This window comes from Myripristis murdjan, chromosome 4, assembly GCF_902150065.1.
Source record: "Myripristis murdjan chromosome 4, fMyrMur1.1, whole genome shotgun sequence".
NCBI lineage: Eukaryota > Metazoa > Chordata > Actinopteri > Holocentriformes > Holocentridae > Myripristis > Myripristis murdjan.
The window spans coordinates 24,950,180-25,004,820 of NC_043983.1; the positions used below are offsets into that span (position 1 = coordinate 24,950,180).

Sequence of the window (54,641 nt, forward strand, 5' to 3'; positions counted from 1 at the left end):
TTCAACATTTTTACCATACTGTGTGACAATGTCACATCCATATTCTCATTGAAGCAACACCGCACCTATATTGTTTTATGGCTGCACCACTACATCAGATATAAAATATGTCATGTCATTGTGCATCATTTTGGACACATTTCCCTGTAATTCATCAGGACGTATTTGGTATATTTGGAAACCATGGGATCACCACTAGAATTTAAAATCAAGTTCTGTGGGTTTGGACAAAGCTCAGCTGCACCGCATGCGATTGGGATGATGAACCCACCACTGGGACTGAAAGGGCTGGGGAGATTAAAAACTGTGATTTTTAGGACTATTTTTCACCTTAATTAATTGAGCTGACAGTGAAGTGAATCCAGCACTGAAATGTGCCTGGCCTCTTAAACTCACAGTGGGTTGAGGACTCATCTCTGGAGGGGGTGCACGCACAAATACGTCATGGCCAGGGAGGGAGCGTATTTCTCTTATCTCTGAAAAACGGACTTGTTTTGGACCACAGAAATATAGGACACCGTCAGTGTGTGAGTGTGTGTGTGTGTGTGTGTTTGTGTCCACATGCCTGTGCACATGTGCGTGATTTCACATAACATTTCAATTAACACAACAAAGGACTTGTGTCCTCCAATGACATCACACAAAGAACAAATTCAAACGAAGTAACTCTAAATAACTGTCAAAGCAAATGAAATTGCGCATGACTGATTACAGTTTGGAGTGATGTGTGAGGTGATGCACATCATATGTCAGCCTTCTCAAAATTGCTGTTTAAGCAGCAAAATGACTTTGACCTAAGCTGTATTTAGGCGGTTTTCTCTGTAATAAAGAGTCTCAGAGGAGGGGAGGGGGTTTAAAAGCAGGAAGACCTTCCCATAAGGCCGCTCAAGTAGCAAGAATAGTTATGACAGGCCTGTTTTTTCTCCTTGATGTCTATCTACTTCATTTTGCCTAAAGTAGGATATGATTATTAAAATTGCAACCATGCGCAGTGAAACTCATCTAGCTTTCATGGCGGACTGATTTGGATTCTGAAAGTCTCTTTGAAGAGCAGATCCCTCAGGCTTTCTCTTGTGCCCACAGCAGATGGACAAGGAAGCTCGTTGTTGCAGAGTTGCCAGTGATGTCTTACTCAATAGAAGAGGATGAGGGGATGAGGGTAAACCTTCAAATCGATGTGCCACTTCCTCTCTCTGTATTGTTCTGTTTCTCTGTTTCTCTCTCTCTGTCTCTGTTTGTTCAGATTATCGGATGACTTCAATCACAGCATCTGTCCATCCATCCTGTCTTCCTTGCATCCCTCTGAAAATGTGTTAGCACTTTACGCATTCTTCAGTCAGAGGATAACTCAAGACAGCTTCCACCCCAGTTTAGACATCATTAAATGGGTGACCGAGAACACACTGACCTCACTGCATCCATTGCCCGCCCCCACCGAATCCCATCCAAACCCCCACTTCTGTCAAACTTAGAGTTGAACTTCGCTACATGTAGCAATTTTAATAGACTATTACACGCCTGATGTTACTCCATCCCCAAGAGGAGCTGTTGGGAATATTCTGCCGTCACTGTTAATACATGACAAATGCAGCTGGGAGGAAACCTTTTCCAGTGGTCATCAGTGTACTGTAGTCTAGCCCCATAACAAGTAAGGGAAATCCTCAGCTGGGAGCAGGCAACACCCATACGTTTGAACAGTAATGATAGGGGATTATACATTACGTCATTATCAGGGTGTGTAGTTATTTCCAAAAGCTTTCAGGAATTGAAGAAACTAGATTAATGTATACATTGACAACAATATTTAAGATGGCAGTTGCAAAGAATGGGTGTTTGCAGTTGAAGTGACACAAAGTTAATGCATCTTTGGCTTTAAGTTAACAGGATTTGAGTGTGCACTCCACTTTCATTAGTAAGCAGCAGTGTTGTACAAAGAGGGGGTTGTTTCTGGGACATTGGTTTACACCGTTGAGCCTTCTTGTGGAGTCATGAGCCTAACTCAGCGAAACATTGATGATCCCAATGGCTTACCTACTCTCACTCCTCCTGGAGGTTCGTGTAGGTTGCTGGTGAATGTTACAGTATGGTCTTGTAGATGTATGACAAAACTGAGAGGATTGCCAAAATGGAGACAGAGAGGTGGTTCATGGGGTTCGTGTGGGTGCAGAGACAGGAGTCAGAACCTCTGCACCATCACAGATGCTTGGCCGGGTGATCTATAGGTTGCTTGGTTTTTACATAGCACTCTGGAACAAACACAAGAGAAATACTGATATTCCAATGCTTTGCATCAGGGGATAAATAATGATATATAACCTGTCACCCATGGTCCATTAAATAATTATATATTTTTTTCCTTTCTTTTTGTGATGCCTTTGACCACATGACGTATTCATCCCATGAGGGAGCATATCATCATCATCATCATCATCATCATCATCAATCCTTTATTTCAACTTGGAGTGCCTTTTGAGGATAGATGCTCTCTTTCACAAGTGTGTTGAGAAATGCAAACATAATTTAAATGGTAAAAAAAAACAACAATGGCAATATATTATACTGATTAAAAATATTGTAAAAAAAAATAAAAAAAAAGATGAAAGATAACATAATATATAAACTTTAGTTCAATTAAAAGCATGAAAAATCAAAATTGCAGTTACAAGTATTTCTAGCAGAAGCGTGTGTTCCTAGAGGTGAGCGGCATTTTGTCTCTAGGCAGTTCCTGTCATTTTTAATTCACAGTGCCACTTCTGCGCTAATAGATTTATTTATCTCAGACTAACAAGTCAACATGTCCCGTGTTGTGGTTATGACATCAGGCAAGCGAAGATGGCACAGTGACTGCATCCTCTTGTTTTCAACTGCATGAACCATCTCACACTGGCTCCTCTGCAGTGTATGGATTTCACATCAAAAGTTGAGCCTAAATCAATGCAACAGCTTGGCTTGATATAACTTTACTCTTACTCTTGACCTTTCTACTGTATGTATTGCAAATTCATAGATTCCCATCTGGCTTACAGTATTCCAACACATTTCTCTTTCCATCCTCTACTGAATATCTCTGTATGTAAATTAACGAAATGCTGAAAAAAGATGAACTGGTCCCCCTTTGGGAAAAAAAAACAAAACAAATAAGTAATTTATGAAACATCTCCTCAGGGTTTGTGCCAAAAATGGCCGCATAACAACTTGCTAAACCACTGGCACTAGTGCCTTTACTGGAAGTATTTTTCTCTGAAGCTGCTTTATTTTAGAAAATTAAAATTGTCTCATATAATTTGCCAAGCCCGGGAGCACATAAATGAAGATTCTTGTGTCCAATTTTCCGAGTCGTTAAACTTCCAAATTGGAGTAACCGGTTGGTGAGAACATGTTGGGTGGTTACTTCCTTCCTATGTAGTCCTTGTGTCTTCAAAGCCAAGGGATTTTCTCTCTTCAAGTGTGTGTAAAGCATTATGAAAAACAGTCAAAAGTGCTAGCATTGGTAAACTGAGCTAGAATGGGGTTTTTGTGTTGTTCATGGTTAAATCATGCTTTTAAAAAGACCAGCAACAGCCAAAAAGAGAAGTCATGATGCTTACACTGTCGATCTAACACTGTACAGAATCAATGTAGGTTAACATGTTGAGTATTTCTGGTACAGTGTACATCCTCCATACCCTGTCACTCCTCTCTTCTTCTCCTCTCTGAGAGCCTTAAGAGGTCCAGAAAGCCCCCCCATCAAAGCTACAGCATGTGTGTGTCCCAGGTGTGGGTCTCAGTGACAGAAGACAGAAGAATGGCTAGAAGAGAGGGCATGGAGTTGTCAGTGGACACGATCCAGCCTCTGTGCTCTCTGCTCTGTTCATCTGTGTGGTCAGAAACACTCCTGTTCTTCTGCCCCCATCGCCAAGCAGTTTTACAGCCTGTTTGAGGCCCAGTACCAAAAAGGATACTCCCTTTAAAAAAAAAAAAAAAAAAAAGGACTGCAGCAGGATACTTCTCTTCTCATAGTGATGCTGGATTGTGGACAAGTTGGTTAATTTTTTATTACAAAAAAAAAAAAAAAAAAGAGAACTATATAGCACGGTAAAAACAAAGGTGATTGAGCCTCCTTAAGATCCTTTCTAAAGGGTGGATTCTATGCTGCACTCTGATTAAAGCTATAGGTATGGAGTCTGTTCTATACTGTATAACAGAGGTTAATTCCTATACTGAAATACAGTCACTTTTAAAGGTGTAGAGGTCTTTTTTTCCTCTTCTCTTCTCTTCTTCAGCATTAACTGCAAAGCACATCATATTACTTTTGACTGCTAAATGAATAAAGTCTTGTCAGTATAATCTCTGGAAATGTGGACTCCTGTGGAATATCTCAGATAAAGCAACTTGACCGAGCACTGTGCCTCCCATCTGACCGTCCAGCATTGTTCTATGCCCTTAGAATGGTACAAATTAGAAAAAAAAAAAGAAAATTTAAAAAGCCATGGGATTAGGGAAACCTGGCTAGGATCTGGAGAAAGAATGGGGCCACAACCATCACAACTACTACACAATGTTGCATGCCTTCTAATATAATGCAACACGCCGTTAAATATGAATTATTAGTTTTGGAAGGGCCAGATACAGTGATTTTTAAAGGCCCAAGCCCACTGCCTTCCATATACACCTTTGAGAATGATGTCTTTGTCAGTCGTGTTGCCACGCTCCTCCAGTGGAGCAATGAACAGGCCACTCCAAAAACATGAGGCTCCCTGCCAGCTCCAGAGAAAGCCATTTGGACATCTAATAGCTGTGGACCAGGCCAGCTTAATGTAAGCCTTATTGTGATTACCTGACGTAATGACAGCCAATCCAAATACAGCCTGTAAGCCATTATCGGCCAAACAAGGGGGGGAAACATTATGCATCGCACCATGTCAGCATGACAAGGCCTGAACAATGCAGGACCCCAGCAGCATGAAAAAGTTTCCACCCTGCTATTCCTGTCCCCATGGGAATAAAGAGGAGCAGTTACACATCCCACCTGCCATGACTTGTTCCTTTAATGGGTGGCAAAAGGTCTTCAAGGCCCAAATCTCCATTGTAACATAAACTAAAGGGGGGGGCCATAGTAGCAAAAACACAGCTATGGTAGTTTTCAAACCACCTGATCAAGCTTGCAATCATGGACAATAGTATGTCTTTTCAGTTCCATGTTGCAAAACTTCAACAATTTCTTGCATTCATTTTGATAAATGTGATAAATGTTTGTTGGGCTGCTGTGGGTTTGAAATGTTGCAAAGTACAATTGTTCTGATTATAGGTCAATCTCTTCAGATACCTGTGAGAAAAAAACAACTTGAATGGTGAAATAAACTCCTGATAAGGTCTTCAACTTCTGTTTTAGAGGTACTAGCTCAAACTGGCAAGGCTGATTGCACAGGGGTTGTGGTCAACATGAATGACACTGAGGTACGTGACAGGAATTGGTAGAAAATGTGCCATCTATGATTGAGGGCAATTTTCTTTTCCCTTTCCATGTGCAAGGCAAAACATCGAGCACTCCTGATGCGTGGGTGCACCTGATTTTCCTCCCTCCTATTAACTAAATTGTAGGCAATTTAAGTCCAGGGAGAGTGGAAGCTGTGCGAAGAAAAAGCTGACGCCAGCCCACTACCAGTAAGGAGTCTGAAAAGTCCAAGTTTCTTCTTTGCCTTGCATACGTCCCTCCTACGCTCGCCTGCTGAAAATCTACATTTCCAAGTGTTTCCAAAATATCCGTCAGTGTCTGTTGCAGCTCATCAGTTTGGCTGAAGATGGAGACTGTGGGATCCCCCTACCTCCTGACACTTTATAACTCAAATCGTTAATCAGGATTACGTTCAGCATCTCATTACACAATACTTGCAGGGGAGGGAGAGAATTCATCAGGTTATGCTTCCCTGCTAGCCTCAGGAATGTCTTTGGAGGGGCATTACATTTTCAGAAGTGCTTGGCCTCCTGGAAGCCTGTCCAGCAACTTGGGCTGTTTGTTTCTGGAGGACAGGACAGGACCTCTGTGTTTTATCTAGAGTAATTTCCTGGCTGAAAGGAACCTATCATTAATACCCTCCCATGCAGTCTTATTTCAGTCTCTCTTGTGAACGCTCTGTTTTCAAGTCTGCTAAGGCAATTACAGCTGGCTTGAGCATTTGGTCAAACACCCCTGTTGCTTGTGTGAAAGCTATCTCTTCAAGTACCTATGAGTGGTGTGTGAGTGTACCTCTGAGTATATGCACGTGTCTGTGAATGAAAATAAATTGTTTTATTAGTTTGCAATGCAATACTGTACAGCTAGATATAAAACTATCAACACAATTCAAACACATAACCACAGTGATTACTTTACATATAGTTGTTTTATTCATGGTGGTTGTGTTAGTTATCAAGGCTTTAGGTGTGGTTTCGTGATACAGGCTTTGAGTCGATTTTGTTGTTTTTGGAGGGCAGAGGAAGGAAAGGCACCAGGTCAGTCCAGGACAAGTGAAACAGAGAGGACGGGGTGAAGCTGTCCCTAGTTGCTGATCTGTGGTCAGTATGGCAGTTTTTCCACTTAAAAGCAGAGTTTAAGAGCAGAACTGGACAATAGCATATTTGAATATGGTTTCAGATATCACATGAGGCATACTTGATTTAAAATGCCATGCACTGAATTAGCTTCAGTTGGAGACGCACTGCAAAAAACATTTAGTCTAGTTTAGTGCAGTTTTTAAACGTTTTCCTTCCACACACACTAAGAAAATCTGTTAGTGCAATGAGATTTCAAATTTCACTTGTTTCTAATATAGTTTCATGACTTTTTTGAACAAGCGATGATACCTTGAAATGATGTAAATCCCCACACTAAAATCAAGATTAATTATCTCACTCCACCTCTGACAGATTTTCTCACTGGTTTTCAGAAAAAGTAACAGACTCATTAAGGTGGATTTGTTTTTGAAGTGCATCACTTTCAACGTCAGATAAATCAAGAGCTCTTCATGTGTTTTCTTGTATTCAACATGCATTCCAAGGTTGTTTCGGCAAAAACCGGCTGGTTACAGGGTCAGGGAGCTGAAGCCAAGTCAGCATTTAAGGGCAGCTTCACCCCACAGAGGACGGAGGTATCTTGTTGCTGAGAGTGAATAGTGGCAGCGTGGCAGAGGAATCATGTGATAACAGTGGGGCCGGTGCGTCCAGTCTTCTCATGGAGCTGAGAGATCTTCAGAGCGATGTCTACCAGAGGAGCCAGCATCACCTGCACATAGACGACACACACACAACATTTATAGGGTGTCTAAAGGTAACAGGGAAATAAATTTCATGTTTGTTAATATACATTTTAAAGAAATCTAAAGACTGCTTTGTGGACAAGCCATGAGTCTTATTCAAATGAGCAGTTAAATTAAGTAAAAACCTAAGTACTTTTCACTTTTATTATAACAGTTTCCTTTATGAGGGACAGTAAAGATGCTACTCTTCCATGACCTGCACTATATCATGCCCCTGTATCCCCTACACCACAAGAAGTATCCATCTTAATGAGCCATTTACTGAGTATTGAGTCTTAAAATGTTTTCCTTGAAACAAGTAAAAAAAAGTCTCCAAAAGTGGTGAGATAATTTTGCTTGGTTCCAACACACTTTTAACTCGGTTTGAGAATTTTCTTGAAACAAATGATGGTGTTTTGAAACAACAGGGCCCACTCCACAAGTGTCACTTCATTCAATAAAAGTTGATTTGTGCTGGAAACAAGTGAAATGATCTCATCTCCTTGGCAGCGTCTTTCATTCGTTTTAAGAAAAGTAAGATTGTAAGGCTCAATATCTGACTTTATGGCTTATAAGGAGGGATATATCTTGCAGTGTAGCTTTTATCTTGAGATTACTATCCACTACTTGTAATTTGGCTCATTCTACTATACTAATACAATTACTGTAAGTCATTCTGGATAATCAGTAAAATGTCAATCATGTAAATGTTCTTATTACATGAAAGGGAGCTATCAGCTAGTCTGAGTTTAAACTCAAATACACAAGAAAGATCAAATGTCCTGTCCTTACCAGAGATCTAAAGCCAGTAACAGATTATTCTCTGCTAGTGGTTCTCAGCTTTGGGACTGTGTTTACTCTAAAGAACTATATGTAATAACAATATCAGACGTACTGAAGCATGATGAAGCAAGATTAAGAAGAAGATGTTGGATTTACAAAATGGATGCTTTTAAATGGAGCATGAAAAGAAAAATTTCCACTTCCATTCTAGGCTGGCTCATATCTAAAACAAACTCAACAAATTTGTAAATCAAACCTACCCAAAGTCAGCCAACTGACCCATGAGCCCACAGCTCATTTATCTATCACGTTAATATTCTGAGGCAAAGTGTCTTTGCTTATCTAGTCATGGAAGGTGTGTAAGCACTGGGGAGGATCAAGCAAATGGGACTGAAGCAGAACTTTGTCCCTTTTTTTCCTCATTTCTCTCTTTCTTGTGCTCCATCACCTCCCTGACTACATCAGTTAAAATGACTTTATGAAGTGTCGAGCTGGGGCTCTCAATCTTATTTTTCCCTGAGGCTATTTTTCCTTCTTTTCATCCTGGCTCTGATAAGCAGCCATAATTCAAATCTTAGCCAAACATCCAAGTGCCGTCTCCCCTTTGAATACAAGTTCTGGACCTCAAAACAACTTGGCTGTCTGGGTTTACAGGGCCTTCCAGCCAGGCTGAAGCCTTTTGAGGCCCATTGCCTTCGACAGCAGATCAGAATTTGGGCTGTACCAGTGCAGGAATTACTTAGCTCACATGGGGCTAACATGACAAGTTCAAGCATCTCTTTAACATATCCCTGCAAAGCACCTTTCATAGATCCTTACTAGCTGACCAGGCTGAGGAATAAAACTCTTTGTCAAGTTTTGAAGATGCCAGCAACTCAGTGAGCCAAACCAGTTGTTGGCATTATTTGCTGCTCTAGTGGGAAACTCAATTCATAGCCATAATTCTTTATTCCTGATTTATTTCCGTGGTAATTCACTTAAAAAACTCTGGGGGGAAAAATCCTCTGGTACCAGTGCTTGTCCCAGAAGTCTGATGATATCATAGTTTAGTCTTTCTGTCACTGATTTTGCTGGCTGAATTTAGTTTTTGTTGTCCTGACCTGTGGGTCCTGGTAAATCTTCGTGGGGTCCTTCTCATAGCTGTCTATGTAGAGCCTGACGGTTGCTCCGGCACTGCCTGTACCACTCAGACGGAAGATAATTCTAGAGCCATCGGAAAAGATAATCCTCAGGCCCTGAGAGAAAGAGAGAGATAACAGACAAGACAGATGTAAATGCAAAGGTTAAGACAAACGAGATAAAACATACTGTGTGTACTGCTGCATGCTGACTGTTATTACCTGTAATCCATAACAGCGATATTTTGTTATAACTTTTGTCACTTTATGAATACAGCTTTAATTTTTGCATATTCATAGTGTGAGTTATTACACTAACTGAAATGAAACTGAACTCAACAGAACCCCTTAAAAGTGTTACGGCTGTGTTCAGTAACACAAAAGCAATAGACCTTGTTGAAGAGATGGACCCCATCTTAAGAAGATGGACAACTGAAAGAGTATAATCTAAAAGTGCAATGGATGCTGCAGTGCAAGCTCTCACCTGGTTCTTGGACACGCTTGCGTCCACGGGGTCTGTGTAGGCAAAGTTGTCAGCAATAGCGACCTCATATGTCTTATCACCCGATGAGAGTTTCTTTCCCTTAAAAGATGGGTCGAACATGGCAGTCTCCAGATCCTTAATCATCTTGTTGGCAGCGTCTGAGTCAACCTCCTCATAATCATACCTGGGGGGATAAAAGGCTGATTTAGACTGGTACAAAAATGTAATCTGTCATTAAGCAGACATGAAAAAAAACAAAACAAAACAACAAAAAAAAACTGGTGCATAACAGGCATAGAAAGGCTTATCCTACATAAACGCTTTTATTTAAAGGGATCTTTTTAGCCCTTCTACCACAAATTTCCTTGCAATGAGTAAAGTATTTCCATAAATTCCAGAATTTTGATATGAGGTTTAGCTCTATGAATGCCATAGACTGTAAAAAAAAATGAAACAAAAGCAAAAAAAACATGCTCAATGCAGACCCTCCTTGGGTTTCCATATGTTGCAGTTCTCTATATTACCACTAGAGGATGTCAGAGTACCATCAACGGCAAACATTTTTCACCTGTTTCCAGTCCCAGAGTCACCAAAGATTAAAATATTTGAATGATCAACTAACTGAATAACTAAACCAATTAATGAATAAATTATACATAAAATGCTGTACTCATTTGTGCCTCAACCTCAAGTTCAAGAAACTCTGCTACAGGGATCTGTGCTGACCTGGTGAAGAAGTTCCTGCCAAACTTCTGCCAGTGGTCCTTCATGATCTCTTCCACGCTCTGCTTCCTGGTGGCCAAGATTGACAGCCATGCAAGCACTGCCCACAGGCCATCTTTCTCACGGATGTGATCAGAGCCTGTTTGGTAGGAGGTAATGTGTGAGAGCAAGAGGAAAAGAGAATACATGAGAGAGTGGTTACAGACATGTGCAAGCAAGCCTCGCCACAATGAGCTGTCTAAGTGCCTGTAATGAAGCACAAACACAGACTTTCACAGCAGCCGGTGCTGTGGCATGGCTTCACTCCTCTATCGGTACACAACTGACAAAGTTACTGGTTGATTTAAAATGAATGTAATTGTGGCATTATGTGGATGAGTGGTACTGGTTTCTCTTGGTTGAGTTCTAGGGATATAAATCTGCTATATAATTCACTCACCAGTGCCAAAGCTCTCCTCTCCACACAGGGAGAGTTTGCCAGCATCCATCAGATTTCCAAAGAACTTCCAGCCGGTGGGAGTCTCGTACAGCTGCATCTGCAGTGCTTTAGCCACACTGGAAAACACACATACCAACAAACACATCAGAAAAAAGGGGTCTGTAACTGACAAGATATTAGGTGGTTCTTAAAATATGGTCATCTATATACCACACTGAATAGATGCAGTTTGTCCCTGGAGCTTATTCATCAGTTGATTAAAATATACTACTTGTTTTTAAGGCCTGACAAGAAAAATATATAACCTGCAACCCACTTTGAGTCTCAACCTTCAGCTTGAGAAACACTTGGCTAAGAACTGGACTTACTTGTCGAGGGCTCCACTGGTGGGCATACTGCGAGCCAGTCCTTTGACACCGGTCTTCTTGAAGTAAGGGATGCTGGTGATGTTGGCAGCGATGACAGCGACTGAGTCTGAGGGGTTCACGAAGAAGCCGTGTTTACCCAGCACCATGTTACGATCCTGAAGAAGAGGTAAGGAGAAACTTCAGGAATAACACAAAGCACTCAAGATATGTAACATTCAAGCTCTTGGTTCTTGAGCTGTAGCTGACGGTCAGTTTGTTGGCAGCATGGTGATTTCTTCGGATCTCACTGTGGCTTCTGATTCAGTGAGCCTGGGGTGGGATGAATTCCCTCAGAGGTTTTTCATTATAGCTTCTTATTAAACCGTAAATACTAAATCATTTTAAGTTTTATTCTGATCATTTCACTCAAGAAGAAGAATTTAATACTGGAGCAAAAAAAAAATCTCCCTTGATAACAGTACAGTTAACCAGAAACATACACTGTCCTCATTGATAGCTGTGCCAAAGTAAAAATGAGTTAAACTCTGGGACCCAAGCCCATTAAACTGCTCTTTGACTTAGGTCCATTTAAACCTCATAAGACACTGTTCATGTAGGCTGACATCATCGATTCAAAACCAGTTCATGAACTTTCTCACGTCATCCCCTCTTTCTCACAACGATGCTGTCACCGCTCTCCAATGTGCACTATTTGATTTGAGCATAGGTGATGTAAACAAATCTTCTCAATAAAGAAAAAAAAAAGACTTACACCATCACCATCAAAGGCGGCGCCAAAGTCATACTCTCCTCCTTTCATGGTATTGACCAGGTCAGCAGCGTAGGTGAGGTTGGGGTCAGGGTGGTGGCCCCCAAAGTCCTCCTGGGGGACGCAGTTGACGGCTGAGTTGGCGGGAGAACCCAACTCTTCACAGACTATTTTTTTCACATAAGGACCAACCACTGGAGAGAGAGGGGGAAACTGTTATTAAAAGTGGCACTCACACACTTGCCTAGAGGAGGAGTGCCCTACTCAGTTGTTCTGTTATTATCAAAGGTAAGCCGTGCGCCTCATAAGAGGTTTGCTCCAAGAATTGTTATTGGATGCTGAACCAAGATAAATGTCAAGAAATATATATGGCATGGCATCTCTGGAGCAAGCTACAGGGTGTCTCTAGCTACCAGTTAAATACAGAATAGTGTGGGGACCCCATTTCTGCTTCTTGAAACAATCTTTGCTCCATCATTGGCTGAAATTGTACTGTGTTGGCCCATACCTCCATGCATAGCATCCAGGCGAACGTTAATGTGCTTGGCTCCAGAGAGAAGCTCCTTCAGTGCAGCAAAGTCAAAGATGCCTCTCAGCATCTCAGCATAAGCCTCCACAGAATCCACAATCTCAACTGGTGAGACAAAGAGGAAGCAGAACACCATTAAGCAAGCAGGAGACGGTAAGGTGGAACTCATTTCAGAGACAATCTTGCTTAAGACTAGAAAAGGCTGTAAGCTGCTACATTGCCTAACAAAGTAGGTAAACCATGCCTTAAAGGCAAAACTTGGCCACCATGTAGCTGGTGTTAGATTTCCCACTCTGAACAATACAAGTAATGAATCAACTGAAATATTACATCATTAACGGTAACCTAAACTCCCTCCATAATTTACTCTGTAACAATTAATGGGCATCTTAAAACAAAGCAAGTCTTCTTTTCCCTGTTTAGATGTAGTAAATAAACATAAGTGAAAATAGACAGACAGATAGAAAGATAGACAGATGATCTTTACACTTTTATAGTACTAATTCCTGCTAAGTTAAATAACTCACTTGAAGTATCGTCATTAAATGACGAGACTCTGCTCTAAGTGCCACTGTACCTGTGAAGGGCTTGAAGGTGTCCACCTCAAAGGTCTGCTTGCCGATCTTGGAGAGGTCCACTTTCATGTCTGGGCAAATGTGATATTCCTGCAGGCCTTTGCTGATCTCAAAGATTTTGTTTGTGATGCCCTCTGGAGCAGGACCTGAGGACAAAACAAATCGTAGAGGGTAGGGTTATGTATTACAGACTTTTCACTTACACACAGATAAAGCCACCACAGAAACCCCATTAGATATATACAGCACATCCAAACTTAGAGCAGTGAAACTTGGACTGTTGCATTATTAGCTATATGGCTGTCTCTTTTTGGCCTTTCCTCACCTATCTGTTCCAACCACCTGCTGACAGATGGGTTCTTGCACACCAGCTACCACAATTATGCAGCCATCTTCAAAGGCAAGTTAGTGGATGAAAGAGACCAGTTTGTGGACTATAAATGCTATTTGGCAGGGGCGAGGATGCTTGATGTATACACCCTATGGTGTATGAGGTTAACTGATCTTTAACCAGCTACATGCATGTTTATTTTGAGTTTATTCTACATTGCTGGCTTTATAATGTTGTGGGTAGAGGTGGGCATGGTCTACTATGTTGTACTGTATACCTGCTTACATGCTGTATGACTGCAGCACTCACCTCCACTGGAGATGTTGTACTTGATGCCAAAGTCTCCGTTGGGGCCGCCTGGGTTGTGGCTGGCTGTGAGGATGATACCACCCACCGCCTTGATCTTGCGGATCACACAGGAGACTGCTGGGGTGGACATAATGCCATTCTGACCAATCACTAGGTGGTTGATCTGCGGGCAAGAACACATGCACAGTTTGATACCAACACCCACATGTGCAAAAGCCAGAGAGAATCCATAAACACAACATTATGTTGCCATTATGTTGCCATCAACAATATACACAGCACACATACAGTGTAATCTACAACTGTCACAGCCTCACTGTGTTTTATTTTCAGATTTACTATTACTGACATAGGTGGTTAATTGAAAAACATTCAAGAAAACCTTATTAAATTGTAATCTTTTAAAGTAAATTGTTGGAGAAGAGCAACAATGTTTTTGTCATTAGGCACAACACACTTTCATAAGAGCAGGATGTTTGCCTATTTGTACATGACCCTTATTTTGAAAATCATACACCTATTTCTACCCAATGAACCAGTCTGTGTACACATATGAGCATGCATGCACTGGCCCTTTGTGTGCATCCTTGGCTATGGTGCAACTTCCTCATTGGCCCATTAATGAGGAAAATTACAAAAGCTAACCTTCATCAGTCATCTTTGGGCAATTTCAGTCCACACTGCTTGCCTATAAACAAGATAGCTTGAACATGCATTTGGCATTGGTTGTCCTGCAGGTGCATAATCACAGGACAAGGAGCCCCCTGCGTACTAAGTGGGGTAACAGTTTCAGACATCAGAGAGCTTAAAAATGCACAGTAAAATGCACAATGGCCTACTGTAATTTATTTCTGGGTTTGATCATCCAGTGCCCATCGCTGCTACATTGTGTCAGACCATACGCAGCGCAACGTGACCGGCTGCACGTTGCATGCTACGCCCCCCTCCACCAGGATGGCTTCAAAGTGGCATCACACCACAGTTCATTATGAAACAGCACGTATGGCTACAAATACTTTGTATTGCAGTAACAACCTGCGGAAAACCTGTTGTGGCTCGTTTATGAAAGTGTACAAGTGTGGACATGGCTGAACTGTTGTGAAATTAAAAAAAAAAAAAAAAAAAAAAAAAAAAAAACCTACGGGCTTCTGACCTCAAGCTCAAAGTGTCAGCGTGCGCCAGCGCGTGAAATGCCAAAGGTAACAGCTTAACATGCAAGTGATCTCCCTGCACTTTACCGAAAAGATCACCGCGGTCAAGTTTGCACCGGGGAGACAGTTTAGGAAAATAAAACCCGGAGGACACCTATCACGTTAACATTCATTGGAACCCTCTACTTTAGTGTAAACGTTATGAAAAACTAATTATTTCCTCGCCATTGCAGACACAGTGAAACGCACTCTACGCAAACGTGAAGGGCCACATGCACAGCACACAAATGCCAATCCCATTTGAACACTGTGTTACATGTCATACCATAAGGAAAACATCATGGAAGAAGCCTGCAACGACTTGTAGCTGAAGGTCAGCTGTAAAGGGTAAAGCAAAGTGTCCCATTCATAATTAATATAGTGACACTTTAATGCACAAAGTGTTTCGATTCAATTTCAGTTAAAAAGTGGATAGTCCAAATCCTCAGCTCTGATTGGCTAAGTCACGTTCGAAGCCGTTGTATGCAAATTGTAATAACTGCAAATCACCAATCACGCCGACGAGCTACTCTTATCGCCTAGCAACCAGTTTCGTAGAGTTCGAAAGTACATCGCTAGCTTAGGTAAAAGCAACTAAAGTCGTTGATATATGGGCTTATCATTGTTTATTGGAAGTAAAATTGCGTTTCTCGGTAAATCTATCGGTTAGCTCTTTAACGTACAACATACATAACGTTACATCAACGTAAACAGCCAGTTACTCGACCTATTACGGCGTATCGCTAAAATACGTCAAGTGCAACAGTGCAACGTGTTAGCTGTCACTGAAGATGCTGTGACACAAAGTTGCCTTGACAGCTAGCGCGACGTTAGCTTGCTTGCTAGCTGACATGCTAACTGGGAGGAGACTTGGGGGTCGGGGGTTCATAGCCACACACGCCGGGGCAGGACCACAGGTAGACAATGAAGCCTTCTCCTACTGACCCCGTTGGCGGCAGCAATCTGGACGATCAGCTGAATCGCGTCTTTCATGAAAAACCTGCCATCTCCTCCCACCACCAGAGTGGCCGTCTGGCGCTCGGCAGGCTCGATGACAGAGATAATGCTCTGAATGAAGTTTTCCGCATAGTGCTGGTTCTGCTGGAACACTGTCACCCTCTTCCTCAGCCCGCTGGTGCCAGGCTTCTGGTCTGTGTACGGCTTGGTCTTCACCACTGTTATTTTCACCATCTTGCCCCCCAGTAACGCTGCTAGCCGCCCCGTGTGATCCGCAGTCCCCTGTCGGTGGAGGCAAATGCAAGAGCAGAGCGGCCACACGTACACACCGGGCAACTCCCCCCTCACAGACCCGCCTACTCCCAGTTTAAAGGGCAAGTATGAGATGATTGGTTCACAGGAACTTAACAACATGGATGCATGTTTTTGCAGTTTCCCCCCCTTTTTTAAAAAATTCATTCTTGGGTATAAAAATAATTTGACCAGGGCAGATTTCCTCTACATTTAGGTCAAGTGCTCATGTGGGTTAGGCTAAATGTTATAATGGAGACCCTTTAATAGTCGAGAATCAAACCAGACGACTGTTACATAATCAGTTATTCTGAAACGATGCTCCCACAGCTTTTGCAGTCCACAAAAGCCAGTGCAGCCTCTTTTAATTGTAACTACTCACCTTCAGAGAATGTCTTGATTTTTCTCATTCTGAAAAGTGAAACATGCATTTTGCCCCATAAACCTTCTGACAATGTCAACAGTTTTTTTCATGTATTTTGTGTGTGTGTGTATGAGGGTTTCTCATGTCATAGAGTATCCTGCTATAAAGTGGGGAAGCATTGTGATTTTCAGCCAAGTCAAACCAAATCCTTTATCTGATGGATCAAATGATAAAATTACCAACCATAGCAGTAAATATGCAGAGCTTCAGCTTCGTGTGTGTTGTTGTTTTTTTAAAGATAACTTTTAAGTTGGTGTGTAACCTTGTGAAACAAGGTTAACAACACAGCCACACCATTATAAGGATGACACACAGGGGTTCAGCCTGAAAGTGTGTACCTCTGTCCTGTCTGTGCATACCCAGTGATGATAACCTAAAGGTCAAAAAAGGGGCCAATGACTGGAGGGTTGGTGGCCCAAATCCCCTGCCGGCTAAGAAAAGGCGGATGTTTCATAATAATGTGACATTGTCGATAGATCTACCAACATTTTTCTATTACAGTGAGAGGTCAAAATTCAGAACAACACAGAGAAATGTTGTGAAACAGTTTAGTTCAGGCCACTGTTGTTTGCCCATTGCATCACTGTTTGATCACCACCTTAAGTAGATCAAGGTTTAACATCAGAGCTGTCATCATGACATTGCTGTCTAACTGAATTTATGGCATGCTGCAAGAGAAAAAATATTTACCATATCTTATCAGCAAAAAGAAAGAATTAAACAAATTCAGGGTTTGAATTGGAAGACCTATTTATTATCAGATGATGGATTCTTCACTCCCATTTTTTTACTGTTTCAAAGATCTATTTTACTGATTCCAATTAAGGGAATTCTGAGGAAAATCTAATACCTAAAATTAAAGAGACTAAAACTGTGCAGGACAAAGTTACAGAGTGTTGTCAAATGACAAACAAATTAAGTGACATTTAAAACAGATTATAAAAGAAATAACAGTTGCAAAGATAAAGGACAACCCAACAAAGTAGCTATTCAAACTGTCCCATACAACCCTGAGACTAGGATCTCCCTTAACTCATGTACACCAACTGGCCCAAGCAGTCGAGTGTTACCAAACCTCTGTGTTGAGAAAGAAAGCGCAGACAGAGGGTCAGGAGATTAAATACATCTCACATGTCATGTGACATTTAGCTCAGTGGCTCTACTGTTTCAGCAGAGAAAGTCAAAGGGCAAAATAATGGCCTGAGAGATATAAATAGGAGGTCAAGACTGCTCTCAGCTGCAAAGGCCAAGGGCGAATGAAGTTTAGACCTGAGCGCAATGTAGAGGAATGTGTTTCACTGCCAGCCCAATATCCCCATACAAGAGGCCAGCCCCCAGCTACATTAATAATATGGACATGGCAGTAAGAGTGGTAGCCGATGGCCATATAGTGACTATGTCAGCATACAGTCTGTAAATGCACTAGGAACACAGTTAAGAAGTGGTTGAACTACTTTTACTCTATATAGGCAGGAATAACTTCATCATGTTATGGTTCAGGCAGCTCAGGGCCAGTTGAGGTGTTGACATGAGATAAATCCATTTGGATTAAGAGTCAGTCTATTAGACCTATTAGCATATTATCAGACCGCATGTGAAGTAAACCACTGTCTATCAGCTAACGTCAGGAGTGGTGCCAGTCTTTGTCAGTTCAGCTCTTTCAAAAACTGCAGATTCTCTAAAAAGTTCCACATAATTAACTTTTTTCATGTATTTACTTTTTAAAATAAAAGTAGCAAAGGATACAAAGGATACAAACCTGTTGTGGAGTCATTCAGGCGTGTGTGTCACTCCAAATCCTGCAAATGGAAGACTGGCCTGGAAACTTTAAATACCTGCCACAAAATAAAAATCAGTGTGTAAATTTCCTTGATTGCATACCTTTATAAATACAGAGAAGGTTCAATTTCTGTGATTTGGGATTTTGAATTTCAGTTTCAAAAATCCAATAATGGACTGTGTGCACATCAGACCTAACAAAGTGATAAGAAATACAGTAAATTGCAATTAATTCAGGACTAATTCAATTTAATATATTTGCAGCAACAAAAAGGCATGTATAATACATATAATATGCACATATAATTTACAATGATTGGCTCTACAACAGCAGACACATTATTAAATATTTCAGAGAAGAGTTGGCTGGAAAGTGCTCAAGTCCATTACAAATAATATTACAATTACAAACACACTTTACAAATAAACGTTACAAATAAAAGCACCATTCATGCTTGCAATTCACTCCTTTGACACCTTCTACTTAAACTATTATCTATACAGTTACAAATACATATCTGTTAAAAGAGCTATAAAATATACTACAGTTTGAGTAAAACCACAGTTATGTGTATAAAGGCACATTAGAGGGAGAATCAGCTCAAAACTATCTTGTATGAATAGGTGTTGGTGAGTTGGTATGGAACAGTTTCTATTCCTGTTGGGAGGATGTGTGTGCTGCTGTGATCCCAGAAACCACTGGCTTAGGAATAGATTTTGGCCCACTGTGGTTCTGTTTTAGTACAGAAGAGCTTTCAGTTCTTTCTTGGAGTACAGTATTACTGGCAGGGTAGTATGCTTTCCACACTGCAGTAGGTCCAATCCTGTCTCTCGTTGATTGGCAGAACATGTTGGCACACCTAATGGAGAGGACAGAGATGGCTGAAACATGTTTGTACTGGCATATCTGACATAGCGTAATAATTCTATTTCTCCCTTCAGTTCCTGTCTTTCTTGTTTCCTTGAGAAAGGTAGAGCTAAGCTGCACATAAATCTGTCCATGATCTATTAAAAAAAAAAATCACAGGCATTACTGCGCTCCAGTTCTGTGCATAATGAAGTGTGGTGGCTGCTTTGATTGCCGTTACAACAACGACAACAATATACTGAAAGATTTGCATTTAAAGTGAGTTAAGAGATCATAGTGCTGATGATTTTCTGCCTCTTGATAATGTGTAAGGTGGTTTGCTGTATCAGTCTGCTCCATTTTCCCTAGTATACAATGAAAATAAACAGCCTGCACTATTTTTCTCTGGACCCAGAATCAACCTGACTCACTGATTTCACAGTTGGCTTAAGCTGTTTGTTCAGTCTTACAGTTGTTTGCTTTCTATAGTTTAATACTGAGAGTGAACAGCATAACTGAAAAATTAAATGCAAAGCAAGGGAGTGTAAAAATATACAATTTCCAAATGATTGAGGTTTGTTCTGGCAGTATTTTCCAAGAGGGTATTCTCAGAGCAGATCAGGACAGACTTTCTCACCATCTTGGTCCTGGCTGGCACCTCCACAGCAAACACACTCATGCCTCTGCTGCTGCAGCAGTTCCTGCTCTGCTCATTGTTCACATGGACTGTCACTTTCTGGTTGGTCTGCAACACAAAGGGTTAACCTTCTGAAAACATGATCGGTTGCAACAAATGGATAGTAGCTGGAAAAAAATTAAAACAACATAAAAACATAAACACTCAAAAATAATTTGGTGAACTTTTCAAATGCTGATTAAACTCCTTCCCTAAGTGAGTAGTTCTCGTATGTTAACAGGACATTCTTTCAGAGTTGCTCCTGTTGCTATGAGAATACTTACAAAGGCTGCATTTCAATTGCAAGCTGTGAATAGTCCCTAGTAAGTATAAACTATGGAAGTTGAATGTAACGGCAGGACCGTTGAAGTGTCATAATGTACCAGATGGCATATTTATAAACATACAAATAAGAATAAAAGAGCTTTCATTTTATTATTAGCCATAGATGGAGACTTCTATTCTAAAACACTACGAATCCATTTTTAGAAGAATCACTATTTGAAATTTAACATATCATTCAAATATAGAGGCTATAATTTATAAATAAATAATGTGTGTGTGTGTGTGTGTATATAAATATATATATATATATATATATATATATATATATATATATATATATATATATATATATATATATATATATATATATATATGCAAAAGTTTGGCCACCCCTGGCCAAAATTTTTGTTATTGTGAATAGTTAAGTGAGTAGAGGATGAACTGATTCCCAAAACGCATAAAGTTAAAGATGAAACATTCTTTTCAACATTTTAAGCAAGATTAGTGTATTATTTCTGTTTTGTACAATTTTAGAGTGGAAAAAACGAAAGGAGCACCATGCAAAAGTTTGGGCACCCCAAACGTTTTGAGCTCTCTGATAAATTTACCAAGGTCTCAGACCTTAATTAGCTTGTTAGGGATATGGCCCGTTCCCAGTCATTGTTTGGAACGGCCAGGAGATGCAAATTTCAAAGCTTTATAAATACTTTGACTCGTCAAACCTTGTCCCAACAATCACCAGTCATGGGCTCCTCTAAGCAGCTGCCCAGCACTCTGAAAATTAAAATAACTGATGCCCATGCATTAGAAGGCTATAAGAAGATAGGAAGGCGTTTTCAGGTAGCCGTTTCCTCAGTTTGTAATGTAAATAAGAAATGGCAATTAACAGGAGTGGTGGGGGTCAAGTTGAGGTATGGAAGACAAAGAAAACTCTCTGAAAGAACTGCTCATAGGATTGCTAGGAAGGCAAATCAAACCCCCCGTTTGACTGCAAAAGACCTTAGACTCTGGAGTAGTGGTGCACTGTTCTACTGTGCAGTGACACCTGCACAAACATGACCTTCATGGAAGAGTTAGCAGAGGAAAACTTTTCCTGTGTCCTCACCACAAAATTCAGCATCAGAAGTTTGCAAAGGAACATTTAAACAAGCTTGATACATTTTGGAAACAAGTCCTGTGGACTGATGAAGTTAATCTAGAACTTTTTGGCCACAATGAGCAAAGCTCAGAATTTCATGAGAAGAACACCTCTCCAACTGCTAAGCATGGGTGTGGCTCGATCACGCTTTGGGCTTGTGTTGCAGCCAGTGGCATGGGCAACATGTCAGGGGAACATTTTGGTAGAGGGAAGAATGAACTCTGTTAAATACCGGATGCTTTCTCCTAATTCTGGGAGTAAACATCATACCGTCTGTAAAAAAGCTGAAGAGGAACAGAGGACGGCTTCTACAACAGCAGACACATGATTAAATATTTCAGAGAAGAGTTGGCTGGAAAGTGCTCAAGTCCATTACAAATAAAATTACAATTACAAATACACTTTACAAATAAAAGCACCATTCATGCTTGCAATTTACTCCTTTGACACTTTCTACTTAAACTAAACACACCTCAAAATCCAAAATGGACTACCTCAAGAGGCACAAGGTGAAGGTTTTGCCATGGCTCTCCAGGTCCCTTGACATAAACATCATCGAAAATCTGTGGATGGGCCTCAAAAGAGCAGTGCGTGCAAAACGGCCCAAGAATCTCATAGAACTAGAAGCCTTTTGCAAGGAAGAATGGGGTGAAAATCCCTCAAACAAGAACTGAAAGACTCTTAGCTGGCTACAAAAAGTGTTTACAAGCTGTGATACATGCCAAAGGGGGTGTTGTTGAGTACTGAACATGCAGGGTGCCCTAGATTTTGCTTTGGACCCTTTTCCTTTATTGTTGTTTTGAAACTGTAAAAAGATTCAAATAAAAAAGTAATCTTGCTTAAATTATTTAAAAAAATGTGTCATCTTTAACTTTATGCCTTATGGCATAAAGTTTATGGGAATCAGGTCATCTTTTACACACTTAGCCAATTACAGTAACAGAAATTTTGACCAGGGGTGCCCAAACTTTTGCATGCCACTGCACACAAATGAGTAACCTTTGTCTTAGTGTATGTACCATTTACTTTTTCTGCAAATGGTGCATACATCAGTTTTGAAATTCTTCTAATGCACAGTTGATGGTTGTCTACCTTGTTGGCTATGAGGGAGGAGATTCTGTGCTCTCCTCGGTAGGTGTAGATGAAGACATTGTCTTGTCCCTTCAGTGGCCTCGGCTCTGTCCTCGCAGTGATGGACTTCTGCAGGGCCTGGTTCAGCAGCCTGGGGCCTGAGTCCACAGTGAGTGGCTGGACAGACGGCTGTGTGCCTTCACAGTGCACGTCGATCTGGAATGGACAAGCCTGATGGGGTGTTTGGGGAGGAGAGGAGTGGGGCAGAGGAGTTCATCCAAACAGTTAGTAGGGTTCATATCAACTCAAGGTCTGGATGGATTTCTTTGTGTGTGTTTATGTCTCCCAGCTTCGCCATTAGTACCAGGACATCTTATTTGCTCCTTGAGGCTTTGTTCTTGGAACCCAAATGGGACAAACAGAAATGGGGTTCGCCAGTTGGCTGGAGAAAGTAGAAAGGTTAGATTTCTGGATGTTTAAATCAACAAGTGTCAGTTCTATTTTCCTTTTTTATGAAACAAACAGATCAGAAAATTGCTTTTATTTAATTATGCATAGGTCTTTAAGTCATGCTGGCACCTTAGACAAACATCAGCCATGTGAGTGGTGCATATTCTATATGTAACTGGACTGCACTGAACGAGTAATAAATAAAATAATGACATTACTTTTGAACTCTGCTGAAAAATAAGTGATAACTAACCCATTTTGAGCAACAAGGTTGACACTGACAATGAATGACATCTTTCTGACAGTTTAGTCTCATGAACGGGTGGGACTGGATGAGGTCAAATAAAAGGCACAGAGCTTATTATAATGGCCACAACCATTATGTGGTGTTCCAGACTGAAGTGAATGGGGAAAAAAGAGGAAAATTTCCCAAACTAAGCAGAGATAACATGAGTGATGCCTGGAAGGGTTAAAATGCAGCATATTTACAAGGATAAGCTTAATGCTAGATGAGATGAGATTAGGGCTGTATTATAACACATTAGAGTGTAACTGAATGAAATCTGTGTGTGTGTGTGTGTGTGTGTGTGTGTGTTTACGTGCATGCAAATGTAATCCCACCTCCACCAGCTCCAGTGCATGGTTGTAGCCCATTGCTTCCAGTGTGACCCACAGGTCTGCAGGGTCTCCATCTTTCTCTGTGGCCTCCATCAGATTCAGTTCCATGAAGCCCTGCTTTGTCAGCTGATTCCTCCTGGTATCAAAATTTTCTGTGCCAAAAAACAAAAAAGGGAAATCAATTTTCTTCTTTTTTTGGAGATTTTTGTGACATTATTTTTTTTTTGCCATTAATATATAGCTGAGACTGAGAGAGGGGCAGGGGATGACAAGCAACAAAGGTCCAAGATGCCCTCATTTTCTACAAAGAAAAAAACAAAATACTTCACCACACACACACACACACACACACACACACACACACTGATGAGAACTATGCTCATCCGTAGCTTATACCTAGTTCGTTATAAGAGAGGTTACTATAGGTTGTGAGCCAAAGTCAAACATTTGAGTCAGATATTTCAAGTATGTGATATGTGCTGCTGCCACAATGCCCACAAAGAGGTATTTTTAACCTGTGTTTACCTATGGCAGGTTTGTTTGCTCTCATTTTCCCAACACCATGCTACATATTCCAACAGGTACCACACATTCACATTCACAACCAGACATCTTCTAATGGTGGCAGTAATGAAGAAGTGTTAAAGGAAAGTTTAAGCTGTTTGCAAAGGAATACACTGCTGATGGAAAACTGGATCCTCAGTTATGTTTACACTGTTAGGTATCTATCTCAGTACATTTCAGGAGTTTTTTTGGTGATGAGATGTTGTAATTTAACTTTTTGTTATACTCGCTTTTGTGATGTTTCCTTGTACTGTTTCTACATCAGTTAATGAATTGATACATTTCCCAGAATGCATTTTGATAAACCCCAAAGAACAGGGTATGAGAAGGGAACTTGATTCCTTTTGATGCCTCATCTATGACAGATGTCTCAGAAACATGGCCGCTTGAATTTCAATTGAAACACTACATCATTTTTCACTTTCCTAAGCAGAAATATGGGAAATGAGATTGCAATAATTTGACGGTTGGAATAATAAACTGCCACACACAAAGACAGGATGTGTGCATAATATGTCTGCAAATAAGTGACTGAAGTATTTTTGATTGTATTTTTGTTACACATCATACTTATTCAAACACTGATTTACTTATTAAAATACTTACTTAAGGCACAGGACAGAAACCATATTGTCCTCATGAGACGGGGACTGATCAGTGGATCAATTGACTTTAGATAAACTTTGACTTCATGTACCAAAGCAATTATGAGAAGGGTTACCTTTACAGATGGCCCAGGCTTCCTTGTCACATTTCTCTCCACTGGTCCGAAGCTCAAAGAAATTGTACTCCTCCAGACTGAGCAAACCATTCCCATCCAGGTCTATCATCTCAAAGATTTCAGACAGCACCTCCCTGTGGCAGCAACACAGAGAAAACATTACAGGCCTGCATTATAGATACACATGCACGCCTCCATTGCACCTGTTCAGGCATTCTTTTCAGGTGCCCAGACCACCTCGACTAGCTCCTTTCAATGGAGGAATAGCAATTTGATGACTGAGTTCCTCATAGATATTTTTTTTTATCTGGGAGAGACCTATGACTTGAGACTCAGAGGTGCTAATTTGTGTGCACAGGTTTACAAAGATTTAAACACTAGAAAATTTCCATTAATGAAACAGAGAGGGTGGGAAAAGTGTGATGCTGAAACACAGACATGTTTCATTTGCTTTATCCAAAACCGAATAGCACCTCAAAGCAAAAAATGTCACAGTAAACAGACTTGGTGATGCCACAACTATATTGCAATGAGTCTCAAGCTGGGCACTCCTCCTCAGACAGGATCCATTTTTTTGTTTGAGAGTGCTATTCAGTTTTAATCAATATTAACAAATAAAATGTTTTTTGTGTTTGAGCATGGCATGGTTCCAACCTTGTCTATTTCATGTTCTGTCACCCATTGGGAGAGCGTTTTTTTTTTCCACTGTTTTTCATAGAGTGTCATCAATTTACAGCACACATGCTAGCTTTGATCTGTCGTGCCTGCTAAGGGCGGGTCGGGCCAGATTCAGCTACATTTTTAGAAGTTATGTTTGAGTTTGGGTCAGGATTGGTCACATCCTTCCTTCCTTCCTGTATAGTGCTGGAGTTTACATAATGATGCTGAGGGCAACACATAGGCTATTTCAGGTGGTAAATGTAGTCTAGCGATGTAGGACAAGCAAAATCTCGGGCTCAGGTCGGGTTCAGACAAAAATATGCAGCCCGATCCACATTCTGTCATTCACACACCTGAACTCCCTGGTGAGGTCTAGCTCTGCTGTGTCAGTCCTGTAGACTAGCTGAACTGGTTTATTAGAAAGGCTCTTCTTGCTCCTCTTCCTCAGCCTGCAGCCGCTGGTGAAGGGCAGCAGGTAGTAGGTGCCAGCAGTCAGCTCTCCCTTCCAAACATACTTCTGTTGAAAAAAAAGCAGTAGCAGTGTAAGTAATAGTCACAGATGGAGGACAAAAGATACAGTGGAATACTGTACTATTTTTTTCCAGAATGTAGTAAATCCTAATTCAGCTTCTTCTTCAACACAGAAAACCCAGAGGAAAGGTCTATCGGGAATAACAAAAATATAACATTATCAGCTACCAAAATAGTATCTGAGCATCTCACAAGACCATACCTCTTTGTCTCTCAACTCTGTGAAACACATTAAAGTCGAATCCTCTTTGGTTTCACCTGCTGACATGACAAACAGAGCCGTGTCCACAGTCATCCAGGATGAAGACTTATCTGGAAAACAGCAGAAGAGCTCACGGTTAAAATGTTGATTTTGTTTTTTGAGATCACTATATGGCATATTTGCTTGATATCATTATGAATATTAGCAAATATGTGAAAAATGAGGAAGAGGCTGACTAGCACCACACATTAATGTAACAGCAAGTTAGTGGCTATTCATGGAATAATATGCCTTTGTTTCTTTGTTAAATGGTCTTTTTGGCTTTACTAAAGAGTATAAAAGCAAACTGAGCAAAAAACATAAACTCTCCATTGTGCTAAAAAAAAAAAACAATCCAGCAGATCACCTTTTGACTGTTATTATGGTTTGATCTGTATATAACATGAAATGGTCGCAGTACCAGGTCTTTGGCTGAGGCTGAGTGGTTGGATGGTGAAGTGGACGCTGGTTGTCTGGGTCACAGTGAGACAGTACTGCAGAGAGCTGATACTCCCATCCTCCTCCAGGAAGAAACAGCCCTTCATGCAACTGTGATGCCAGTCCTGGAAAAGCAGACAATGGTTGCTTAATTGATGGCATTTAGCATTCATGCAAACTGACAGATGTGTATAATAGTTCTGTAAAGCATTATTTTTAAGCTTTTTCAGATGTGTTTTCCTCTCTAAACCTGTTAAAATCTTAAAATCCATTGGATATACTTTGGCACACAAAAAGCAAATTAAGCAGTCAGTCATGGCAATGAGGTCGCTCACTTGATTGACTTTAACTATAACTGCTGTTATGATAATTAACATCAGTCCAACCTTCAGGGGGCATGTTCATAATTTCATGGTGCAAGTCAGTTCAGAATCAAATAAACACTTGTTATGCTCAAAAGTATCCAGAAGAGGGCAACAGCGTTCTACTACATTTCAGCTTATGGCTGAAGTAAATCTCCTACTTGGACCTGATAGGGCAAATTGGAGTGCATTTAACTTTGATAAATATAGCCTTTTTCAATCTTAGGCCAACGGTCATTCAAAAATATCAAGAGGCTACTTGGGCGATATTTATGAATCCTAGTATTTCTCTCATTTTGAAATCCTGTTTTTCCTTTGTCTACCAGCACAGCGAAACAAGGTAATAATTTGAAATTGAACAGGAACATCAAAACAAGGAAGTTTTCATTCAGCTCAGTGGAGACACATTAAATGAAAACACAGTTGATGCGGCCACACAATAAGAGGACACTGAGGGCCAAGCGAGTCTGGAATAGGCTATATATCCTTTTAGTGGACAAATAAATCACCAAGTTAAACAAAGAAACAAAGTACCATAAAGGCGGAGCATGTCACTCCTTCTGAGAAAAACCATTTTCTCAAAGTATTTATCTTGGGCTGTGAGAAGCATAAAAGATCAAACCATAACACTTCAGTGGTTTGTCTAGACAATATTAAATGAGGGAAATTGCCGCGGGCGCCCATCCACTGGTTAAAAGCCTCAGAAATAATGCCCCCATAGAGAGAGGGTCAGCCAGCAGACTAATACAGGCCCCTGTCACCTTCTCTGGCCACGGGTCTGATTTAGTGCTCCGCAGAGTGCTGCAAGATGCCAAACCAGCCGCAGCCACACACACACACACACACTGACATGCATGCACAGACACACACTGAGACACAAACCACTGACCAAAACCTTGACCTCTAATTCTAGCTAATGCTTTAGCCTGTATTCTTATATTAAGTAAGAGCAATCCTTTTTTTCTTAAATTTTCTACCCTCTATTCTTGAAGACACATTTGGATCCCGCAAGGTGGTGAAAACACACACACTACTGCCAAAACACAGCCTGTCTCCACTGGCCGCCTAGCAATTACCAGCCCCTGGCAATATAGAAGCCAATACAGTGAGGGGAACTTCCCTCAGAGGTAATCTCTGGACACACATTCTTTTACCTCGCCGACGTCTGGCCCTTTCCAATCTCAACACGATGCTTGGCGAGATGGAGCAAGGACTGTGATTTTTATTTATTTATTTACCTTTTTTTGTTGCTGTAAAGAAAACCAGCCACGGTTAAGCCAAAAAGAGTGCAAACAAAGAGCATTGGATCAATACGGCGTATAGCTATACACCGAGGGCCAAATTCGCCCATCAAAAGGCCGGGTGACAACGGCAACAGGGAAGTAGTAGAGTTGCAAAGCCCTGCTCTCTCACAGACGTCCCACACTTTGACTCCCAGGTTTTGTTGGGATGGTCGTGAGAGTAGACCTTTCAGATTCATAAGAAAGAATGCTAATCCCATATCGTTTTGAGAAAGGCATGGGTGTATAAATCTTTTCATGGGTGCGCAATGACTTCTGTAATATTTTTAGGGTACACCTCATTTAATTTCTGTCGTTAAGTGTCATCTATTCAAAACAAGATATGTAAATATTGGTATGGAGAGCGTTGTTGATGTTGTGCAGTTTAAAGAGGTTTTCAGTTTGAAACCTATTTTGAACCTATTATTTATGTTGTCATCTGGAGAAACAGCACAAAAAGGCATGTCATAGTTAAAGAAATATTGTAGCACCGCATGGTCTCCAGTGTCAGTTCATTTACAGACAGTATAAAAGACAAATGAAGATGTGATCCCGAGTTTGCAACTGTTTCATGTTATTAACTCATGTCAGATAGTGGTTCTCAAATTGCATCTTTCATGGTGTCAGCCAGAAAAATGAATAAATCGTTGCAGTGCTATGCAAGTTCAATTAGGATAAGGTGCGTGCCTACACACTAGTGCTCAACAATATACCAAAAAAATTGATTTCCATTGACTTTACAGATGCTGCAATTGCGAATTGAGTCATGACTTTAGTAGGAATGAGCATTTTTGCATTACAATTTTCATTTTCACAGAAAAGCACATTAACATGCGGATTTTTTATTTTTGCTGAGGTCTGTACCAAACAAGCATGTTTTCTTACATCTGGAAAATACAATTTGTAGCCCCAGGGATCTTTGTCGCAACTACCAACATTATAGTTTTTTTCACATTTGTCAGGCATATTACCTTTATGAAAAAAATGCAGCTGCTGTGATTTGGATATTCCAGAAAGTTTTTAAAAAGTTATCTGGGTTACCTGTACATTTGTGGACTCTGGCATTTTGCTGGCTTTAGTGCTGCTGGATGTCATGGTGATGGCGTTTGACAGGGACGACCGTCTGCTACGAGCTGAGGAAGGTCGGGACGATGATCTACTGTCTGAGACACACACACACACACACACACACCAAGACAAACACAATAACATGCACACAAAAACAAGGAGACAAACGTGGTCATTCACACAAATGCGCATTGCATAATTACAATAAATTAATTATCTTATAACATTGCCACAACAAAAGACAAATATAGACAGGCTGGCTGATTGACAGATTAAGTACAGCCCTCCTTTCTCCAACAATAAACACACATTCAAAAGAGAGATTAGCTGCACAACATGGTTGACACTATAATCTGTCTTATCAGACATCCATTGCAAAGTTTAAGTGAAAATGGCTACCTTGCATTTGGATTCTTACCAAGTGTGATTGCAAGTTCAACCCCCGTTAATTAATTATGGAGGCATTGTAAATTACAAATGGCATAACAGCAGCCCCTCAAATCCATTATCTTGCACAACTTTTCCCCCCTGAAAACTAATTGAAGCCAGAAAATATCAATTCAATAATGAAGGCCCTGATTGTTTCCAAGACCAGGAAATGAAGATGCAAAGTACTGTGATAGGCTTAAAAACAAATTACCATAGCAGCGAAACAAATAGACCTATGATCAAGGTATTTGTCATGGATCTAATTTGTATTGATGACAGTAATTTAATCTAGAGGATCAAATTGTAACCATTTTGTGAATGTGGACAAAGATGTACTGAAATGTGGCCCAACAAAACCCTCAATGTGAGTCCATATTGAATTCTCAAGCAGAGCTCACCCTGTGTTCATGCAGCATCGGCAGACCCTTGTTACTGGGAAAAATAAATCACAGAAACTGAAATAAATAGACCAGCTATTAGAGAAACGCCATGGCAGTTCATCCACTTACCATTTAACTTGTACCTTTTTGAGTTTTTGCTTTAAAGCTAGTAATTTTGCTTTTGCTAAAGTATTGCATTTAGTCATATTATAAATCACATCCATCTCAGAGCACAAATTTTGGGGGCTTTCCATCAGCATTAGAAACCAGACCATTGTAAACTGGCCAATTGTGGAGTCTTACGACCATTCACTGCAAGAAGACTAATCTCGCCTTACTTTCATTTAATTTTACTTTACTTTTACTATAAAATTCACTTCTATTTACGTCTATATAAATAAAATTTAAGCAAGTTAATGGTGCTTCTGTGTGAGAAAGGTTTTAGTACTCTTTCCAGCCCATATATAGCCCACATAATTCCACCACATCTCATTAAAGAGCCAAGGAAAAAGCAGATAGTCAAAGTGAAATGCAAATAAAACAAAGAGTGAACCCGTGTCTTGGAGCCAAAATTACCCATGCTCCATATGGTTACAAAACAAATCTCAGGCTCAGGCTCACGTCCTATACTGACAAATCTAAGACCAAATGAGCAGTCAAAACATTTTCTGATCTTTAGGAAAAGGCCATTGAACATTGTGGTCACGTAGCAGCATATGTCAGAACCCTGTGAAAATGTAAGGGGTATAAATCAATACATGGGAGAGGCACAATAATGTGATAATCCCCACTACTATCTCAGAGCTCATTTGTTTTTGCAGTGGTGGTCAGCCGGGCCCTCCCCTAGTCCACCGTCTAATCCCTCATCATCTCCCCTGTGAGCAGCGCTGGAATCCTCCAAATCAATAACATGAACACGGACTGACCACTTAAAGAAACCCACTCTATCTTTCCACCGCTGCCTGTCCCTCGCTCGCTCTCACCGGGGATCACTGGTCCTCTGCCCCTCTCCTCAACACGGGCAGCACCTCGACCTGCCTCTAAAAGTGGCTTTTCACATCCAACTTCAAAAAGACGGCTGGAGGAGATACATAGCCCTGTTGCATATCACACGGCACATCTGACTCCAAATCAGGTGTTGGTTTGCTTCCTTTGGCGGCAGTCCTGGGATGGAGCTGGATTTAAAGCCAGACCCTGCTGGTTCATGCTATAAAATCACATCTTTGACTGGGGCTCTCACCAAAGCCAGAGCTGAAAGGCAGCATTTTTCACTGGCAAAGATAGGGCTTTTGTCAACGTCTCGATGGCAGATGTGATTACCCAAATCACGACGCTTTACAGTCTCCTCCCTCCAAACACGTTGCTCTAATTGTGTGGCGATTATGATGTATGGACTGTCTTAATGAGGTGATTTGTCACGGGGAGTGAAAAATCGATCAATAACAGAGCTATTACTTATTCCTCAAAACTAATCTGTGAGGTGTGCAGAGGCAGTGTGTGTGCCTGTGTGTGTACAACTGGGAATCTGGAGTACGCCTACAGCTTCTACAATCTGGAGTCTGGGGTCTGCCTACAGCCTCTGTAACGTTCTGGTGCAGATCTGTACTTGGTGTTGTGAAAACATTAACACTGGCATCATGCATCTTCATGACTGCCTAAAGATTACAACATCCTGTGTGCCAATCAATACATAAACCCTTATATCTCATAATAAGACTTCAACAATACTTGGACCCTGATCATGTGTGCAAAATGTGATGATTTTGAATGAACACATTAAGAGAAAAACATTTTTGGAATGTGAAACAAATGCAACTGCTGATTTTGAATCATCTCTTCTAAAATGATTCAAATTGTATAATGAATAAACTGATGCAGCATTACTGCCATATTTTAGATTGGCCAATCTCTTACAATGTAATTTGATGCAAAAGCGCCATAGGGCCTAATTTTTTGCAGTACATGTTTGGCAAGGTCGGGATAACTTTATGGTCAAACAAAAACAAACAAACAAACAAAAAAAACTGACCTGGGTAACACAATATTGATCCCCACAGAACTAGATATAATAATCATGACAGATACAGTCCATGCATAACTTGGGAACTACCACAGAGCTGTTACTGCACCACACTTTTTTTTTTTTTTTTTTTTTTTTTAAAGAAAATCTGTATTTTGCTCTCTTTTTGGCAGTAAAAAGACACACAACATGGTCTAGCAAATAGTCATCTGAAATATGCAAAAGTTCTGTTACAAAGAAGCTCCTCATTTCCACTTTCCAAAATCTGAAGTAAAAGTGATGCCAAGGGTTTCAACTCATGGGGAAACTGGCTTGGTTTGAGTTTGTAGCCTTGGCATGACTAAAAGTGTGTTACCAGGCTGAAATATCTCCCAATTAAATTCCTAATCCTAATCCTTCCTATATAGTGAATTATGTTTCTTCACCTATGAAGAAATGAAAAAGCACAAGTTCTGGCGCCATACACCAATTTGACATTATCATTTTGAGGGAAGGGATAAGGTCCTCTCTCCTATGTGTGGCCAGCAAATTAACTTTCTCAAAACACAAAAACATATAGCAACTCAAGTGCTGTCTCCTTCATGTTAGAAATGATCAGAGAAGCCACATGCTGTACCTTTCTTTAGTGCAGGGTCTGATTCTGTCCTTGGTGTTTCTGGAGGCTGGGGGAGAGCTACTGCTGCTGCTGCTGATGATGATGATGATGACGAGGATGACACAGAGCTCTTTGGAGCGCTGTCTGACTGGCTGCCAAAGTTCTGTCTCTTCAGCTTGGCGTCGGCCTCTAGCCTCTCGAGAGCAGCCATCTGACACTGCTCTGCTGTAGACACAAGCAATCTGCAGAACTGACAGCAACAGGAAACCAGTAGTAAGGAAATGCTACATGAGTACTGTTTTGATGCAACAGAGATGGTCAGTATTGCCTACAGCTTGAATAGCGACAAGCAAATTAGACAAAACCAAGACAGATTTGGATGAGTGAACTGCCTTACATACTTTTGAATTACTACTTTCTCAATGCCCTCCTCCTTAAATGGACAGACTTTTGCTACCCTCTGTGTTTTAGAGGGAAAATTTGCTCAAGAAATAATTTAGAACAAATGAAAAAACAGAAATGGCCATTCCATACTTTAAAGTGGCCCTGCTGCACAAATGTCATAACATTAGCCATTTGCTGGCAGGCTGTATAACAGGGTTAGAGAATCTGGACATTTCATACCATTCTGCAGTTGTTGGTATAGTGCTGCTGAATGTTTTTGCTATTTTGTTTTTGGGACGAAATCCACTACTCTGAGGTAGATTTTAGAGTCTGACATCTCCAAACTTCAGGGCTGAGGTTGACAGAACAAATGAGATGTTTGAATGACTGAAATACACTGACACGCTGGGGAAAAAACATATTTAAAATGAACACAGATATTAAGAGGCACTAAGCATTGGAGTCATTTCATTCTTCTTCAAACTTACTTCTGCATAGTCAAACTTGCCGTCTTTGTTGGTGTCACCTATTGAGAAAATGGCATTCACCTCTTCACTGGTCATCTTCTCTCCTCTCTGGAAAATTTAACATGATTAGTGGAAACACCACGCAAGTATATTTTACTATTGGTGAGGCCTGAGCCAATCACACATTTAAATCCAGTCAAATCAAATAAAAATGTCAGGTTCGGAGACTTTTGCTTGTGGTAGTCTGCACCTGTAATACATGCAATAGCGCAACACTGGTGTACATTGAAATTCTAATAGCATCTGCTTGGCTGGTGGTACAAGATCAATCAAATGAGATAAGAAAGATAAATTTAAAAAAAATCTCCAAACCAAATTTGTTCCAAAATGAATCAAAATAAATCAAAATGGGGTGCAAACCTCAAGCAAAAACACCACTAAACACAAACACACTTTACGTTTACTCACAGTGCTAAGGACCTTCTCCAGCTCACTGTGTGAGATGTAGCCATCCCCATTCACGTCCATCTTTCTGAAAGCCCTCATCAGCTCATTTGCATCCGTCTTCTTCTCACACTTGAGAATCTCACAGAAATCATCAAAGTTCAGTTTTGACGTTCTTGGGGTCCAGTATTTATTGAGAGTGGCATGGGATGGATTTCTACCGGCCTGCTGAAGAACTAAAGGGGGACACAAGGGGGGGGGGGGGGGGGGGGGGGGGGGGGGGGGGGGGACACATAAACTTTAAGCAGCAGAGGCTACAGAAAACAGAGACAGTGGCAGTGAACAACAACATGTGCTGCTGGTTATTCCCCTCATGCACCTCCACTGATTGACTCATTGCTTCCCTGACACACTGGCTCATTTTAACACTGTTTAATGCTCAAAAGATAGAAATCCCAAGCTTACAGGGCAGTCATGGTGTGGTGAATATGGACTGTGGCACTTATTACAGGAAAGGCTGGCCTCTTGACAGTGTTCACATAGCTTACCACGATATAACTGCTGTTTGGAGGCGATATTTGTCAAACTAGATCTGAACACGGCGAGGTAGGCAGCCCTGCAGTGCATGTAGAAAGTCTCCTCATCGTCGGAGCCATGGCACGTCTGCAGCCCGCAAGCTTTAGATGATGCTGGAAAAGACATCGGAGCTCTGGAGGAAAGAAAACAACAGCAACAACAACAAAAAAAACAACCTTGGATCAGGTAATAGTGACTGATTTGCCAACTTAGCAACCACAGTACAACTCGATATGCGCAGCTAGGATAGGCTAACTTGCTTTATATTCACTGTCTTTATAATTAGCCATCGAATAAATAATCACATCACACCGTAAAGAGTTAATTTACCTTTTGCGGAGACTAATAAGTGGCAACAGTGACGCTTAGATTTGCTGAACACCGCGCCGCAGCTGTCTCCTGTTGCTAGGTAAACAAAAATATCGGTGCGCACCAAAAACGACACTGAAGAAACAAACCGCTTCGGCTGTTCGTGTGGCTCTGTAAATTTGTACGCCGATGCTTGAACTTGATCAATAATCACTCCAGTAACAAAATAACACATGGTAGTTTTTTTAGAGTATATTTCACAAAGGATTTCAAGCATTTAAACACGTTATTGTCGTTTTGACAACAAGGAAACGTCAGGAACTGAGTATCTGTTAGGTCGTGTTTTAGACGGACGGGATTGAGTGTTGTATGCGCGGCAGTTTTATTTGTGGTAGGAAAAAAACCCAAAAAGCAGAATAACCACCGAGGCTGTTGAACAGTTTTAAAAATGCCGTGAGTAGTCACATTTTCTCTATTGTCTTGTTATATTATGTAATAAATTAAAGTCATGGCATTAAATAATATATATATATAAAAAAAAAGTTTACTGGGAAACGGTGCTCCACAAATAACTGCTGGACAGAAAGAGCACAAACTTCCTAAACGAATCAATCTTTAAACTGAATTTAATTGTTTAGTTATTAAAAAAAAAAAAAAAACTGTTAGCCACATAATATGGAGCTCGTACAAACAATGAGCTTATTGACGAATCACTTAACGAGTAGCTAAATAGTATTTTTACACGACTTTATGAAGGTTAACCTTACCCTCACAGAAAATACACCTTGTTGTCTTGTTGTTAACATCAAATGTCATCAAAATATTACCAGAATGCATTATTGTCATTAGTATTGTTGTTTATTTTATTTCATTTAAGTTATGGTTTTGCCATTATTAAATAATATTTAGGCTATTGGTGGACTACCCATTAACTTATTAATTTATGGACTACACAGCCTCTCCTATTTATCTATTTATTCTAACCTAGGTTTTTTTTTTATTATTATTTTTATTTTATTTATTGTTTTATTTTATTTTTTTTTATTTTATTTTATTTTATTTTTTATCTGTCATGACGGCTCTTATTCTGCATTGTATCCCTTATCTTTTGCCTATTGATACTTGTACCTTTTGTACACTTTTTATCCTTGTATACTTTTTATCATTTGGTACTTTTTATCCTTGTATACTTTTTATCATCTGGACACTTCTTATCCATGTCCTATGTTTGGAGCACCTTTGTCACTGTTATGTCACTGTCTCTGTCGATGTTGTAAATGTTGTCTGTGTGTGTGTAAGCAGCCATCTCTTTTAACTGCAACCAAATCTACCCTTGGGTACGAATAAAGTTACTTACTTACTTACTTATACTGTAAAATAGCATTGGGAAATACAGGAAGAAGAATCTGCTGTAACCTTAATTTACTGCTGATTGTTAAATGTTGTTTGCTGAAACTATACGCAGGACAGTCACACAGGAGCCTACTCATGTCCATAATTTATTGCAGTTTATTCTATCTATCTATCTATCTACATTTCCCATTAGACAGGGTGTTTCATTGACCCTCAGGCTGATTTATAACTGATGTAAGGCTGTTTGACTTGGCTGGTTTCTCGCCTAACTTCACTGTGTTTCTCTGATAGTGTCAAAAGAGCCCTGCGTATGGAAAATTCCCAGCATGTGAGTAGCTGAAAAAACTGCTAATTGAGCCTCACAGTTAAGTTTGATGTTATATTGATATTATGTGATATTAGATATTGTGATATTGGAAAAAGTAAAAGTGTGATATGGCTGTTTTTCCTAGTTTTAAATGCTGCGTTACACGAAAGGAATGCAATTTGATGGGCTTATTAGTCCGTTCTAGCTGTTGGTCATCATATCCACATTACCAAAGTTTGTAAATCTTACAGCTCCAGTTGCCATCTTTATGACTTTGTCACAGTATTGATATTGAGATATTCTGTCAGATATTGTGATGCTTGATTTAGTCTGTTTTTTGCTCACACCTACTATAGTGAGCCATACTGTAACTTTAATCACTATATTGGTCGCCCCTTACAAACATAACCTGCTGCTTTCTAATTTCTGTGTCAAACAATCATTTTGGGGTGTATGTGTTTTCTGTAAAAATGTTTCTTAACTTAATACTTAACTGATCTTGTGTGTGTCCATGTTTTCACAATGTTCACTTAAGTGCTTTGTTATTATTATTATTTTTTTCTGTCCTGAACAGCACACACCTTCCAAAATCCCAGTACTTGACAGAAACTACTCTCCCTTAACTGGCACTGCAAGTCTTCAGACAGGTGAGTTGACAGCTATCATTACAGACCTCTGAAGAGATGTCTGGTACAGCATGCTACAGAAAAAAAATACATTGAAAAGAGAGGAGTTAATTTTTGCTTTCTTGCTAGGTCATGTCTGATCATTTTCCATCCATGCAACATATCTTTGCTTAAAGATTTTTTATGTCTGTCTCTGAGAAATGAAGACTATCTTCCATAAGTAAAAATTTCTTGTGTGTGGAGTCTGAGTACTTCATCAGAGACTCCCAAGAATGTTGAAAGGCGTGGCTGTAAAAAGGATCTGGGACTGTATCATTTCTATGAAGTGATGCCCAGTATATATGGAATGTATAACCCAACATTTGAACTGTTATTCTCCAAGTAAATCAATGTAATCAGTTATTTCCTGTCCTTTTATATGGAGCACAGCTTGTGCCACACACAGCTGATGTGTCTTCATCAATTGTCCATGTCACCCAGCCATGCAGGATCAAATATGGTCTTTCTCAGTATGTGTTCCAGTGTGTCATCCATGGCATGTCTGATATAGTAACTTATAGCTGAAGTACAATTGTAGTATGACTGTGCAATTTTTTCGCAAGTATTTTTATACAATGTCATGGCTGTAAGACAGCTGCAGAACAAAAGAGAAAAAAGGCAGATCAATGTTCTGGAGGTGACATGGCCAATAAGGACCAATAAGAAGCCTTAAGATTCATTAAGATTCATTATTATTGTAATTAATTGTTAGTACAAAGTCTGTGTGCACATTCCTGAAGAAACTTTGTTCTGTCCAAGGCAACATGGGAGGAGGATTTTTCATCAGTACACAGATATTGACCATGCATTCTTGCTATTGATGATCACATATAACCTCTTCTCTCGGAGAATAACATTTTAACAGAGATGTGCTACCATTGCAATGGCTTTTGCAAACTTTTCCAATAACATTTTAACTGTCCTCTGTTGAAATGACAGATAAATTATGTTGCAGGACTAGTGCCTGTAATCCACAAACTTCATTACCTCAAATCCATGCATGCTCTGCAACTACAGCGTGGAGTAAAAGGGATTTTCTACATGTTTTTTCTGGGCTACTGTGCCTTTTATTGAAGTCATATTGTGTGTAATATGTTTAACTTACAGCTCCTCTGTTCTGTTGTAAATAAAATTAGTAATCCCCCTTTTGAACAACAGCAACTTGCATATTTTGGTTTACTGTAGATTATGTTGTTTCTAATTAGCAGGCCTTTCCAAACCCACCACACATGGACACAAGGTTCTGCAGACAGATAAAGAAATGTGAGTACCTACGTCACAGATTTAACTTCTTTCATTATTTCCATCAATAGTGTAAATTGTTGTTAGGCTGCTTGATAACAGTTTTTATTTTCGCGGGCTAAAACGATGCACAGATGCACAGAATGTAAAGGGCTGGACATAAAGTATGAGTGTAAAGGGTTACAGAGAACTCTCCCTTTTATTAGTTGATATATTTCAATTGCCACACTTTCCTGATGGTCATAATGACATATCAGAATTTAATGACAGGAGACACGGAATGAGGGAGATTCATCATTGGCCAAATTATCAGTGATTTACATAGCACTAAAAATAGTTGTATAAGAGCGCTTTAACTCAAGAGCCATTTCCTTAGCCAAGGCAGACATTTGGTGTCTGGCCTATCAATCAAGACAAGCATTAGTTTTGAATTTTATAGTGCTGTCAGTTACACTTTTTATGAACTGCAGTTTACAGTACATTCATAACATCTGAAGAGCATCAGATCAGCTCCGTGGCACATTCATGAGCACTGATTAAATCCTTTCATTTGGTTATGTAATAGTAGTGCAGTTTGACATAGCACTCTGGTTATTGTAAATTTCAGAATTAAAGTCAATAGCATTTGGTAAAAAGGCAACGGACAATTATCATTTTTAACTGAAATAATTGGATTTAGCCGTGAAAAAAGGTTATGAAACTCTTGTAGACATTGTATGTTTGTTATATGCACATCCTTTTTAATGACCTTCCTCTTCATGTGTTTTTTATTTTCTGGATTTTGGACTTGGCCCACAGTCTAGGTTCAACCAGTTACCCAATATAAGCTCCCTAGTTACTGGTACGAGTTATTTGAATTGCTGCTGCTGTGTAGTACTTTAAGAAATATTTGTTTAAGTGTTAATATTATCTTCAGTCAGTTATTCAGTAGACCAAACTGTGGATATTATGTAAATTATTTTGAATGCATGAACATTGTAATCCTACATTTCACACCTGCCTGACATTTCACTCCACTGTCGCCGGTTTTGGTCAGACTGGATTCCCTGAGAACTCGGCTGGAACAATCAGTGGATGCATTCATCAAGGCCAGGAAAGAGCTGGAGGAAATAGTCGTGAGTGAGACTTTTTCTTTTGTCTCCATTTTCAGAGAAAACGGAAATGTACAGTCTCCATCTCATCTTCATATTGAGGGATGGTCGTCATATTGGACTCTTGCTACGCACTTGTGACATGGCTTTGCCCTTTAAAAATAGAAATTTCATTCATTTCCAGTAGAGAACATTACCTCCATCCTTTTGCTCCTTCGTTATTGTGTTTTTCTTGTTTTTTCTGTGTGCTCTAATTACCTCTGTGAATTTGTATTTTGATTAGTCAGCAGAGGGCAGCAGCAAACTGGGGAGTTTCTCCTCTGGAAGCTCAGCTGACTTGAGGACTGAACTGAACAGACACAGAGAGCTCAGTAAGTAGGAAAAGCAACTAACCCTGCTGAGTGCGACCATGTTACAAAGTTGGGTCAAAACTGCCTTTGAATGAGAGTTATTGGCTCTGTTTTGCAATGAACCAACTTTCAGAGTGTGAACTCGATTAGAACTAAATTGCTTTCAGATTATATTTTGGCTGCAGTAAATAACAGCAAAAAAAGAAAACCCAAGTAAATTGTGTTTCTTCTTGACAACAGGAAAGGACTCACCCTGTTTGTCTCCCCTTTTAAAAGAATTGTAATATCATTTTTCTGTTTTCAGCTTCAAGAGTAGAGTCCTCTTTGACAGGAAATGATGCTTGCCAGACCTCCTCTCAAGGTAATTGGCCTGCTAATGAATGTAATAAACTTTACACAGTGTCAGAGTAAACAGTGTTTTATGTATACAGTCACGTTCCATTGTGCTGCTCACCATCAACGAAAACACACTCGCTTAATATTGCTGGAGTTTTATGATGTTGATCGCTGAAAAGTTTTATGACCAAAATAATGGGGTTTAAGCGCGTGTGAGAGTGTAAGTGCAGATGTTTTGAAGGTTTGCCTGAAATTAGGCTGCCACACAGAGATGTAGAGCATTCATGTGGATATTCAACATGTTTTTTCGAGTGTACTCTGATCTTAAAAATTTGTCCTGGATTATTACTTGTACATTTTGCTAGATTTACTATTTTATTGTGGATCCCCACCTTAGATTATATTTGGATTATGTTGAATTATATTTGGATTATTATATTATGTATGTTTTGAGTAAGATGACCAGGCTGCTGCACCCATGTAAAAGGGCCACTCCATGTTTTCCTGAAATACTGATGATGTAATAATAACTTTATTGATGTAGTACTCACCAAAACAAAGTTACAAAGTACATCATTATATATCATCTTGGTTTGAGAAAAAGTAAGGAATCTGCATGCTACCTGGATTTAAAATCGGCTAGAAAACAGAAAACGTCTCCTTAAGGCATTTATTAAACTCAGCTCACCAAAATGTGCAAAAAAAAACACAATTTTGCAAAATACCAGAAGATAAAAGTTTTGATATTGCATCTTCATCAGTGTCTTACAAGGTCTGCTCTGACAAACACAAGAAGGTAAACGACGGTCGCATGACAGGATAGCATGGTCACATGATTTGCAGCCACACATTGTGAAACATTGTAGGGACAAGTCTTTATTCAGGCCATGAGGGTGTATAGTCCTGCGAGAAAATATCCAGTGGCTCTTAGTTCTCAACAAATTACTGTCCACATCACCCCCTACATGTTTTTCTACTGCAGTGTATTTATATATGACAGATGTGACAATATTTGTTTCAATACTATAACATATCCAGCCACAGGAGAGCTCTCATCTCTCTGTCTAATTGTGCTGAGATGTTTGATACTGTGAGTTTTTCGAGGCTTTGAGAGTTTCCATTTATATTTAGAAACTACAGGCACATGATTACAGGTGAATTGCATATGTTGAATTTCAAGTAGCAAACTGTTAAATCCTTTATTGTTGTGGAGGGGCAGAGCTCCTGAAGGTGTTCTTGAATCAGATCAGGCAACACAACATCCATATGCAATGTTCTTCATAGTCAGTAAATAGACGTGTGTTTAGAGAGTTTGACTTAACACAGAATATATTTTAATCTAAAAAATAGTATGTATGACATTCAGTGCCAGTTGATGCAAGCTCTAAAATGCAATAGTGGTATCTGTCTGATATTTTTACTTTTGATATTTAGCTAATTGTAAACTTTGATAATTAGCTGATTGTAAAAGCTGCACTTTTTTTGTTGGAGTGTGTCACTTAATACAACTGTAAAATTAGCAACAGTGTAAAACTAACAGTGTTTTGTTTCAGTCTTGTTTATGGCTAACTGGATTTTAAAATTTGTATTACAATTTTTACAAAAATACATATTGTTAGCAGCTGTTAAAGAGGGAAAATATTGGATATTTTTATTAGCGTGAAAAAAATACATATTGGTACATATCTACTGTAAATAGATGTACTGAACCGACTTAATGATTCAGGAGGGGTGACTATCTATTTGTGTTCTTATTGTAAGACCCTGATGAAGTTGTAGTGTCAAACCTTTGTTTTCTGGTATTTTGCAACCTTAGACATTTTGGTGAACTGAGTCTAATAAATACCATGAGGTGTTTTCTGTTTTTTAGCCTTTTTATCTACATACCTGCTGCTGTAAAGGACTGAGCACACCTTGATATCTCTCAGCATACCACCACCCTCACCAAATGGCTCACTTTAAATGGTTATCATTGTGACCTTGTCCTCAGGTCTCAAAATGATCGGATTATGAGAAAACACTTTTCGTTCCACTGGTATGTGTAAAAACTGATTGATTTCAGGATGTCAGGATCAGAATATGGTCACAAGATCTGGATGATTCTCAGTGACACCCATCGGCTGCTTGCTGTGATTTGTTTCTTCCTACTTCTTAGCAATTTCAGCGATAATGGTGTCAATGGATGCTTGTTTGACTTCAGATAATCGTGTGCTCTGTGAACTTAGGAGAAAAACATTATGTTATGGTTACACAAACAAGTCAATGAGTAGATTTCCCAGGGAAAAGAATAAATTTGATTATTTTAGGCACATGTAATGCCTCCAGCAAAGCAATCCTTGTGATCCAATCACATAATGGTTACTTGTGGAAAATGAATAGGGGGTATTGTCAGAAGTTGAGCTTGTTTTCCGATAAGGTTGTTAGAAATTGTTTTAATTAGTTCCAGTGAGGAAGCCTCATATACATGTTGCATTGTGGATCCATGCCACAGGAATGTCACATTTTTTATCACATGGCGGAGCCGTGAAATTTATCAGCTGTGCATAAACCTCCTTACAACAACAGACCTCACAATGTCAAGGCAGATAGCTCAGGGAGAGAATCGGCCCTCTTTGTGCCCTGAGACACACATTTTAAGTAAACAAACTGTTATTCAAAGCTACAGAGGAGGTCTAGCCTATATCTGCAGGGCGTGTGAAATCCAGACAGATGATGCTGATAGTATCATGAAGCATGATTCTGCTGTAGCGTAAAATCTTTGTTTAGATTCGCTGCTATGGCCTTCAGACTTTAGGTCCATGTGCTGAGTGCATGGGATGAAAGTGGAAGGAGCTCTGCTGAAAGGGTTTAGTGCCTCATGGGGGCTTGAGACTAAACTGCTGTTTACTCCCATGACGATGTCCACATCGACAACTTCTGTAGAAGGCGATGAGGAGTTCTTCTAGCTCATCCAACACCCGTGACTAACAAATGAATTGTTGCCCTTGCATGCTGTAGAAACACAAAAAGTACACTGTAGTTCTTGAAAGTCAAAAGTTCTGGAACTGAGAGAACTGAGAACTGAGAGAAAGTTACAGTCCATGGAAAATGTGGGATTAACTGGCCAGCAGCACATGTTGGAACAAGAATCAAAAGACCACAGTCATAAATGTTTACTGTTAGTTTGTAAATGAATGTACATGCTGCAGGGCCCTGATGCACTGTGGATCTTTTGAGACATTGCAAATAAGCAATATTAGCATAGAAACATGTAACTGGTATAAAATCAACCTGGATGCAGGTTTTAAGGAACAGAAGTGTATGACAGTATGTTTGTCATTGGTGATGGCACAATATGCATATTGCCTCCAACTTATGACCCTTAAGGTTAGTGTAGGTTATTTATTCATTTATTTATTTTCCATATTGGCAGAAATGCACCAATAGATATATGGATTGGACCCAATTTTATCACCACACAAGGTTTTCCTCAAGTGCACAATAGAGACTGATGTATAGATTATTAATTAACTGTTCAGTGGACACACTATATACAAATCAACTTTTCAAACTTGGTGTTGAACTGAACGAAGACGTGGAACAGTTTGGAGTATGTGTGTGAACACAATTCTTTCTGGCCTCTTGAAGTCTCTGTAGAGCAGCTTTGAGGCACCTTTGGGTGTTTTGGTGCTGCAGCATAATTTCGTGTGACTTGGGACACCTGCCAGTTGCCACCTGCCATAATGCTTCATGGAAATCAAATGCTTTGGGCTTGAAACAGTTGTGACTTTTTTCCACACTGTTGCCTGTTAAAATTTGACACTGTACTCACAATAGACGATATAAAAACCTCAGTGAGTAAGGATTAAGTTCTACTCCATAATGATTTTTTTTCTGTGGTGAAATGTGTATGTTGGATGAATATGTTTTATCAGCACACCTCAGTCAGACTCCTGTCTTTCCATTAGTCAAGTTCTTTCAACACATTTGCTCACCACCAAGCTTGTAAATATTTGACGCTCTCCTTCCCGCAATCCAATTTCTGCACTTGCTCTTGCTCAAATCAATGGGGAGCGTCGCTTCACTTGTGGATTTCTGCCCCATTGGATATTTGCCAGTCCTGAAGTGAACAAATAAGCTACACACAATTCCAACTGACTGGGGAAAGCATTTACTTGTCTAAGCCGAACTGAGATGACATATGCTTAGGTCACAAAATTCAAATACATAGAAAGCATGTTCACATTCAAATCCTAGTATCATGCCGGTATAGCTTATGACGTTTGATAATCCTCTGGTGTGACTAAATAAATATACATTTTAAATCTTGCAAAGGAGGATGCACCCTTTCTGTATGTACGCAGGACTCTCCCTCCGTCACATGCCAAGCCAAGCACCTCCAACCTGCCAAGGCATCTGAGCAGTTCCACAAGGACATCTAAATATTTAGGGCCAACCCTCTGCACCCACTTCCCCACTTCTCCTCTGCTTTTCCCCCTCTTTCTTACCCTTTTCCCTTTTCCTGCCTTGTCATTCCCTTTTGTGCTTTACACTGTGATAATGCTGTCTTGCTTTAAACTACTTCTTGTCTCGGAGTGAGAGTGCCGTGTTAAGAAGCGCTTACGACCATCCTTTAAGGTTAACAAAAGTTTCAGTAAGCATTCCTGAGAAGTCACTTTTGGTGAGCAATCAGGCTTGCGGCAAGCATAAATCCTCTGGGTATAGTCCAGGCATTACACATACCCACAGCGCCTGTATGTGCTGATGACTACAGAATTGAAAAAGAAAGGCCATAATAATTCTGAGGCAAGTTTCCCACAGCAGCAGGTATTGATTATTTGTGTGTAGTGAGAGATTTGGAAAATTCAATTAAAGGAGTTGTGCAAAGGATTCATAAATTCTGCCTCTCGAACCCATACCGTGACATGGTTATGTTCTAAATCAATGTTTCACTTCACAATATATTTTCTTAGGAGCATAAAAATAAATAACATTTAAACAGTTCTGCTTACTACAGAAACAAATTTTATTTTCTCTGAAGCTTTTTAGTCACAGCCAAGTACTGACTTGTGCACATCTTCAGAGTGGTAACGGATTTTTATTGCAATTTCTCCCATAAGAAAATCCTATATAATATGAATTTTGAGATGACAAAATGAGGGGAAAGGGGACGGCTCAGCAGTATAAAAATTGATCAGGCCGTAGATGGGGCCATGTTGGGGAAGATTTGTATGTCAGCAGTAATGGGCTGTATTAAAAAGAAGATTCCTTAAGACGTCATAAAAGTGATGGGGCTGTGTCGCAGGTTGTGGGATACAGGCCCAGGCAGCTCTTCAGCTCTGGCACATCAATTTTAGGAGGCCTCATGGACAGATGCCACCTACCCACTGGGAGTTTTATGTTTTTTGATTAAACACACAGTTGCAATTAAAGGGGGGAGCTGTATATTAGGCTGTTTTGGTCAAACTGAAGTTGGTGGCCTTCGATCGACACCAAGAGTTGCAGAGTATGCAATCTTTCCAGGCATGATTTCTGACTTGGTAAATGTCACTGGACTTCACCTCAGAGTGCAAAAAATATGCCTCCTTTTTCATTTAAATATTATTGCAGTAAGCACAGAAATGTTTTAAGGAACCAGATAAAGTCATGTGGCTTTTTTCTTGCCAAATTTTAGTTTTTGAAAACCTTTCTCTGAATTATTTCTTATGGAAATTGTTTTCCCTGCTTTTTGTGTTGCCCTGATCAACATCCCAAATTTTTTAATAAGAGGGTGTTTCTTTCCTAAAGGAGTTCTGTTACTAATTAACAATTGTTTGAATTGAGATTTCATCATTTCTCTTTTTAGGTGGCACAAGGACAAATAGCTCTTATGAGTTCCTGAAGTCCATTATGGGCTGAGCCACTGAGGTACAATAATCCACTTCCTCTCTGCTTTTGGAGTTAACGTCACAAAGTCTGAAATCCATTATATACAATACACAAGAAATACACTAAGAAATACATGTGGTTTGTGGAAAGTATGTCTCATGTTAACTCTCTTATTTGTGAGCCGAGTACCATTCAATCTTGATGTTTACTGTGGCATGCATAATATCACTGGGTGCCAGTGGGGTTACACTCATGTTTTCCTCTTTCCTATTCCCCAGGTTTTTGTTAGCGAGGTATCTCGGCTGTTGACAGCTAATGGAATTGCTCTTCCCCTTCTTGTGTAGCAATGTGCATATGATCCCAGGGAGATAAGACAGGAGATGAATGTGGAATCTGTGCTGTCAGTTGTGAGGCAGAGATGTCTTGGAAGCCGTCATTCATTGGAGGGAGACGTGTCAGCAACAGCAGGAGTGAAGCCTCGGACACGTTTACATTGGGCCCCCGTCTACCTGGTGGAGCCTCTGCCTCGCGGCTGACAAATGTTGATTCTACAATAACCACCATGCTGCAGCGCTGTGAAAATAATGTCCTTTCAGAAGCCAACCCTCATCCCCTTTACAGCTCAAACTATGCAATCCTCCCCACCTGAGCAGTTTCACACCTTTGGAAGCTAAGGAAGCAAGAGGGGCTGTGAAAGATGGAGGCAAGCATGCCTGTACACACACACACACACACACACACGACACAGTAGTCTCTTTATTTGGCAGTGCCTGGGAAGGCCAAGGCCTCTTGCTGCCTGAGTCGACCTAAGCAACAGCTGGTGTTCACAGCAACATTTCCTATTTCTGCCTAAGGTGGATCGTGTAACTCTCACTTTATCACCCTTAGAGGCCACGTGAAGGACAAAGCCAGCATGGCCATAAACAAAACTAATGTTTTGATATAGGCCTCTTGGAAGACTGGGAGAAGGGCCCTTGGTGTTCCTATTGCTCCTTAGTGCTGCTGCTGCACCTCTTTCACCTCTAGCACACCATCACCTACTACAGAGCGGTGGTTCTTAAAAAACTATGGGTCACGGTCCAAAGCTGGTGGCAGTGCTTAGTCTGTTAGATCCCCACGTGATAAGAATAATGTGTTTAATGAAGCAGGGTTCATGAGTGTAGCTTTCTTTATGGTCCCAGGCGGAAACAATAAAAGAACTCCTGACTGGTGCAGACCACTTCTTTTAGCCTTAACGCTTACAAACTCTTAAGAGGTTATCTGTTCACTTGCCTCAAAGCATGCAAAGGCCCAGAGTCACAGCAACTGGAAGCTAAGTCTCTGATAACGTGTTAGTGGCTTGGTGATGAAAGAGTCCTTATTTTCAGTGTGGCTTGGGGAAAAAAAGGAAAGGGTTTGCTGTGAGACCTGTGGAACAAATGGTAATTTTTTACCCTTTTTAACACCAAACGTGATTCTTTAATCCTAACCCAAAGGCTGACATTTCTGAATGTGACTTTTATATGCAATTTTCCTATCTTAAACCCTCATCAGTCTCAAAGAATTTGAAACTGGACCAGAAAGGGGTCCCGCTTGCTTCCCCCATTATTAGCATTTAGTATTACCTATTGTTCCAACCAAGACATATATGTAATTTTCATTAATTACTCCAAACATCATAACAACTTGCATTGTTTTCATACGGTTAATAATTCTTTCGATGTTTATTTTAGTTCATATTGTATAATAATTCATTGTTTATCTGTGTCGCATTACTGAAATTTCAGAAGAGGGCATGTAATTTCTGGCTTTCTCTCACATTTTGCCAGCAGAAATGGTTTAATGTTATATCAACAGCTATATTAAGGGGGGGTGGAGGTGGGGGCTAGCACCTTTCATGCCCAGTTTAATCGGACCCTTGTGTTTATGTCCCGGTGCAGTAATTGTAAGCCTCAGATCTTGGCTTCCCTCCCTCTGGCCCATTATTGGTTACAGGCACGGCCTAGACCACAGATGCACAGGCAGCCCTCGCTGACCTGATAACATTTATAGATGTAATGGATTTTTTTTAATGCCCGTCATTAACTCACAGAGAGAGTGAGGAGAGAGATTGCTTGTACCTTTTTTCTGTGGTATTTCAACTTTATGGCATTATGTTCAGATATGTCACCTTCCATCATTTCTTTTTAAGGCCTGTCCCGTCACTGGTTTTGTTTTAAATGTACAGGTCTTTTGTGCCGAACCCCTGTACTATCCAGGAGTTGTAATGAATATTTAATGATGTTGAGTAAAAGCTATGAAAGATGTAGTTTGTGTCCAATTATTGCCTTTGTCTCTGCCACACTATTATGGGTGATTTAGCTCACTACTTGGTGAAGGTAGACAGATTATATGAGGCTGCTTCAAATCAAATCATTCAGCGGTGAATAAGGTGATAAAACCGATGTTCATTTTCATGTCATCAAAGAAATTTTATTTAAAAACAAAACAGTACAAAATAATTTTAACGATGTACAAAATATAGAAAACTTTTTAAAAAGTTCACATGAATACAGAATGAGGAACCGTTATTGTTGTGTGTTACCAAGTCCCACTGCATTGGTCCTGGTTTGCTGAATAACAGTTGATGTACACTATAAGATGTCCAGATTTAAGGTTAGAAAACTGAACATTCTTTAACTAGTGTCTGGCCACAGCAACTCTTTATTTTTTTTTTTCTACTCATTTGCTGAAAACTGGTTCCTTGAAGGGAGGCAACAAGCACTCTGACCTCTGAACATCTGTGGGCTGAACTAGTACTGGAATTTCCTTTAACTTAATGTCGCAGCACCTCTGAAGTGTCATTTTCAAGTACTCATTTTGCGTCCCTCGTATTAGGCATTTGTGTTAATTCACCTGGGCGACACAGTAGCATGACTGAAACCTGCAACCTCACAAATTAAGATCAGACATGCCACAACTGGTAACATTGTCTTATCTGGACTAAAGGTAGTGCAAGTCATCTTAAAGTGTACATCCCCACCTTTGGCACCACTTCAATTATTCTTTTTCTGACTCTTTCTGCTGGGTGGGCTGCTGAATTGGACGATGTTGAAGTAGATTAAAGTTCCCAAGAAGTGAAGGAAAGCAAAGACAGACACCAACACTGGGAAAAAATCTGGGAGTCGAGGTGGAGGGGCCATCGCCACGGTAGTGAAGGTCAAAGCAGCCATGGCTACGATGCTGATGTAGAACTGTAACACAGAGAGACAGGATGAGAATGGGTTGATATTAATGAAAATGAACATCAAAGGTAGAGTTCTGTGCCTATAAAAAAAAAACAAAGACCTGTCTACACCAAACAACCAGGACTACTGTGCTACTTAAATGAGAAAAAAAAAGGCATAGGTCAATCATTTTCATGACTCTTCATAGTGTCAAAACAATACACAAGACTTCCCTTATGTAATGGCAGACTTTTTTTCTTGTCAGTTCATCCTCAGGGGATGAAGACGATGCTGATCATTACTAATGTAATAATTTTGTGGAATAACCTGCAACCTTGATCTTCATCGCAGTGGAGCCTGCTGTCCTGGACCTGATCTCAGAAATCACCATATATTTTCAGGTAGGAGATATCTGACTATTGAGAGAGGTTTTGCAAAAATCATTATCTGTCATTATCTTCAAATCATCTCACTGATGGGGGCATTGTCATCCTAAGAAGACACTGTTCTCATCCGGAAATAGATAAGATGGAGGCATTATGTTGATTACAAATTGCATTACCCTTTTTGTGATGATTGGATTGCTATCTCATACCACAAACTGCTCCTCGTGAAATGATGCAAAGACAGAGTACCTAAGGCTACGAGTGAACTGGTGGCTTTTTACTTAATTCAGTTCCAAGTGAAACCATGATATGAGATCAGTGGGTGATTCCACTTAAAAAGACTTCTCTCAGATCACACTGCATATTTGTATCTGTGTGACTGAAATAAAAATGGGTTTTTGAGATGCTGCTGTACAAAAGATCAAGGCTTGCACATTAGGGCAGCGGTTTCAAACCTTTTTGGCTTGTGGGAAGTTTTGGAAGGTTCCCACCCCTAGGTTAAGAACCACTACATAAGAGACCAGACTTCAAAGTAGATAATTTTGATCCAGTCCTGGAAAACCCCTTCACCCTGCTACAGTCACAAACAGAACTGGTGGTGCGACTGCTGGGATCATTCATGTGTCTATTTGGGCTCTACGACCCAGGGATGAGTCAGTGAGCGAGATGTGAGGAAACCCTTATGTAGCACTGCCCATATCCAACCTGCCATCCCCAACCCATGAAACCCAATCACCATCATTGGGGATCGTTATTTATGCCGCTTGTGTAAATAAATATATTCAGACAAACTCGTGTTAATGGCGTGCGCTATAAAAAGACACCTCTCAATCTCTGACACCACACTGGTGCCCGTGTGGCCGAGGGGCTGGCAGCGCAGCCACTTCAGACGCTGCGGAAACTTAAATAAGTGATAAATAATTCTTTGCCTGGCAGTGGCTTTCATCCCTGGACAGCTTACACAGCTTACAGCAGCACATGATCTTTATTTATACAGCTGGGTATATCTTCTCACTCTGATGCAATTTAGGTCAAGTGCAACTCTTAAACTATGGGCCACCTGGGTCTGAGGCCAGTGCCAGTTCATCAGATGTACCCCTCCATGTACAAGAGGAGGCAGAAAGTATTGGTCTGTCCCTGCGACAATATCTACTCTGTTGTTAGTCACTGACTGTGTGTGTTTTGTCTGAAACAAGCCTGTAACATAAAGGAAGTTTTTGTTATTATTATTATTTTAAAATTTATTTGTTTGTACTGAGTCTGTTTGTTTAAGGGGCTGTAGGCCAAAGACAAACACATATTGCCATTTTTACTTAAGTTAAAAGGGCATTAAGTGATCTATGACGTTTATCAACCTCTACTGGCGAACAGTGGTAATTGCAACAACACTGACAAACATTATCTCCTCCACAAGTGGCAGAGCCCTGCAACCCCCAACCCCTCCCATCCCCTTGACCTACAATATGTCACTGACACAAACCATTAGGTCATATTTTCATCACACATCACCCCATTAATGAATTCCATGTGTTTATAGAGAATTTGAATCTTAAATCTGAAGTCAAAACACTTTGCACAAGCCTCAGTCTGGCTGCACCAGCATTTGGACAAACAGTTCTTACCTTCCATCTTACTATACAGGCCAGGTCCAGACTGGGTAGGCAGAAAAAGAGCTTGCGGTAGCCTCCCAGCCTCAGCTCGTCCTCTGAGCTGTGCTCCAGAGCGGAGAACAGGTATGTGCTGAGGAGGAGAAAGGCCAGGGAGGTCACCACATAGGGCACCAGCAGACCATCCTTCAGAAACAGAGGCATCATGCTGCACAGAGAGACAAAGACAAGAGCAACGGCACATTTACATTAAGCAATCTCCATATGTCCTTGTCCAGAGCTATGTACAGAGACACCAAACAGAAGTGAGCAGAAAACATACAGATATAGCCATTATGCAGGTTCCACCGTTTTTTCCTGTTTTCCACACAGATAAAGCCCGAGTCCTAGTTACCTTTACTCAGCTTGTCCATTACATTCATTTGTAATCTAGCAAAGTATAGCTAGGTCTTTGATACACAGTTCTGCAGCGGTGATATACATAGCCCAAGGGCAAATGTACAGGACATAAAATGCAAAAAAGGGGATAGTAAAATTACAAGCCAGTCAAGGCATTGCAACACCCACATGCCTGCCAGCACTTAATCCCTTCTACATTATGGTCAAGGATACATTTTTATCCCACAGCCGCAATGAGCGTTCTGTTTCGTTATATTTTTCCAGTTAGGGTTAGAGTCATCAGTTGCAAAGACATCTTGATGGACAAAAGATATTACAGAATTATTTATGTAGTCAACAATGTATACATTAAGACTGTACAGTGTCATGTTCGTGGAGACAAGGGGAGTAGTAATACCACGCGGTCTTTAAATACGAGCTGGCTTGCTCAAAGTTGTATGTCGGCTGGGGAGGGATGGGTCAGACATTCATGCTAAGATTATCTTAGTTTAGCAGAGGGGCATGGACAAGAACAACAGTTGACTCTCAGTAAATCGCTCATTACCCCAGCAAATGAAAACCTAACCACTCACAACAAACCAGTGTTTCACATTTCAAGTCCAACAAAACCAGCTCTATTCAGTAGATAAATGTTTGACATTTTAGAAATACATACTTCATCAATTTAAGCAGACTGTGTGCATTCAGTCCTCTTACAATTACTGTGCTTGAGCATTCATTCGGTCAATTATGCTAACAAAAGATGTATTTCTTTAAATGACTGGGTGTGTAGAGGACACAGATTATGTGCAAGTTCATGCGAGACTGTACTGGGAAGCAGCTACAGAATGACCTCCTGTCCCTATACAACGCACGCTTAGAGAGCAGGCATGCAGACTATGCCGTGTAATCCACAGATATCCTTATACTAAACCACGCGCACAACAATTAGTGCTGCCGGAAGAATTTATCAACAGCTGGTGAAAGTTAGAGAGAGCATAGGCACTAGCGCTACCAGTCCTTTCCATTCACACTACTCACTTAAACCCATACCGCCGCTCCATTTTTATCTTCCCTTCAAAATAAAAAAAGGCCCATCTATGACTGATCAGTATGAAGCTTGGTTTCTGTAACTAAAGTTTGGAGCTCAAATTCCCTGCAGGGCAACGGTGCAAAATATTTTCATGAGTATGAGTCGCAGGGCAAGGAACGAAACTCATCTAGGTGCTGCACTTAAAAATTAAAGAAAACAAAGACCTATTTGTAACTACTGGATCACTGGTTTAATCTGGCAGTGGACTTTCAAGAACATAGACTTACCTAAATGTAGAGGCCTGTAGGAACCAAATAGCCATCAGGGGCAGGTCATTCAGCAGGAGGCAAACTGGCCTGGAAAAGTTCAAAGGTTAAAATTTGATATACATACTGTACACTAGAGTATTTAGCATTAAAGATTACTTTACAGCAAAAACGGGAGGAGGGGGCACACAAAGTCAGAGCTGGATCTTAGCTGGCATCACATACATATCTAAACCTGTTGACCCACCACGATACCCACACACAATCGATTCCTGGCAATTCCTCACAAGACAGTCAGCATTTACTGAGCGAGAGAGACATCAGTTGAATATCAGTTCATGGCATTAAATAATTCTGGCATGTATGAAATTACCAGTAATGGACCAGACATTTACTGTACTTCAATGTCTTAGTGGCCATGTAAACATTCAAAACAGGCTTTTTATTTGTATTGGTATCTTGTAGACAGATTTGAGGTTGAGTATGCGACTCATGCTTACAGACGGTATTTGGTTTCAAAGCCTACAAGTCTTTTGCCCAGAAGTTACCGTGATAAGCTGCGTGGCAGTGTGTGTGTGTTTGTGCGCTTGTGTGCTTGTGTGTGGTGTAATATTAACCTAAACCTGGCTGCTTCAGTGCTAGCCAGTTAGCTGAACACTGCACTCCAAGGGGGGCACTTTCCAGCGGTCCCTGAGCCCATAATTACAGCCGGTGCTCTTTGGCGATCCTGTTACAGCCCAATAATTGATCCTCTGCAAACAACGCCCCGAGCTGCCGCCTGCCATTCTTTCCTAATCCCTGGACATGCATTACTGATTGATTCAGGGGGACAGGTGGGAGATATAACTCAATAGTTAATAAAGCAACAATCTACCCTAATCTAGATTAATGGATGAGCCCAGATCTGGGAACCAAATCCCATGCTGTCAAATCTAGCCTGGGCCTCACACTTTACCTACCTACTGCCACCAAAGCTTATACATCTAGGGTACGCTGAGGTAAATGATTACGAACCACATGCACACACATCCTCACGTGTGCATATACAGCTTTGAGTCTATCAGTGGGCTAAATGTCAGTCAGCTCGGCCCGCACCACAGCACATATCAGTCTGTGCAAATGGAAGCTAAAGAGGACCGTTTTGTGTCTGTGCGGCACTGAGTATGATGACAGAGGAGCATAACCCCTCAGTTAGCAAGTCTGCATTTAAACAGATCTTTACTCTGCGACTCTGAGAGCACGGCGGGAGCCTGGTGTCAGTTCGCCAAAATGCAGATGTATTCAAGTCAGGAACGATCTGCAGGACATAACCTGTGGGAGATTTGGAGGGCCAAGAAGGGGAATAGCTCCTTTGTGAGCAGAAATTAAATCTGTGCCTGCTGAATATTTCAGATACAAGGAGATGAAAAAGTACCATTTACCTTCGAGCCATTCCCCCTCCCGTTGTTAAATTTCAACAAATGCCCAGTGGGACATGGACATAAGCCCAAAGAAGTTAGAGTTTATAGCTTTCTACTCACAGGGAAGCCAAGAGGATGGACTTCTCGTGGACTTGGTAGGAGAAGAGGAAAAATGCCAGAGACGAATTCACCTAAAAGTGACATTGACATTAATAGTATAATAACTATCATTGTTACTGAGCTATGGTGGTCAATATTATTGCTTAATTTTTTGGTGAAGGCAGTAAAAATGATTATAGTGTCTACATACACAGAAGCATCAACAGTCCACGTTATAATA

General features: G+C 40.4%; 3 protein-coding genes across 3 annotated transcripts in view; all 3 read right to left on the reverse strand.

Annotated features, from left to right (window-relative positions):
- Positions 1–6,343: 6,343 nt before the first annotated feature.
- pgm1 (phosphoglucomutase 1) lies at positions 6,344–16,130 on the reverse strand. The gene is made up of 11 exons (XM_030049239.1): positions 15,796–16,130; positions 13,661–13,823; positions 13,023–13,166; positions 12,425–12,550; positions 11,920–12,110; positions 11,169–11,323; positions 10,801–10,916; positions 10,365–10,500; positions 9,639–9,822; positions 9,137–9,271; positions 6,344–7,240 (listed from the first exon to the last, which is right to left on the reverse strand). The coding sequence occupies exons 1-11, from the start codon at positions 16,039–16,041 to the stop codon at positions 7,151–7,153; spliced, it is 1,686 nt and encodes a 561-aa protein (XP_029905099.1). The 5' UTR covers positions 16,042–16,130; the 3' UTR covers positions 6,344–7,150.
- Positions 16,131–18,533: 2,403 nt separating this feature from the next.
- efcab7 (EF-hand calcium binding domain 7) lies at positions 18,534–34,997 on the reverse strand. Its single transcript, XM_030049238.1, has 14 exons — positions 34,877–34,997; positions 34,519–34,679; positions 33,995–34,206; positions 33,548–33,634; positions 32,697–32,925; positions 29,225–29,346; positions 26,525–26,666; positions 26,065–26,174; positions 25,685–25,848; positions 24,672–24,805; positions 23,390–23,538; positions 22,340–22,549; positions 19,786–19,893; positions 18,534–19,161 (listed from the first exon to the last, which is right to left on the reverse strand). Exons 2-14 carry the CDS (start codon positions 34,670–34,672, stop codon positions 19,081–19,083), a joined length of 1,902 nt encoding a protein of 633 aa, XP_029905098.1. The 5' UTR covers positions 34,673–34,679; positions 34,877–34,997; the 3' UTR covers positions 18,534–19,080.
- A 13,474-nt stretch (positions 34,998–48,471) lies between these two features.
- Positions 48,472–54,641, reverse strand: part of alg6 (ALG6 alpha-1,3-glucosyltransferase) — an 18,872-nt gene continuing 12,702 nt past the window's right edge. The window contains exons 11-14 of the mRNA XM_030049241.1: positions 54,422–54,492; positions 52,923–52,991; positions 51,240–51,432; positions 48,472–49,258 (exon numbers count right to left, since the gene is read on the reverse strand). Of these exons, the coding sequence (XP_029905101.1) occupies positions 49,061–49,258; positions 51,240–51,432; positions 52,923–52,991; positions 54,422–54,492 (531 nt within the window). The 3' untranslated portion in view covers positions 48,472–49,060. The remainder of the gene's footprint in view (positions 49,259–51,239; positions 51,433–52,922; positions 52,992–54,421; positions 54,493–54,641) is intronic.

Coding starts and splice junctions, on each gene's coding strand:
- pgm1 (XM_030049239.1), bottom strand. CDS start 16,041: ATGGTGAAAATAACAGTGGTGAAGACCAAGCCGTACACAGACCAGAAG. Junction 13,824..15,795: donor AGATTGCTGCCGCCAACGGG/GTCAGTAGGAGA, acceptor TCTTGCCCGCAG/ATCAACCACCTAGTGATTGG. Junction 7,241..9,136: donor AGATTTACCAGGACCCACAG/GTCAGGACAACA, acceptor GTCTATGTGCAG/GTGATGCTGGCTCCTCTGGT.
- efcab7 (XM_030049238.1), bottom strand. CDS start 34,672: ATGTCTTTTCCAGCATCATCTAAAGCTTGCGGGCTGCAGACGTGCCAT. Junction 25,849..26,064: donor CAGAGTTGAGAGACAAAGAG/GTATGGTCTTGT, acceptor TTTTTTCAACAG/AAGTATGTTTGGAAGGGAGA. Junction 19,894..22,339: donor CCTCCCTCATAGCCAACAAG/GTAGACAACCAT, acceptor TTTGTGTTGCAG/ACCAACCAGAAAGTGACAGT.